This window comes from Suncus etruscus, chromosome 7, assembly GCF_024139225.1.
Source record: "Suncus etruscus isolate mSunEtr1 chromosome 7, mSunEtr1.pri.cur, whole genome shotgun sequence".
Classification (NCBI taxonomy): Eukaryota; Metazoa; Chordata; class Mammalia; order Eulipotyphla; family Soricidae; genus Suncus; species Suncus etruscus.
This window is the reverse complement of record NC_064854.1, coordinates 64,102,260-64,174,348: the sequence shown is the minus strand read 5'-3', so window position 1 is coordinate 64,174,348 and position 72,089 is coordinate 64,102,260. Positions and strand designations below refer to the sequence as shown.

The 72,089-nt window shown below is 37.7% G+C and overlaps 2 pseudogenes; one reads left to right on the top strand and one right to left on the bottom strand.

The window, feature by feature from the left end:
• The first annotated feature begins 13,926 nt into the window (after window positions 1-13,926).
• LOC126013649 (protein ITPRID2-like) lies at window positions 13,927-17,611 on the top strand (annotated as a pseudogene).
• Window positions 17,612-28,839: 11,228 nt separating this feature from the next.
• On the bottom strand, window positions 28,840-57,992 carry LOC126014326 (TATA-binding protein-associated factor 2N-like; annotated as a pseudogene).
• Window positions 57,993-72,089: the final 14,097 nt, after the last annotated feature.

Genomic DNA, 72,089 nt, shown 5'->3' with positions numbered 1-72,089 from the left:
ATTCAGCTTCAAAGGCCTTTATAGGTGGACCTGAAGAGAGAATTTATAATATCTTGCACACGCAGAAATGCATAGGGAAAGTGAACATATTTAAGTAAAAATTTAATATGCTCGGGGATGGAGAGATAGCATGGAGGCAAGGCATTTGTCTTTCATGCAGAAGGATGGTGGTTTGAATCCTGGCATCCCATATGGTCCCTGTGCCTGCCAGGGGCGATTTCTGAGCCGAGAGCCAGGTGTATCCCCTGAGCACTGCCAGATGTGACCCAAAACCCCTCCAAAACTTTAATATGCTTTGCATGCAATATGTATTCTAATGAATTTAGTGTAAGACAAGCAAGAGATGAAAATTTGACAAGAACAAACCATTATCACTCTTTCTATAAAATTTTCTTACAGAAGTGATTATCTGAACCTGTCATTATTTGCTATAACAAGTTGCTTCTTTTTTTGTTTTTATTTTTATTTTTGGCCATATCCAGCTATGCTCAAGTGTTACTCCTGGTTCTGCACTCAGATATTACTCCTGGAAGGCTCAGGAGATGCCATCCCCACTGTGCTATTGCTCCAGTTCAACCAGTTGCTTCTTTGATATTTGTTACAAGTTATGAAATAACATGAATCTCTAATTCTGAACAAATTAAGTAGCAGGCAAAGTCTACTTATTTTGCTAGGAAAATAAAGCAATATTCCCTTACTACATGGCAGGAATCTAAATTGTATAGGTGAGAGAAGTAGGTTTGTCTTCTATTCAGAACTGTATGCAACCTCTTAAGATAAAAAACATTGCAAACTTGTGGAAATAAAAAGTCAACTACTTTTTTGCATTGAAAAAAAGTTTGACAAAAATATTAATAATTTAGGCTGACTTACAAAAAATTGAACTTAGACCCCCACCTAACATCATGTAGGAAGGTAAAATCAAAATGGATTAAAGACCTCGATATCAGCCCCCAAACCATAAGATATATAGAACAGCACATAGGCAAAACACTCCAGGACATTACAGGCATCTTCAAGGAGGAAACTGCACTCTCCAAGCAAGCCAAAGCAGAGATTAACAGATGGGAATATATTAAGCTGAGAAGCTTCTGCACCTCAAAGGAAATAGTGCCCAGGTTACAAGAGCCACCCACTGAGTGGGAGAAACTATTCACCCAATACCCATCAGATAAGGGGCTAATCTCCAAAATATACAAGGTACTAACAGAACTTTACAAGAAAAAAACATCTAATCCCATCAAAAAATGGGGAGAAGAAATGGACAGACACTTTGTCAAAGAAGAAATACAAATGGCCAAAAGACACATGAAAAAGTGCTCCACATCACTAATCATCAGGGAGATGCAAATCAAAACAACAATGAGATACCACCTCACACCACAGAAATGGCACACATCACAAAGAATGAGAATAAAGTGTTGGTGGGGATGTGTAGAGAAAGGAACTCTTATCCACTGCTGGTGGGAATGCCGTCTAGTTCAACCTTTATGGAAAGCTATATAGAGATTCCTCCAAAAACTGGAAATCGAGTTCCCATACGATCCAGCTATACCACTCCTAGGAATATACTCTAGAAACAGAAAAATACAATACAAAAACCCCTTCCTTACACCTATATTCATTGCAGCACTATTTACCACAGCAAGACTCTGGAAACAACCAAGATGCCCTTCAACAGACAAATGGCTAAAGAAACTGTGGTACATATACACAATGGAATATTATGCAGCTGTCAGGAGAGATGAAGTCATGAAATTTTCCTATACATGGATGTACACGGAATCTATTATGCTGAGTGAAATAAGTCAGAGAGAGAGAGAAAAATGCAGAATTGTCTCACTCATCTATGGGTTTTAAGAAAAATGAAAGACATTCTTGCAATAATAATTTTCAGACACAAAAGAGAAAAGAGCTGGACGTTCCAGCTCACCTCAGGAAGCTCACCACAAAGAGTGATGAGTTTAGTTAGAGAAATAACTACATTTTGAACTGTCCTAATAATGAGAATGTATGAGGGAAATGGAGAGCCTGTTTAGAGTACAGGCGGGGGTCGGGTGGGGAGGAGGGAGACTTGGGACATTGGTGATGGGAATGTTGCACTGGTGATGGGTGGTGTTCTTTACATGACTGAAACCCAAACACAATCATGTATGTAATCAAGGTGTTTAAAAAAAAGAAAAGATATTATTGTAAAAAAATATAATTTAGACTGGCTTCTTGCCTCTTCCCCAATCTCTTGACATGTCAAAGAGACTGACATGACCAGAGGCTGGACTAGTTCTAGATATTTTTTGTCTTCCCTGTTCCTGCCTGGTATGATTTTCATGCATAATAAAAATTACAGTTTTGGCAGGTACAGCTCTCTCCCTCAAGGAGGTTGAAATCTCCCTCAAATACATGTATTTCACCTTCCTTAGCTTTGTTTGAGTTATTTTCTATGGTGACCTCTTCTCCAGAACCATTATTCTCAGGCTTGCATTATGGTGTGTGGAATCCCACATTTAGTTACCTAATCTGATAACACAGACATCAACAAAATGGTGAGAGGACATGGCCCTCTACCAGATCATCACCATGCCCAGCAAATGGATCCGCTGGTGGATTGAAGCAGAATAGCTTCTTTGTACTGGGCTGAAATTGCCATGTCCTTTACTCAAATGGCAACATACATGCTGGGTGGCTTTGTGATTTTGCTGCATTCACATATATCTCTTACACCAGAATTTACATGCCATGCTCTCTAAAATTTCTTCTCCACAAGAGGGTAGAGTAGCCTTTCCAGTGGTGATGCGCTCTTGAATTAGAAGCAGTCCCTGAGCCAACAGTTTATTGTTCACTTCTGGCATAAGAAAGGAAAGACCTGTATTTGCCAATTCTAGTACATCAGATGAGGGAGATGCTTATGAGTAGCTGGATACTACCTCTTCAAACACTGAGTCTGAAAATGGTTCCTCTCCTCCTCAACTGCTCCCCCATAGAGACTGCTTTAGAAGTAGATTCAGGCAAAGCTCACAATTACCTCCTAGACCCCATAAACTTCACCATTCCTCCCATTACATCTGAAGGCTAATCAGCCTCCTTCTTATAAAGGGTTGACTATGGACTCACTCATCAAGTTTCAAAAGTCCAGTTACTCATATGGACCATAATTCCCACATCATAATTAGTAGCTTACAGACTGGATTGAAAGTGTTCTTTGGACTCCTTAGGATTTTTATGAGATTGCTAAGAACTAACTAAGCCCTTCACGATATGTGTAGTGGAAAATTTGATTTAGTGATGAAGCTAAGGTCATTCTGGGGATGGAAATTTCAGTGGTTGAGTTGACTTACGAGATGTTGATTAGTAAACAAGCTGCCCTGCTTCATGCTATCATAGTATAGGTTCATTAGGTTATGTTGTGGGCTGGGTAAAAATTGATTGATGTTTATACTGAATTTATAAAAAGTTATATGAGGATTTTTCAGAGTTTCTTAGCCCTATGCAAAATTTCTGGAGAAACTGACAGATGCAATGAGACAGGTTGGAGGTAAAGAAACACAGCAGCATCTAATACATGGGTCTCAAGCTCAATTTACCTGGGGGCCACAGGAGGCAAAGTCGGGGTTAGGCAGGGCCACATAAGGGATTTCACAAAAAAAGTCCTCAAACGTCATTATTAACAGCTTTAATTATTTCTTCTGAACATGAATAGAACATTGAGTAAAGATCATGAACAGTTCTTCTGAACATGGCATCTTTTGCCTATTCCTTGCTACCAGAGACTTGACAGTGCTTCTTTTGACAAATCTGAACCACATTTGGCTTTAGAGAGGAAGCAGTTGAGACCCTCAGTATGGCTTAAACATGATCATCATTAAGTCTAGACCTGTACTTTGAGTTATTGAAGTTCAATGTGAAGATAATAACTTTTCAAACAAATATGTGCTCCCAAAAAGGCAAATGGTGCACTTTGGGAAAGCTCAGGGAAGCTGGGGGCAATTCTCTCAAAAATTGCCCATACATGTTTGCTTTTCCACTAATCTCCCTGAATTTGGCTTTGAGATCAAAGTTGCATTGCAAGTCAATGATCTTCATTTGAAGCACAGGAGGGGCATTTTGCACATCAAAGGAAAAGGGGTCCACAAAAATTTGGAAAGTGGCTCTGTGCTTTTTGAAGTCTGCAAATATGTGATTAAATTCCTTCTCTAGCTTAAAAATAGCATCAACATATTTCTCACCACTGAATGGTATGCCTGCATCCACAAGTTCCTTGCATGCTGGGAAATGGCAAAGGTTTGTCTGAGAGAGCTGGGATTTGCATAACACAAGTTTTGTGGAGAATGCTCTCACTGAAAAGCTGCCCCGGGCCTTGTAACATCTTGTTTAATACATTCAGCTTATGTGTGATGTCAATAAGAAAAGCTAAGTCCATGAGCCATTTGTGATCACTCAACTCAGAAACAGCATTCCTATCCTTCTCCATGAAGGCTTTCACTTCTTCTCTCAACTTAAAAAATCTTTTCAGGACATTTCTCCTGCTGAGCCAATGTACCTTGGTGAAATAGAGCACATCTCCATATTCTGACTCCATTTTCTCTAAAAAAGCACAGAACCTCCTGTGCTTGAAGCCCTGGATCTGATTTGGTTGATGCATTTCACAACAACAGACATCACATTGTCACACGGCAGGCATTTACTGCAAAAGGCCTGCTGATAGATAATGCAGTGAAGAGCAATGGCCTCTCTACACCCTCCTCTTCAAGTTTTTTTTTTTGAACAAGTGCCACCAGTCCATTTTTCCTCCCTGTCATCGATGGCACTCCATCGGTTATTATTCCAACAAACCTCTTCCATGGTAAACCTGCATTCTCAATGACATCACACAGATGTCGAAATATCTCATTAGCGGTGATCTTGCCATGCATTGGTATTATTGTGAGCAGCTCCTATGTCAGTTCAAAATTGCAATCAACACCACAGACAAATTGTGAGCTGTGCAGTGTCTGTTATATCTGTGCCCTCATAAAGAGCAACTGAGTATGCATCAAAACATTTGGCTTTCTTACACAGTTGATGATAAATGTCACTTGACATGTCAGAAATGCGCTCTGCCACAGTGTTGGCAGAAAGGCTGATTTTGCTAAACTAATCTTTCTTTTCCAAACAGATAATACTTGCAGCCTGTAACATGCATATTTTTTAACAAAGTCTCCTTCTGTGAATGGTTTCTCTGCCTTAGCAATCATCTCACTAACCGTGTAAGTAGCTTCGACTGGTGCAATATTCTCTTTGGTTGCTTATCTGGTAATCCAGTCTTGAGAAACTGGAGGAGGCCAGCCTCAGCTTCACAACTTAAGGGTAGATGTTTTATTGGTGAATTAGGACATTTTTTCCTCAGAAACTGCAGGGCATCTTCTGGAACTGCCTTCTAGACTGCTATACAATCATTTTGTCTCAGGAAACTGAACAAGGGCCAACCCCAGCACCACAAAATTAGGGAACACTTCACTGCATCCCTCCTCCCTAGCCTGGGCCAACCGATCTATGATCAATAATTTGCTGCAATCTATTGCTACAGGCATCTTGCATCTCAGCATTTCTGGTGGGGGCAAAAATTCCTTCATGAAGGAAAAAATGTAACACTAGAAGACGAATATGAAATATAAAATAATGATACCACACAACATGTATGTGGGGTCAACACACTTCTGGCAGGAGTGTGACAAATTTAGTCTTCAGGCAAGGGAGTATATAAAGGGTAAAGAGACAGTCATATCATGAAAGGAATGCCCACATTTGTTTTTTTTCAAAGTACAGGAACTATCAATTTACATTGTTTGATTTTAAAATAAATACACATAGCTTTAGGTGGTTTGTAACCTTAGAATAGAATAGGTTTCAGTTAGAAGCCAGAGGATAAAAGGAAGGCTAATTTCTTACATATCAAAGTAGTTACTGGCTCTAGGTGTTATTACTGATGTAAATTAAGGGATAGCAGGAATCCTGGTTTTCTTCCTAATAACAAATATCCTTAACCTGAGGGAAAAGTTTTCTAGCTAGGTGCTAAGACCCACTTCCTATGATCTGGTAATAGAAAGAGATAAAACTTATGAAAGGGGTATAGAATAATACCTAGTTAAATAGGCTAATTCTATACTGGCTGAACCTATTTGTTAGCAGGTATTCAAAATGACAGGGAAAGTTCCTGAGGCAAAGTGATCCTGCTGTGGTGTTCAAAGACAAGGAGAGAAGACATTGTCTTGAAGAAGCTATGTTTTGACTTGGCCTTTGGAAGTAAATAGGCTGACAGAAAGACAGGTAGCTGGCTGGACTTTGAGTTGCAAATATACTTAGCCAGCAGGAAACTTCAGCAGCTTTCTTTGGTACTGAAATTTCTTTATGACTGCAGAATAACTGAGGCTGAATTTCTGTAGTTAGCAAGAAGGCAAAGCCAAATAAAGAGAAAGAGAAATATAATGTCACCATCATGTCATAAATATAACAGAAATATTGCCAGTACTCCATGCAGGGGTTATGATTGACTTCTCCAACGGGCCTTCTGGCTGAAATATTTCTTGGGGGAAAATTCAGGCACTGCACCTGAAAAGCCAATAGACACATCTGGCATGTGCTTCCCTTAATAATGGAGACATCCATGTTGCATGCATGACAACCTGTTATGGAAGAAAGTTGTGTTTGGATATCCACTGCCCTGAAACTATAACCATAACACTTGCTCAATAGCCCTACAAATTAAACTCTGGCATAAAATAATTGATCCCACTGGGCAATATAGGTCAGCTCCTGGGAAGAGGCAGTCCAGTTCTTAAAGGAATCACTGAAGATGGTGGGTGATAGACTCTGATCATACTGGGGGAAATAATTGTCATTTAAGTACCAAACATTTGATTTTTTGCGAAGGGAGACTATATTGGCCAACTCCTATTGCTTCCTTTTGTAATGCTTGGCAAATCCAACCACCCTAGGATTGAGGTTTTCATTCCCTTTTTATATTTATTTATTTATTTATGTCCTTAGGTCACACCCGATGGCACACAGGGGCCACTTCTGGCCCTGCATCCAGCAGGCTCAGGGGACCACATGGGATGCTGGGGATTGAACCGGGATCCATCCCAGGTCAGTTGCATGCAAGGGAAACACATTACTGATATGTCATCGCTTTGGCCCCTGAGGTTTTTATAGTACCAATTTCCTAAAAGCTTCTGCTGATTACCTGGTGACCTTTAACTCTACTTTTACAAAGGCCAAGTACCCACATATAACCATTGTGATTTTGGGAAGAAGTCTAAAGGTATGACTGAGACAGGTGTCAATGTTTTTATTATCTCCTCTCAATATTGACCCCATAACTGGGCCGTGCAGGAAATATATTATATAGAATGCATGAAATAGGCACCTTGCCTTCTTTCTATATCTGTCCCAGTGATATACAGCTAAAAAGTATTGGCTCAGAGGGGTATTCAGGAAACTTATAGCCATAAATATTCCCCAGCCCATGAATCTATGAGGTCATGATATATACAAACAGTGGCACATTCAGATCATGATTACTCCCAAACACTCTTTCTGGTCTTGAATTTAGAGGCAAGCTTTTTAAATCGGAACCACTATGGTTCAGCATTTGTGTCCTCCAAATTCTCTGGAATTCTATGATCCTGTGTGTGCACCACAGTAGCCCCTCATAAAAGTAAAGTTTGAAGGTGTAGTAGATATGTTAGAGAAATAGATTAAGCAAGGATACATTGAAATCTCATTTTCAGAATAGATTTTCCTGTCTTTGTTATACAGAAAAAAACAGGCAAATGACAGTGGTTAATTGACTTAAGGAAAATTAACTCTACCATGGTTCCCATGGGCACCCTGCAACCTGGCCTCCCTGCCTTGGCAGCAATTCCTAAAGACTGGCTTCTGGTTGTGATAAACTTAAAAGACTGCTTTTACAACATACCTATACACACAGATGACCATAAATACCTTGCAATTTATATTCCTTATTTTCACAATAGGGCTGCATGCATAGATTATAATGGACAGTTTTACCTCAGGGAATGAACAACTTACCTACTATGTGTCAGTATTTTGTGAATGTGATTTTATGCTCCACTCATGCAAGGTTTCCCCATTTGGGAAACTATTCACTATATGGATGATATCTTGTTTGCATGTTCTAACAACAGTGAACTTCAGAGGTTATGTGAGGATGTGATGACAGGCTTACTGGTGGGTGGTTTACAGATTGCCACAGATAAAATTCATATGCTGCCCCTCTATGAATATTTGGGTTATGCTTTTAAGTGCACTACAGTGTGTCCCTTGAAAATTTTATTTACCAGAAATCTCAAAACCTTAATGATTTTAAAAACTGCTGGGAAACAATAATTAGTGCTAATTCAAAGCTTAGGAACTTAGCACCATTAAAGGGTACTCTTCCCTGGATAACCCTACTCAGCTAACTTCTGAAACTCAAAAGGAATTAGAATATTTATGGACCAGCCTCAAAAGTCCTATCTTTCCAGGTTTTCCCCTGGAGAAAAGGTGGCTATTATGTGCTATACCCCAATCACCAACCACAGCGATAGATCAATTATCTGAAAGTAGAATGGCTCTATTTACACAAAAAACATCCTTGATCCCTTGTGTCATATTTGGAGTTAATAGCCATCCCTATAATTAAGGGGATACTGTGGGTACATGCTTTACTTGGCTATGATCCTAATGTCATTGTCTTAACCATCCCTAAGAATAAAATTTAATTCATTTTGCCCCTCAGTGATGTCCTTAAAGAGCTTTAGCTTATTTGTCAGGAAAAAATTTCTTCCATTACCTGGTTGGAAAAACCTGGAATTTTTTTTTAGAAGAATGCCTTTTGCAATTTCTTCTTTTTATTCTCCCCATTCCTAATGCTAAAATATATTACAGTGATAGCTCATCAGCAGGGAAATTTGAGATCATTGTCCTCTCACTGACTACAACAGTAAATGTAAATTATAATTCTGCCCAACAAATAAAATTCACCATGTTGATTTACTTATTTTTCCATGTGTCAGGCCCTTATAATGTGGTGAATGACTTAGCATATTGGTCTTTTCCCTGGAATTATCACTTCTTCTCTAAATGCCCATAACCATGTGGTTCAGGATTTGCTTCAACAATTACAAGCTCTTGCCAAAGTGCTTTGAACCTGTTTTCATTACTCATATTAGGATTTATTCTGGCCTTCCTGGGCTGATGGCTCAAGGAAATTAAACTTCTGATTGCCTGGTGGCTCCTGCTTTTACATGACCTGTAGAAGAGCATCAAGTCTGACACACAAATGTCCACAAACTTCATACATTATCTCATTCCATGGAGACAATCCAGATAAATTGTCTGTCCATGCCCAGTTGGCACCTTATTGCACTATACTTTATATGTGGCTGAAGCTAACTCGTGACGTCTGCAGACAAGTGAATTAGAGCAGAGGGATGTTACACATGTTAACCTTTCTCAAAAAAACTTTTCTTCATGTAGTAGTTGATATTTACTCTCATTTTATATGGGCTGTCCCTATAATTCTGAAATAACTAAAGCCATTTGTTTCTTTGTGTTACAATGTATTTCTGTCATGGGCATTACCCATACCATCAAAACTGATGGCCCAGCCTAAATTAGTAAAACTTTTCAATAATACTGTAAAGTATAGCACATTAAAATGTTAATGGTAAAAAAATAAAATAAAATGTTAATGGTATCCCCTATAATCCTGATGGACAAAGTATCATTGAACATGCTCCCAGGTTTCTCAAAAACTGAATTATTAAAACAAATATAATGAGGTATGCTATTGCTTGACTTCTTATCCAAGTATTATTTTCTTATATTTCTTGAATTTACCTCAAGGCAAGCCTTACACAGCCACTGAAGGACGCTTTCAAGAAGGAACACAAACTAGGAAAATAGTCAGTTCAATTACTTGGGTAAAAATCGACAAAGGATATGTAAAAGATAACGTCCTCATCTGAGGAAAAGGTTATGCTTATATTTCCACTGTTGGCAGCCCCACCGAGAAACTCTGGGTTCCATTAAATCTCATCAGAAGTTGAATCCACTAAGACTCAGAAAGACCTTTAGCTCTTTAAACATAAAGCCTTATGTTATGCCACATAAGGGAATTAACCCAAAGAGGAGAAACTGTTCTCAGAACCTCCTACATCTGAACCACCCTAAGTAATAATAATCTTGTTTTGAAGCCCCTTGCTACTTCAACTTTGGGATGAAGAAAGAACCTCTTCTTTTAATGTGATCCAATAGTTTTGTTCACAGAAATCTGTGAAAAAGAAACTTGGATGGTATAGCCTCCTATTACAGTGTTCATTATAAGAATAAGTAGCTATAAGGGCTATCTCTGGGCCGCATGCTCAGGGGGCCAGTGAGGTGGGTGCTTGGTAGGAGTTTAAAGGGGACCCCAGGCTTTCCCCAATCCCCCACAGCACAAGAGGGGCTGGCTTCAGGAAGTCGTAGGCAACTTTCCTTCCTACCAGTGTCCATTCTGAAACCGTGCAAGGTGCTCCCAGGCAGAAAGTATAGACAATTATAATTCTTATAAGAATTCATTATAAGAATATTTGGGCAACTTATTTTTGATTTAAGTATGTTTGTAATTATGTCCTAATGTTTTTGTTCACAGATGTCTTTGAAAAAGAAACTTAAAAATTCTAGACTACTATTACAGTGCTCATTATAAGAATGTTTTGGCAATTTATTTTTAATTGAGCTGCAATTATATCCTAGTGTTTTGTCTTACAGAAGTCCATAGGAAAGAAAATGGATGTTCTACATTCATGTTACTGTGCTCAGTGCGCTAAACCTTATTACAGTGCTCATTATAAGAATGTTTTGCAACTTAATTTCAATTTAAAGATGTCTGGAAATGTTTTAATTTGTTTTTTTTATAAGAAGTCCACAGGAAAAATTGAAATCCCTTGACTAACATTACAGTGCTCAGTACTCTAAAATCTTATTATAGTGCTCATAATAATAATATTTTAGCAATTTATTTTTAATTTAATTATGTCTGCAACTATGTTCTAATTGTTTTTGTACACAGAAGTCTATAAAAGGAAAATTGGGTGCTCTAGACTCATATTACAGTGTTCAGGCTCTAGACTATTATTTCAATGCTCAGTATAAGAATGCTTACCAACTTATTTAAAAAGCTTTTGTAATATGCTTAAGACACGATATGGAAGAGCCCATTGTTTTGAGAATGATGTAACAATAATATAGTCTATGTTGCTTTTACAGGCAAGTCTACTCTTACCAGCATTTCCTGGAGAATAGTGTTATTATTATACCTAAATATTAGGGATTATAAAGTAAGACATCTTCTGAGGAATAGATACAACAACTTAATCTTAGTCCCCAGGTGTCCCAATATTACCTTGTGGCAAATAAGAGCCACTGAGTATGTTTCCCACTGCTGCCTGTTTTGCTTACCAGCCAACTTGTCCCAAACCCTCAGTGCACATGTGTGGGATGTGTGTAACACTCTCCAATTCCCACCTTTTCTCTGTCTCTCACCTCTTTCTCTCAGTCTCAAGTAAGGCTCCTATGGCCCACCAAAAGCAGGCCCATGATTCCCATTTAAATATTTGTAAGTTTGTTGATTTAACTTTACTTTTCTTTTTTTCATTTCATTTCATCTTATTTTTTTTATTATTTTATGTTTTTGTTTTTATGTTTGGGCTACATCCAGCAGCGCTCAGTGGTTACTCCTGAATATGCACTCAGAAATCATTCCTGGCAGGCTCAGGGAATCGTATAAGTTGACAGGGATTGAACCCAGGTCTGTTCTGAGTTGGCTGCATGCTAGGAAAGTTGGCCTACTGCTAGCCCCTTGTTTTTTATTTTAAATATAATGTTTATTTTATTTATTTGTATTTAAATATTGTATTTGTAACTATTTTTTAACTTAAGAATAACATATGTGTACAGTATATAAAAATTTGTTCATAATTTTTAAATTTCCGGGCTTCCAGGTCTTTAAGATCATTTTCCTTTCTGGTAGCCTGGAGCTTTTGCAAGCATGTCAGGCCTCCATGCTAAAGGCCTTTTTACCAAGCCTGGTGGCTGCAGGGCTTGGGCCACCCCAAGAGCCTTCCATCACTTTCCTCCTAAACTGCAGGGGGATCCCTGGGCCACACGCCCAGGGGGCCAGTGAGGTGGGTGCTGGGGAGGTGTTTAAAGGAGACCCAAGGATTTACCAACCCCACACAGCATAAGAGGGGCTAGCTTCAGGAAGTCGTAGGCAACTTTTCTTCCTACCAGTGTCCATTCTGAAACCGTGCAGGGTGCCCCCCACGCAGAAAGTATAGACAATTAATTAGGATATCATTGGATTTAATTTGTTTGTCATATCCAGAATGTCTATGTTGTATACTTTCCTTCCTCCCTTGGCTCACCACCCAGTGAGCCCACTGTCTATTACCTCACCCCCACTGTCAATTACCCCACATATAACCAATTTTACCCTCAGGTCTTGGCTTCCCATGCGACACATCATTATTCCCACTCAAGCCAGCTGCCAACCAGCTACCAAAGTCAAAAAATAGACTCATAGGCTGATAAGAAACCAGTATTCTGCTTCTTTTTTATCTATTCTCAGTGGCCTCTGTCCTCCACCTACCTTCACTGTGTAACTGCAGTTGCTACCATACTAGGTTTCTGATTAGTCCCCACTCAAAGACATTTCCCGATATGGGACTGCTGAAAGTCATTTCGCAGACTCCAGAAGGCCAAATCACAGACCAAAGTGGTGTCCTGAATTCAACACACTCCCCCAACTATTTCTAATGATATGAAAGGAACATGTATATCTCCTTTGAATATCTTAGATGTATTCCCTTAACTGCTATAACTCTTATTAAGTGTCTTCTTATACAGTGACAATTTTACCGTGTGTGTGTGTGTGTGTGTGTGTGTGTGTGTGTGTGAATTTAAGGAATTATGGTAGAAGAGTCTTTTGCTTTCATTTTTTGTTAGAACTAAGTTAAGGGGATTGATGGACTTGTTCCCTTGGCCCCCAGAGGCACCAATAATACCTTGTGGCATTGTTCCTCTTTTGCATAGATGCATTAAAATGGGAAAATATTACATATGCAAATAAGTCCTTTTCTTTTTTTAACTTTTTATTTTATTTATTTATTTATTTTTATTTTGATCATAATAAGTTACATATCTCTCACAGTAGTATTTTAGGTACATATTAACACTGAATCAGGGAAATACCCATCATCAAATTTGTTCTCCCCTCACCCCCTTTCCCTTCTTGCAGCCATATCCCCCACCATCACCCCCCGGGCTGCTAGAGTAGGTGGTCCTGTCTTTGTCTAGTTTACTATTAGTGATCATATATCTGTTTGGTCCTGGTACCTCCCTTGTTCCCACCTCTATTTGAGAGGTGGAGCTCGATAATTGGTTTTGTTTGAAGAAAAGAAAAGCAATAGCATGGAATAAAAAATAAAAAATAAGGAAAAATTAAAAAATTAAAAAAAAGTCAAATAAGCTAGAAATGGTGGAGTTCTTGGCTTTCAACCTCAGTTTGAGCAAGGACATGAAAAAGGTAATTGAAACAACACATCAATACAGAAAGAAGGGCGGGAGATGGAGGCGGGATGCGGAGCGTCAGTCTCCCTGCAGAGCTCGGGCCACTTGCGCTTCGGGCGCTGCAGCCACGACCAAGTGACTTCATGTGAGGCTCCGCCAGCAGCCCCTCACTCCCCACCCTCCCTCCTCCCGCCCCTCCTTCCTCTCCTCCTCCTTCCCCGGAATCCCCTATCCCAGCCGGCGCTGACAGCTTGGGTTGGGGGATCCCGCTGCTGCAGCCGTCGCAGGTCCTGTGCAGGCTGCTGCAGCTGGGCCCATGGCACCACCGGGCTGGCCATGGAGCGGCCCCTGAACAGCTCGGTGGAGGAGGAACTCGAGTGGCAAATGGCGGCCAGCCGCAGGAGGAAGGCCTGACCCAGATCCGCGGGTCCTGGCAGGTGTAGGAGGCCGAGGATCTGTCCACCGAGGCCACCACGCAGGACGAGGACTACAACGACCTCGACCCCCGTCGGACCCCGAGGACCTCCCCTACGCCAAGCTGCCCGCCAGCTGCCAAGCGAGGAAACATGCCCAATGAGAAGATCGCGACATGGCTCAAGGACTGTCGTACCCCTTTGGGAGCCTCGCTGAATGAGCAGAGTGGTAATACTCTCAAGGGTGTGCTTGTGAGAAATGGAGGAAGTTTTGAAGATGATCTGTCATTGGGAGCTGAAGCCAATCAACTCCATGAATCTGATGCTCGAATTGAAAACTGCAGTAATATCTTGGCCAAAGAAAGAAGACTACAGTTTCATCAGAAAGGGAGAAGTATGAATTCCACTGGATCTGGAAAAAGTAGTGGTACAGTCTCAAGTGTTTCTGAATTATTGGAACTTTATGAGGAAGATCCTGAAGAAATTCTTTATAATCTTGGATTTGGACGAGATGCTTCTAAAATTTCTTCCAGATTTTTTTAATTCATCCTCATTTGCCAGAGAGATAGATATTAAAGTATTTTTAAGTGCTTAAATGCAACGAATGGAAGTAGAGAATCCAAATTATGCTTTAACAAGTCGTTTTCGCCAAATTGAAGTACTCACTACTGTGGCCAATGCTTTTTCTTCTTTATATTCCCAACTCTCTGGTACGCCTTTGCAGAGAATTGGAAGTGTGTCCTCAGTGACCTCTACTAAGGAGACAACAGAATCTCTTCCACCTTTAACCTGAAGTAATACGGCAAATCGGTTAATGAAAACATTATCAAAACTAAACTTATGTGCTGATAAAACAGAGAAAGGAGATACTACTAGCGCTTCCCCAGCAGCTGAGAAAGAAAAGATTGTGAATGTGTCAGTGATTGAAGACAGTGGTAATAAAAATTATCCAAAGACTCAAAAAATTATGAAGAAGAAAGACTCAGCCTCTGTATTGCCTACAGTTATAGAAGTATCAGGTAGCTCAGCATCTGTTATGGACAATGTTGATATTAATATAGTTTTTGATGAAGCAAATAGTAATTTGAATCAAGGAACTTAAAGTGAACAAAGTAAAGCAACTCAAAGTCATAAAATAAACTGGAGGAGGAATCTGCTATTATAGAATCTGACCTAGGCAGAGGTTACAAGCTATCCAGCCACAATGAGCTGGGAAATGGCAGTGACTTGAAAATGATTCATATATCTATGCTTAAAAAAGAACTCTGTGTACCACTGACTAACCCATCCATAAGAAATATAATGGTACAGCAGAATGACTCCTTTGAAATGGAAGAGGTTCAAAGTACAGAGGGAGAAGTTCCTCATGTTCCAGCCACTTATCAGCTAGGTCTTAAATTCAAGAGAGTTCATTTGTTATGTACATTTGTTATGTACAGCAAGTCAGCATTCTGATAGCAGTGGTGTTGCAGAAGATTCAACAGACTGTCTCTCCCTCAATCATCTGCAGGTTCATGAGTCCTTGTAAGCCATGGGGAGTTGTGCTGATAGTTGTGACAGTGAGACAACAGTCACCTCATTCAGTGAAGAACTTGTCACACCAACAGTCCAAGACCAGTCTTACTTTAATGAGTCTGAGGAGGAATCTCCTACCCCTTTTCAGAAAGGAGGAGAGAAGGCACTGTCAGAAGTTACTGACAAAAGGTCACATAGCCAGGATATCTCCCAGTGCGAAACTGTTGAGAATACAGGAAATAAACAGTCCACCTGTAGTGCAGAGGATCACGTTACTGAAGTCACTGAAACAAAAGAGCCTTTATCTCCACCATAGCCTGAGGAGCTGCAGAGAGAAGCTAGTGCTGTTGAGTACAGTGAGAAGGGCTTTAAAACTAGCACTGGCGTTCCTTCTTCCGTGGACAGAGTTAACACAGCTTTGCAAAGAGCTCAAATGAAGGTTTCCAGTCTGTCTAACCAAAGAGTAAGGCATAGCCTCATAAAATCAAAAGATTTGTTAAAACAGAGGTACTTAGCAAAAGCTGGGTACCCTCTAAGAAGGTCTCAGTCTTTACCAACCCCCTTATTGAGCCCAGTGAGGGTCATGTCCACAGTCAATGTTTGGTTGTTCCCTGGAAAGGAGACCCGATGTAGTCCACCTTCCTTCACTTACTAGTACATGCCAGAAGAGGAACAGCAACTAGCACAGGAAGTGGCAGAGCATGATGGTCAACCTGTAGTTAAATCCTCAATTTTTATCTCTTCATCATCTGTGAGGAAAGAAGTCTCTCAGAGCAAGGCCCACCAGATGAAGGAATGCCATCACTCAAGGACTCCTAACTGCTCCCTCTATACTCCAGCACCTATCTCTCAGTCCACCTTCTCCCTTCACTCTCTCCACTCTGAGTGGCAGGAAAGGCCCTTCTGTGAGCACACAAGAACTCTGAGCACTCACAGTGTCCCCAACATATCAGGCTCCACCTGTAATGCCTTTTTCCCTTTTGGATGCCCTTACTTTCATCACCATGCTCCCTACCAACCCTGCCCTGCCAACCCTCCTTCTGCCATTGAGATGCAGCTTCGAAGAGTATTGCATGATATTAGAAACTCACTGCAGAATCTGTCACAGTACCCTATGATGAGAGGAGCTGATCTTGCTGCTACTTTCTATAGTACTCAGAAATCATCTGTTCTACCTCTCTATGAAAATACTTTTCAGGAGCTTCAGGTAATGAGGCGAAGCCTAAACTTATTTAGGACATAGATGATGGATTTAAAGTTAGCAATCCTGCGACAGCAAACCATGGTCTATCATCATATGAATGAAGAGGAAAGGTATGAAGTTGATCAGCTCCACAGTCTGAGAAATTCAGTTTGAATGAAGCTTCAGGAACTGAGCTGCAACTGGAAGAGTGCCTGATGGGGCTGGAGGAGCAGCTGTGGGTGCGCACTCCTTCTCGTTTCCAGTCCTCAACCATCATGGGGATGTGTGGCAGTAGAAGCGCTGATAACTTATCACACCCTTCTTCATTGATTTTAATGGAACCAGTCACTAAATTGATGCGAGAACAATCATATTTGAAGTCTGAATTGGGCTTAGGACTTGGAGAAATGGGATTTGACATTACTCCTGGAGAAAGCTCAGAATCTGTTTTCTCCCAAGCTACATCTGAGTCGTTTTCTGTCTGTTCTAGTCCTTCTCATGCTAATAGAAGAACTGGAATACCTTCTGACTCTCTTGTCAAATCTAAGACCTGCCTGGTACCATGAAAGAAGGTATTCCGAGATTCAGTGGTCCTCACACCAACTTCTCCTTTTAGAACAGGCTCTATACAGACACCTCGAGATGTGGAAAGTTCTGAAGAAGCTGGAGCAGCTGAAGAAGCCACAGAAACTAGAGGGTGAAAGTCTGAAGTGGATGAAGAGTATGGAAAACCCCTTTAGTGTCAGATGCTGAGGAAATGCCTAAAAAGGTAGAACAAAAAAAATTGCAACAAGTCATAAGGAAGATTAAAGAGTCCATTGTTGGTGAAATTAGGCAGGAAATTTTAAGTGGACTTTGGGCAGCAGTATCTTCAAACAAAGCATCTAATTCAAAGCAAGACAGTCATTAATTAGAATTAATAGGTTGCCTGGATACTCTTGTTGACATGATACTAGACTTACAATGATATACAATGATATACAAAAATATTTGTGCTTCAGAAGATATTTGCTGCTGAGATGGGCTACTGTACAGTGTACAATGTTTATTTTATGCATATCTTAGAAGTACATAAAATTAGACATCTTGCCAAATAAAAATACAGAAAGAAATATCAAATTAAATATCCAGTGAGCTCTACAGCAATAAAGACAAGCACCACACAACAGTCTTGGTTCTGAAATCAAACCATGCCGGAGTACAAAAAGAAAGAGAAAGATAAAATAAAATAAAATAAAATTGGAGACATCAATATCTACACCAAAATAAAGATGTCTATAAAAATCGATCAATCAATAAATTTATATGTGGAAAATGATTATTTTGTGCCTTTTTTTCTTTTTCTCCTGCTTAGGCACAGTAACTATTGGGGGTATTATAGAGGGAATTTCCTTGGCCTAGGGGATACACAGTTTCTCCACCCCTGAAGTGTATGTACTGTCATGGGATTAACTATAGACTCCTTGCATGATCATTTACTTTCCCCTTGGTGCTTTCATGGTGTATGGAAGACTTCTGCTTTGTCTTGGATCAGACCTCGCTATCTAGAGATCTTGGTGACTGTGCAGCTCAAGGAATGGAGCTTATGATGAAGTCTTTCTTTGTGGTTCTAGCAGTTCTGCTTCTTCAGTGTCGTTTTAATCCATCTTCTGCAGTTGGTGGTCTTGGTCATTTTGTTGCTCCTAGGATGGAGCCTGGGATAAAGTCTTTCATTATGTTTCTGAAAGATCCGTTCAGTTGCGGTTGTCTGTCAGACCTCTGGAATTGGAGATCTTGTTTGTTGAAGAGATCGAAGACCAAAAGCTAGGCTAGAGCTTTTTGATGCTGTTGTTGTTGTTGATCCCGGGATGCATACTGTCGAGTCCTGGATGTAACAACCAGTCATCTGTATATAGCGATCTTGGCTTTTGCTCAGGTCAAAGGATGACATGTTTTCTGATTTTGTCTTATTGTTGGCTGATGAGAAAGGACAACTTGCTCTTAGATCAAGTTGTTCCCTTTCCTTGTTGTCAGGTTATCAATTTAGAACTGGTTCATGTTGGTGTCAGAGCAGCATTATGCATGCCCTGGAGCAGCTCCTGGAGCTGGGATCCAGGAGTCAAGGCTGAATGGTCATTGTCTAGTTTCCTGGAGTCTGAGTTGTTTCCACGTGACATACGTTCAGGGTGGGAGATGTCCCTGTGTTGTAAACAAGTATGAGTTCTTATCTCTAGTAGATAAGAGCTTGTTTTTACATGTAAAATTTCCCATTTGTTTAATATGCCTTTGCAGGAAGAATTGGGGCTACATTATATTGCTGGTGAATTTGGGGGTGGAGAGAGAAGAAAACAGACACCTGACAAAAACTAAGAATATATATGCTCACACATATCTAAAGAAAAAAATTTCTTTTAAAATAAGATTAAATAAAAGATGTAATTAAAGGAATAAAGTGGGGCCAGGAGAGATAGCATGGAGACAAGGCATCGTCCTTCCTGCAATAGGACGGTGGCTCAGAATCCGGCATCCCATAGGGTCCCCCATGCCCAACAGGGTGTATATCTGAGCATAGAGCCAGGAGCACCCTTCGAGTGTTGCCAGGAGTGACCCAAAAGAAGTAAAAACAAATCAAATCAAAAAAACAAAAACTAAAACAAAACAAAACAAACAAAAAACAACTAGAATAAAAAAGAAAAAAAAGAATAAAATAGAAAAGGGAGAAAGTGATACAGGAGATTACTTTACAGTTGGGGAGAAACAGAATAAGGGGTATTATTATATAGGTTTATACTTATGATGAAAGTATAGGCTTCCCCATTGTCTTTTGAGATTTTCTTGTTAGTTGTGGGGTCCAGGCAGGGAGGTCTTGGTTAGAGTTCTCACCATGGGGGTCCTTTGGAGCTAGTTCAGGTATCAAGCCACAGTCCATATTAGGGAGAGGTGATTAGGAGGACCATACTGCATGGGCCAGTCGGGGAGTTGATTGTGTTTTCTTGCAGGGAACGAGGTGAGAGTTTGAGTGGGTGTCTCTTCACTTGAATAGTGGGTTCTGCCTCGTTGGGGTAGGAGGTCGGTCTTGATGCCTAATGGGTTAAGAACTGAGGGTGAAGAGTTAAAATGTGGTGGGGATATTCGGGGTGGTATTGAGTGGTGAAGGGAGAGTTGGATTTCTGGAGAAGGGGGAGGTATATGGAAGGGGTTATGTAGAGTATAGGTATGGGTTGTTTGTGGTTTAGGTTTGTTCCTTAAGGAGGATTCCTATCTCTGTGTGCTCCTGCCCACATATAAACATATAGAAATTAGATTAGGTGTACATTAATGTAGAGAGGTGAGGAGGGCAAGAGGTGCGCTGAGTACTAAGTATAGTACTTATAAGGAAAGGTAACTAACAGATCAACTTTTGGATATGTATAGGTTACATGTCTCGAGTAATGACCATTGTGTTAGTGTGGTCTATCTATATAGGTGTTTACCCTAGCAGTATTGTCCACAGAACCCTGTATGTCAGCTTTACTTTCCTATAGAGGAGGTAACCATGTGTTTTTATTTGACATAGATTGAATTGATGATAGTGAGAAGGTGGAAGAAGAGGAAGACAAAAAGAGAGAATAGGAAAAACAAAACAAAACAAAAATCAAATGACAACAGCAAAAATACGGAATAACGAGAAGAGATGGTATAAGAGCAAGGGCATGTTAGTTTGGTTGAATGTGTTAGATGCTTAGGCCCTGTGGTAAAAAATATGTAGGTCACAGTTGTTGCTTCAGTGATCTGGCTGGTCGTGTGCTTCAGGTCCTAAAAAAAGGCATAATCTAGAGATAAAGGGTATGTTAAAGAGTTTTATCTGGCCATTTTCATGATTCAAGCAGGGCAAGGTGCCTCGTGTGACTAAGCACCAAGGTACCACCATAGGATGTTCACCCTTTGTATCCAGGAACCCCAATGGACAGAAAAACTGAGAGGTTATTTTAAATGTGATAAGGTTAAGGCATTCAAACATAATGTTTTGAAATATTTTCGTTGGACTCAGTAATTTCCCGTTATAATCTTTGCCTGTAATTCTGTATAAGATTCCTAGTAAATTATTATGGGCCTTTGTAGTAAAATGATAATTACATACCTATTCTCTTAACGCTGCTTTTTCTGCTGTTGCTGGTTTATGATGTAATGTATAGTTGGGCTTTGTGTTGTTTCTCTTCCCTTTGTTTTGGACTCTACTCCCCAGTATATGGTGATTATTACAGTGTTTGAGGTTTCTATCCTGTTACACCCTATTATTTAATTGTGGGGTATTGGTGTATATTTGGGTACTTTAGAATATTGCTATCGTTCTGTGTTTATCTTTTGTCTTCTGGCTTGCTTCATTTAACATAATATGTTCTAAGTCCATCCATGTTGCTGCAAAGTCTGTGATTGTATCATTTCTGACTGCCATGTAGTATTCATTGTGTATAGATACCACATCTTAGTGATCCATTCATCTGTTGGTGGACATCGAGGTTGGTTCCAGGATTTGGCTATTATACTGAGTGCTGTGATAAATAGTGGGGTGCACACATATTTTGGGATGAATGTCCTTCCAAGTTGGGGGTAGATACCTAGGAGAGCAATTGCTGGGTCAAATGGCAGCTCAATTCTGAGTTTCTTGAGCACTCTCCAGACTGTTCTCTATAGGGGTTTGACTAGGGGGCATTCCCACCAGTAGTGGATGAGAGTGCCTTTCCTACTGCATCCCTGTCAACGTAGATTGTTCCTATTATTTTATATGTGAGCCATCCTCACTGGTCTAAGGTGGTACCTCATTGTTGTCTTGATTTGGATTTCTCTAATGATGAGTGAAGGTGAGCATGTTTTCATGTGTTTGTTGGCCATCTTTCGGTCTTCTTTGGAGAAGTTCTATTCATTTCATCACCCCATTTTTTATGGCTTTATTTGATTTGGGGGGACTCAGCTTTCTGAGTGATTTGTATATTCTGGTTATTAGCACTTTATCTAATGTGTGAGTGCAAAAAATTTTCCGATTCAGTTAGCTGTCTTCTTGTTTTAAGTTGGGTTTCCTTTGCCATGCAGAAGTTTCTTAGTTTGATATAATCCCATTTGTTTATGTTTGATGCTAAAGTTTTTGCAATTGGCATTATATCATCAAAGACTTTTTTAATATATAGGTCTTCAAGTGTTCTGCCTATTTTTCCTCAATAAACTTTATAGTTTCTGATATAATTTCAAGGTCTTTAATCCATTTTGAGTTGACTTTTGTATAAGGAGTGAGGTATGGGTCAATTTTCAGTTTCTTACAGACGGTTTTCCAGTTGTACCAACACCATTTGTTGAATAGACTTTCTTTGTTCCATTTCAAGTTTTTGGCTCTATTGTCAAATATTATTTGACTGTATATCTGGGGATTTATGTCTGGAAACTCTGTTCTAACCCACTGGTCTGAGGCTTTGTTTTTGTTCCAGTACCATGCTTTTTATCATTTTTTTATTGTAAGAATTTATTCAAGAGACAAAATTGATTAACATAATGAGGTAAACTAACATAACATAATATAGTGACATAACATATAATATAATATAATTGATATAATAATACATGTAAGTCAAAGAAAGTTTCTGATTAAAAACACATTTTTTCCCATTATGGCTTACATATCTTTCACAGTAGTATTTTAGGTACATATTAACATTGGGTCAGGGGAATACCCATCACCAACTATGTCCTCCCCCCATTCCAGTTCCCTTTCTATAATCCATATACCCCACCATCACCCCCCCCCAGGCTGCTAGAGTAGGTGGACCCCTCTTTGTCTGGCTTACTATTAGTGATCACTTATCTGTTTGGTCCTGGAACCCTGGAACCCTCCCTTGTTTCCCCTTAAGAGGCAGAGCTAAAAACATTGAGGTATGTGGTTTTGTTTGAAGGCAAGAAAAGCAATAGAATGGGGTACCAAATAAGAGGAAAACAAAAAATAAGTCAAAAGTCAAATATGCTGAAAATGGGCTGAGTCCCTCTAGAGGCTTCCAACCTCAGTTTTAGAGAAAATTTGAAAAAGGTAATTGAAATACCACAACAATACAGAAAAAATTATCGAATTAAATAACCGGTGAGCACTACAGAAATAAAGATAAGCACCACATAATAGTCTCAGTTCTGAAATCAAATCATGCTCAAGTGCAAAAAGAAAGAGAAAGACAAGACAAAATAAAATAAAATAAAATAAAATAATATTGGAGACATCAACGGTAATCTCCACACCAAAATAAAGACGTCAAAAAAGCGATCAATCGATAAATTAACATGTGGAAAAATGATTGTTTTGTGCTTTTTTTTCTCCTTTTCTTTATCTTCTTGCATAGGCACAGTAATCATTGGGGATATTGTAGAGAGAATTCCCTTGACCTAGGAGATGCAGGGTTTCTCCACCCCTGAAGTATACTGTCATGGGATTAACTCTAGACTTTTTGCATGATCATTTACTCTCCCCTTGCGGCTTTTGTGGTGTGTGGAAGACTTCTGCTTTGCCTTGGATGGTAAAATTAGACCTCTGTTTCTAGAGATCTTGGTGGCTGTGCAGCTCAGGGAATGGAGTTTATGAAGTCTTTCTTTGTGGTTCTAGCAGTTATGTTTCTTCAGTGTCATTTTAATCCATCTTCTGTAGTTGGTGTTCTTGGTCGTTATGTTGCTCCTAGACTGGAGCCTGGGATAAAGTCTTTCGTTATGTTTCCAGAAGACCTGTTCAGTTGTGATTGTCTCAGTCAAACTTCTGGAATTGGAGCTCTTGTTTGTTGAACAGATTGTATACCAAAAGCTAGGCTAGAGCTTTTTGTTGCTCTTGTTGTTGTTGTTGTTGGTCCCTGGATGTGTACTGTCCAGTCTTGGTTGCAACAACCAGTATATAGCGATCTTGGCTTTTGCACATATCAAAGGGTGACCTATTTTCTGATTTTGTCTTATCGATAGCTGATGAGGGAGGACAACTTGCTCTTACATCAAGTTGTTCCCATTTTCTCCTTGTCAGGTTATCAATTTAGGACTGGCTCATGTTGGTGTCAGAGGAGCATTGTAAATGCCCTAGAGGGGATTTGGTTCCTTGAGCTGTTGTGGAGAACTCTGTCGTATCTATGTCTGGGATCCAGGAGTTAAGGCTGAACGGTCAGTGTTTATTTCCCTGGAGCCTAAGTTGTTTCCACATGACATACATTCAGGGTGGGAGATGTCCCTGTGTTGTAAACAAGTATGAGTTTTTATTCCTAGTTTTTATAAGTACTATTTCCCCTTTGTTTAATATGTCTTTGCAGGAGGAAGTGGTGCTACTTCATATTGCTGCTGGATTTGGGGGGATGGAGAGAAAAGAAACCAGACTCCCAACAAAAACTAAGAATATATATGCTCACACATATCTAAAGGAAAAAAAAGTTTCTTAAAAAAAAAGAAGATTAAATAAAAGATGTAATTAAAGGGATAAAGTGGGGTCAGGAGAGATAGCATGGAGATCAGGCATCTGTCCTTTCTGCAGAAGGGCAGTGGCTCAGAAGCTGGCATCCCATATGGTCCCCAAGCGTAGAGCCAGGAGCACCCTCTGAGTGCTGCCAGGAGTGACCCAAAAGAAACAAAAACAAATCAAATCCAATAAAAACTAAAACAAGCAAAATAATCTAACAAGAATAAAAAAACAGAGTAAAGAGGGAGAAAGTAATACAGGAGACCACTTTCCATTTGGGGAGAAACAGGATAAGAGGTAGTGTTATATAGATCTATATTTATGATGAAAGAATAGGGTTCCCCCTTGTATTTTGAGATTTTCTTGTGAGGTGTGGGGTCCAGGCAGGGAGGTCTTGGGTAGAATTCTTGCAGTGGGGGTCCTTTGGAACTAATTCCGTTATCAAGCCACAGTCACATTAGGGAGAGGTGATTAGGAGGGCCACACTGCATGAGTCTGTCAGGGTGTTGGTTTTATTTTCTTGCCGGGAATGAGGTGAGAGCTTGAGTTGGTGTCTCTTCACTTGGGTAGTGGGTATTGGCTCGTTGTGGTAGGAGGTCTTTCTTGGTGCCTAGTGGATGAAGAGCTGAGGGTGAAGAGTTAGAGTGTGGTGGGGATATCGGGGGTGGGATTAATGTAGAGAGGTGTGGAGTGCAAGAGGTATGCTGAGTACTAAGTATAGTACTTGTAAGGAAAGGAAACATTTAATATAATAGATCAGTTTTTGGGTATGTATAGGTTTTGTGTCTCGAGTACTGACCATTATGTTAGTGAGGTCTATCTATATAGGTGTTTACCCTTTTCAGTTTGTCCACAGCACCCTATATGTCTGCATTCCTTTCCTATAGAGGAGGTAGCCATGTGGTTTTTATTTGACATAGATTGAGTTGATTATAGTGAGGATGAGAAGGTGGAAGAAGAGGGAGAGAAGAAGAGAAAATAGGAAAAACAAGACAAAACAAAACAAACCAACAATCAAACACCACAAGCAACAAAAATACGAAGTACTGAGAAGAGAGGCTATAAGAGCAAGGCATGTTAATTTGGTTGAAAGGATTCAATGCTTGGGCCCTGTGGTAAAAATCCGTAAGTCTCGGTTGTTGCTTCGGTGATTTGGCTGGTCCTGTGCTTCAGGTCCTAAAAGAAGGCATAATCTAGAGATAAAGGGTATGTTAAAGAGTTTTATCTGGCCATTTTCATGCTTCAAGCAGAGTATCGTGCCTCGTGTGACTGAGCACTGAGGTACCACCATAGGATGTTCACACTTTGTATCCAGGAACCCCTATCGACAGAGAAACTGAGAGATTATTTTAATAGTGGTAAGGATAAGGCATTCAAATATAATGTTTTGAAATGTTTCCATGAGACTCAGTAAGTTCCCATCATAATCTTTACCTGTAATCCTGTATATAATTCCTAGTAAATTATTATGGGCCTTTGTAGTAAAACGATAATTACCTACCTGTTCTCTCTATGCTGCCGTTTTTGTTGTTGCTCGTTTCTTTATGATATATTGTGTAGTTGGGCTTTGTGTTGTTTCTCTCCCCTTTGTTTTGGGCTATACTCCCCAGTATATGGTGATTATTACTGTGTTTGAGGTTCCTATCCTGTTACACCCTGTTATTTAATCGTGGGGTATTGGGTTTATAGCTGGTGTATATTCTAGGTACTTCAGAATAGTGCTACCATTCTGTGTTTATCTTTTGTCTTCTGACTTACTTCGTATAATATAATATGATCTAGGTCCATCCACGTTGCTGCAAAGTCTGTGATTGTATCATTTCTGACTGCCATTTAGTATTCCATTGTGTATAGATACCACATCTTAATAATCCACTCATCTGTTGTTGGACATCGAGGTTGGTTCCAAGACTTGGCTATTATACTGAGTGATGCGATAAATAGTGGGGTGCACACATATTTTGGGATGAATGTCCCTCCGACTTGGGGGTAGATACCTAGGAGAGCAATTGCTGGGTCAAATGGGAGCTCAATTCTGAGTTCCTTGAGAACTCTCCAGACTGTTCTCCATAGGTGTTGGACTTGGGGGCTTTCCCACCAGCAGTGGATGAGAGTGCCTTTCATACTGCGTCCCCGCCAACACAGATTGTTCCCATTATTTTTGATGTGGGCAATACTCACTGGTGTAAGGTGGTACCTCATTGTTGTCTTGATTTGGATTTCTCTAATGATGAGTGAAGGTGAGCATGTTTTCATGTGTTTGTTGGCCATCTTTTGGTCTTCCTCAGAGAAATGTCTATTCATTTCATCTCCCCATTTTTCTATGGCTTTCTTTGGTTTTGGGGGACTCAGCTTTCTGAGTGCTTTGTATATTTTGGTTATCAGTCCCTTATCTGATGTATTGAGTGCGAAAATTTTTTCCCATTCAGTTAGCTGTCTTCTTGTCTTGAGTTGGGTTTTCTTCGCCATGCAGAAGCTTCTTAATTTGATGTAATCCCATTTGTTTATGTTTGACGCTAAAATCCTTGCCATTGGTGTTCCATCCTCGAAGACTTTTTAAATATATAGGTCTTCGAGTGTTCTGCCTATTTTTCCTCAATAAACTTTATAGATTCTGATCTAGTTTCAAGGTCTTTAATCCATTTTGAGTTGACTTTTGTATAAGGAGTGAGGTATGGGTCAATTTTCAGTTTCTTACAGGTTTTCCAGTTGTACCAACACCATTTGTTGAATAGACTTTCTTTGTTCCATTTCAAGTTCTGGGATCTATTGTCAAATATTAGTTGACTGTGTATCTGGGGATTTATGTCTGGAAATTCTGTTCTAACCCTCTGGTCTGAGGCTCTGTTTTTGTTCCAGTACCACGCTGTTTTGATCACTATGGATTTATAATATAGCATCAGATTAGTTAAAGAAATGCCACTCAGTTTCTAGTTTTTCAGTATCTCTTTTGCTATCCTGGGTCTTTTGTGGTTCCAGATGAATTTTATGATTGATTTTTCTAAGTCTTGGAAGAATGATGCCTGGATTTAGATGGGGATTGCATTGTATCTATATAGAAGTTTGGGTAGGGTAGTCATTTTGATTATGTTGATTCTACCTACCCATGAGCATGGGATGTTCTTCCATTTCCTTAGATCCTCTTCAATTTCTTTCTGAAGTGTTTTGAAATTTCCCTGGTATAAATCCTTCATTTCCCTTGTAAGGTTGATTCCTAGGTACTTGATATTTTTGAAACTATTTTAAATGGAATTGTATTTTTATCTCTGTCTCTTCAGCTTCGCTATTTGTACAGAGAAATGCTACTGTCTTTTGTGTATTGACTTTATAACCAGCCACTTTGCTGTAATGGTTAATTATTTCTAGGAGATTTACTGTGGAATCTTTAGGGTTTTCCATGTATATCATTATGTCATTTGCAAAAGGAGATAGTTTGAGTTCCTCTTTCCCAATTTGCATCCCTTTGATTCCCTTCTCTTGTCTGATTGCGATTGCAAGGACTTCTAAGATTATATTGAATAAGAGTGGAGAGAGTGGACAGCCTTGCCTAGTTCCTGACTGTAGAGGAAATGCTTCTAGTTTTTCACCATTAAGGATAATGTTGGCTGTGGGATTTTCATAGATTGCTGTAACTATCTTGAGGAAGGTTCCTTCTAACCCTATTTTGCTAAGTGTCTTCAACATGAAAGGGTGTTGTTGGATTTTGTCAAATGCCTTCTCTGCATCTATTGATATGATTATGTGGCTTTTGATTTTTTTGTTGTTGATGTGATGTATGATGTTGATTAATTTGCGTATGTTGAACCAACCTTGCATTCCTGGGATAAAACCCACTTGGTCATGATGTATGATCTTTTTGATGAAGTGCTGGATTCGGTTTGCTAAGATTTTGTTGAGTATCTTTGCATCTATGGTCATTAGAGAGATTGGTTGTAGTTTTCTTTCTTGGTGGTGTCTTTGTCATCTTTGGGAATGAGTGTGATATTAGCCTCATAAAAGGAGTTGTGAAGAATGCCTGTTTTTTCAATGGTTTGGAAGAGCCTGTGGAAAAGTGGCAGTAAGTCTTCTCAGAATGTTCGATAGGATTCACCTGTAAATCCATCTGGGCCTAGACTTTTGTTCTTAGGGAGTTTCTTAATTACATCATCATCATCAATTTCCTCTGATGTAGATTGGTCTGTTTAGCTTTCTAGGTCTTCCTTTTCCAGTCTCAGGAGATGTGCATTTTGGTGGACTTGGGAACTTAGTAGGATTTCTCTCTGTATCTCCGGCTGTTAGGTTCCTCCTCAGTTTACCCATGGTTTTATATATTTATTGGTGTGACTTGGAGAGCAGTGTCTTATGATTTTGGCCTGCTTTTGCTCCCTGAGATGTGGGGCTGGGTCCCTTCTCTGGATTGCAGCTCTGAGTGGAACTGTTGGGTGGACTGGCTGAAGTTTGGCCTCTAGTGTGCCCTCTAGCGGGAGCCTGGTTAGTGTTCCCTGCTCTTGCTGCCAGCCAGTGCAGTACTGCTCCGAGCCACAGTGGTGGGGGGCGCTTTTGAGCCTGGCTCCTTTGACCTCTCCTTGCCCTCCCCTACCTTGAAGTCAGTGGAGCTCCGCCACTTTCAGTCCTCTGTTGAAAAACCCTCTCTTCTATGGTTCCTAGCTCATTCCAGCTGGGGGCGCTAGGGGCAGAGGCAGCGGGAAGTCCCTTGGCAACTGCTGCCCCGGGAGACCTCACAGCCACGACAAGGGGAGGGGCGGAGGCAAAGGATAGTCTCTCACCTGGTGCTGCCTCTGGAACCTCACAGACGCGACAGGGGGAGGGGCAGAGGCAAAGGATGGTCTCCCACCTGGTGCCGCCTCTAGAAACCTCACAGGAGCGAGGGGCGTGACGAGGGGAGGGGCGAAGGCAAAGGAAGGTCTCCCACCTCGTGTCACCTCTAAAGACCTCACAGATGCGACAGGCGGAGGGGTGAAGGCAAAGGACGGTCTCTCACCTGGTGCCACCTCTGAAGACCTCACAAACACGACAGGGGGAGGGGCAAGGGAAAAGGACAGTTTCCCACCTGGTGCCACCACTAGAACCTCACAGGCACGACAGGGGAGGGATGAAGGCAAAGGACGGTCTCCCACTTGGTGCTGCCTCTGAAACTTCACAGGTGCGATGGGGGAGGGGTGAAGGCAAAGGATGGTCTTCCACCTGGTGCCACCTCTGAATACCTCACAGACGCGACAGGGGAAGGGGCGAGGGCAAAGGACGGTCTCCCACCTGTTGCTGCCTCTAGAAACCTCACAGGCATGACGAGGGGAGGGGTGAAGGCAAAGGACCCCAGTACCATGCTTTTTTGATCACTATGGCTTTATAGTATAGCTTCAGGTTAGGTAAAGAGATGCCACCCAGCTTCTTGTTTTCAGTATCTGTTTGGCTATCCTGGGTCTTTTGTGGTTCCAATGAATTTTATGATTGTTTGTTCTAGGTCTTGAAAGAATGACGCCTGGATTTGGATGGGAATTGCACTGTATTTATATAGAAGTTTGGGTAGGGTAGTCATTTTGATTATGTTGATTCTACCTACCCATGAGCATGGGATGTTATTCCATTTCCTTAGATTCTCTTCAATTTCTTTCTGAAGTGTTTAGAAATTTTTCTGGTATAGGTCCTTCACCTCCCTTGTACAATTGATTCCTAGGTACTTGATAATTTTTGAAACTATTTTAAATGGAATTGTATTTTTAATCTCTCCCTCACCTTCGTTATTTGTATAGAGAAATGCTACTGTCTTTTGTGTATTGATTTTGTAGCCAGCCACTTTTCTGTAATGGTTAATAGTTTCTAGGAGTTTTACTGTGGACTCTTTAGAGTTTTTGATGTATATCATCATATCCTTCGCAAAAAAGAGATTGTTTGAATTCCTTTTTCCCAATTTGGATTCCTTTGATTCCCTTCTCTTGTCTGATTGCGATTGCAAGGACTCCTAAGATTATATTGAATAAGAGTGGAGAAAGTGGACAGCCTTTCCTAGTTCCAGACCTTAGTGGAAATGCTTCTAGTTTTTCACCATTAAGGATAATGTTGGCTGTGGGCTTTTCATAGATTGCTGTAACTATCTTGAGGAAGGTTCCCTCTAACCCTATTTTGCTGAGTGTTTTCAACATGAAAGGGTGTTGGATTTTGTCAAATGCCTTCTCTGTATTGATTGATATGATCATGTGTTTTTTGTCTTTCTTGTGTTGATGTGATCTATGATGTTGATTGATTTGCATATGTTGAACCAACCTTGCATTCCTGGGATAAAACCCACTTGGTCATGGTGTATAATCTTTGTTGATGAAGTGCTGGATTCTGTTTGCTAAGATTTTGTTGAGTATCTTTGCATCCATGTTCATTAGTGAGATTGGTCTGTAGTTTTCTTTCTTGGTGGTGTCTTTGAGAATGAGTGTGATATTAGAGTTGTGGAGGATTCCTGTTTTTTCAATGGTTTGTAAGAGCCTGTATTGCTGTTTCCCCCTAATTACTGCTTTTGCTGTGTCCAACAAATTTTGACAAGTTGTCTTCATTGTTTGTCTCAAGGAATCTATTTATTCCTTGAGTTGCTCTTTCATCCAGCTGTTGTTGAGCAGCATGTTGTTTAATCTCCAGGTATTAGTTTTTCTTCATTGTTTTTCTTGCAGTAATTTTGACCTCTGTTGCATAGTGATCTGATAGGGTGCTTCTAATGATCCTTACATTTGTGGTCTTATATAGGTTAGATTTGTATCCTAAGACATGGTCTATTCTGGAGAAGGTTCCATGAGGGCTTGAGAAGAATGTGTATTCTGTTTTCTGTGGTGGAGGGCCCTATATAAGTCTATTAGCCCTAGATCATCTAATTTTTCATTTAGGGCTCTTATTTCTTTTCTATTTTTCTGTCTGCTGGATCTGTCCAGTGGTGATAGTGAAGTATTAAAATCTCCTACTATTATCACATTTCCCTTTCTGTGTTTCTCCTGATTAGTGAGCAACTTCCTCACATATTTGCTGACTCTACATTAGGTGCATAAATATTGATCAGGGTTAGTACCTCTTGATCTATTGTTCCCCTGATTAGTATGTAGTGACCCTCTTTGTCTCTGATCACTTTCTCGAGGTTGAATGGAATTTGGTCTGATATAAGAATTGCTGTCCCTGCTCTTTTTTGTTTTCCATTGGCTTGGAAAATTGATTTCCATCCTTTCATTCTAAGCCTCTGCCTGTCCTGTATTGTAGTTGTGTTTCTTGCAGGCAGCAAAAGTCCGGTTTATGTTTTTTAATCCAGTTCTCTACTATGTGTCGTTTAATGGGAGAGTTTAGTCCGTTAACATTTAGGGAGATTATTGACAGAGAGGGCTGTTGTGCAGTTGTGTTGTGTAGAGTGGTTGTTATAATCGGGGGTTTGGATTGTGTAGTTCATCTCTTAGTAGGTCATTTAGGATCGAATTTTTTACACAAATACTGAAAGTTCGTTTTAGTTTGAGAGTGTTTTTAGGCTCCTTTGCCATCCTCCCCTACCTGGAAGTCAGCGGAACTCCGCCTACTCCAGGCTTCTGCCAAAAACCTCTCTCGTCTGTAGTTCCTAGTCTGTCTCAGCGGGGGGTGCCAGAGACCTCGGAGATGCCGTTAGGGGCAGAGCGGATGCAGCGGAAAGTCCCCTGGTGAATGCTGCCCTGGGAAACATTGCAGACATGGCCGGGGGAGGGGCAGAAGCTGCGGAAGTTCCCCTGGAGAATGCTGCCTGGAAAACCTCGCAGTCCTTTTCTAATAGAGATATGAAAACAAATTTGTAATGCAGTTAGGCCTTACACCCTGAACATTGATTGGCATAATAACTTTTTTCAGGTCTCAGAAGAATTGGCATTGTCCATACATCCCTGAACCATTGACAATTTGCAGAAACAACCACAATTGTCTACAACATCACCAGGAAGCAGACCTCTACCAGGGAAGACCCTACCACTACCCTGGCATTGACTTATTTTAAAGAGTGTTTCCTTAACACCCAGATGATTCAGCAACAGCAACAACATGTTTGCAGAGTAGGACACTTCACATCTAAAGGTGAGGTGAAACTAGAGGAAGATCCACATGATCCTGACTTTGATGAAAGAAATGTACAGAAACCAGAATCTTTAACAACAGAAACCTGACACCAACAACAGCTAATGTGTAAAAAAAAATTCACTGGGACCACAGAGAATAACTCAGGAGTTAGACAACCTAGTATGCCTGGAATGCAGAGTCAGTCTTATGCCAGAAAACTTCAGGGAAAAGGTCTCCTTGTATTTAGGCCAAGGCTTTTTTTCTCCTCTATTTTTCCCCATATTTTGCTGGGTCTATACAAAAAACAACATTTGCCACTCTCACATAGTTATTACTGTATTTTTTCACTCTTATCCTTTTTAAGAGAGCTTACTAAACTTGCTTTAATGAATTCATTATGATTCAATAATTTTTGAAAAATATTCTTTCCTTCTCTTCCATTTTTTTTAGCTTTTCTTTCAATTTTCTGTTTTTTAAATCATGTTGCTTTTGGTCTTCCTAAAACAAATGTTTTATTATCAGTTATGTCAACTATGTAATGTATTTTCTTTAAATAAATAAAAATATTGAGGAAAAAATAAAATAAAATAAAAATTAATTTTTATAGTTTTTTTAAACTATAGTCCACCCTCCAATGGTCTGAAGAACAGTGAACATGGCCCTCTGCTTCAAAAGTTTGAGGATTCCTGGCATAGACTCAGTAAAATGTGGATATCTTAAGAAAAAAGATGAGTTACCATCTGTTAGGGATAGGAATTCCAAAATTTTTGTTGCAGGTGGGCCCTAAACCCTGAACATTTCCATATTCTTGCCTTTCCTTAAGTTTCAATTGCTCTAAGATTGACCATACACCCTCAAACTTCGGGTCCCATCAACACAACCAAGGGAATGTTTCAAGCCACTCTGGCAATGCATTGCAATCACATGCTTCATGATGCCCTGGCAATGACAGAGGACTTGTGGGAGCCCAAGAACTCTGTGCAATGCCTTACTACAATAGCCACCAATGAGAAGAAGAAGGAAAGGGAACCTTTAATTTTCTGAGGATTAAAAGAAAGACTCTGGGGCCCGGAGAGATAGCACAGCGGCGTTTGCCTTGCAAGCAGCCGACCCAGGACCAAAGGTGGTTGGTTCAAATCCCGGTGTCCCATATGGTCCCCCGTGCCTGCCAGGAGCTATTTCTGAGCAGACAGCCAGGAGTAACCCCTGAGCAAAGCTGGGTGTGGCCCAAAAACCAAAAAAAATAAAAATAAAATGAAATATTTCCCTAGAAATGTAAAAGCTAAATAAAAAAAAAAAAAAAAGAAAGACTCTGTAGGGTTAGGCAAACTATAGACTGGCCAGAAGCCTGTGGTTGGTATGCTTCCTGGGAAAGGTCATTCTTCTCTTATATAGAATAAAGGATTGTCTTTTCATTTCCTAGATTTTACTGTGCTTATGCAAAATAAGGGTCACTTTTTAAGGCTCCTATGTAGGGGTTCCTGCTGGTTGTGGAGAACAATAGAACACAGTTTATCTGGCCAATCTTATATTTTTGTGTTCAGTAAACTGAAAAGGGAGGATATTGTTGGTTTAGAACTTATTTCATGCTGAATAAAGCTGGATTTCTGCCTGTTCCCTGCTCTCTTTACAAAGAGATAAACTTAAGTGGGACTACTTCTAGAGAAGCCTTTTGTCTTAACAGTCCCTGCCTGGTGGTGGGTTTTGTGCTCAATAAAAAATATGATTTTGGCAGACAATGCTCTCTCAATCCACAAGGTTGAAAGCTCCCCAAAACACTTGTTTAGTGTTTCACCTTCCTCAGCATTGTTTGTCTTATTCCCTGTAGTGAATTCTCTTCCAGACCCTTTTTCCCAGGGTTGAATTATGATGTGTGGAGCTCACAGTTTATTATCTGAATAAAGAAAATGTATTTAAACTCTCTTCACCTGCAATGAAGAATGAGTCATTTCTAAGTTTTTGATCAAATCATTATACTTTGATTTAAAATTTTTACTAATTTTGAAGATAGTTTTACATATATGGATCTGTATCAAACCACAGAACTTTGCTTCCTCCTGCCACATAAAAATTGTTAAAACTATCACTCTTTTAGGTGCCAGAGCAGTGTCACAGCAATAGGACATTTGCCTTGCATGTGGCTGACCTAGGACAGATTGCAGTTCAATCATCCACGTCCCACATGGTCCTCCATGCCAGAAGCAATTTCTGAGTGTATAGCCAGGAGTAACCCCGAGCATCACTGGGTGTGGCCCAACAAACAAACAAACAAAAACAAAAAAGACACAAACAAAAAGAAACTTTCCCTTATTTAGAATTCAGGTACATTTATATATAATCCATCTTCTATTACCAATCCTTTATTTATTCATTATCTAGTGTGCCTTGGATTAGAGCAGGGATGGCGAACAAGTTTGACACAAAGAATCAAAATTTTAAACTGTGAGAGTCAGAGAGCCACACCACGTAGTGGCCTGCCAAAATAGACAAACACTCACACAAAAGCATATAATTTTAACAATTATATATTAAACACAGATTGCATTTTTCCATTTTGAGTGAGGGTAAAAATTCTGCAGTGATGGTGAGGGTGTGCTGCTTCCTCCATACTAAGAACTAACGGCAAGATGTGACACAACATGTGACACACGGGTCCCCCTGGGCTCACTGACCCGTGCAGTTGTTTCTGAGGGATGGGAGACAGGATGACGCAGCCTGGAGGCGGGAGGTACTACGTGCTTGGAGATCTCTCCTTCAAGGTCCCTCCACAGAAGCAGCAGAACAAAATCCAAACTTGGCAAAGAGCCACAGTTTACAAAAGAATGACAAGAGGCAGAGAGCCACATTCATTTTGGCTGGGAGCAGCATGTGGCTTGAGAGCCACATATTCTCCACCCCTGGATTAGCAGGAAAAATAAAAATGCACAAGAGTTATTTTAAAAAGAAAGAATGGTTCCCCAAGCCAGGAATGATTTCTGAGTGCACAGCCAGGAGTAACCTCTAAGCATCAGCAGGTGTGGCCAAAAAACCAAAAAAAAAAAAAAAAAAAAAAAAAAGGAAGAAAAAATAAGATCATTTCACTTTAAGAGCAGCTAAACTAGCTAATAACATTAAGAATCTGTCAGTATTAAATGTGAACTATCCCTAAGAATTATAGGGTTTATTACTTTGTTAAAATGGTTATATTTGTGTTCACTGGGAAATAAAACCATTCTACGGTAACTAAAATGTCAGCAGGGAGAGAACTTTTCATTTAATGAAGTGCAAAGAATAGGAGATACTTTCAATTACATGTGTTTCATTGTGTTGTCTCTGGGACTTTCCCACCATTGGAAACAAATACAATGGCCAACAAGACTTCTTGACTAAGACAGGTTGAACAAGAACGTTGATTTAGGTACTTCATTTCTTTCTTTTTTTTTTTTTTTGGTTTTTGGGCCACACCCGTTTGACGCTCAGGGGTTACTCCTGGCTATGTGCTCAGAAATCGCCCCTGGCTTGGGGGGACCATATGGGACGCCGGGGGATCGAACCGAGGTCCGTTCCTTGGCTAGCGCTTGTAAGGCAGACACCTTACCTCTAGCGCCACCTTCCCGGCCCCTAGGTACTTCATTTCTATTCAGTTATTTGAGTTCTGAACTGATTCTGGGCCTGTTTTCCCTCAACAGTTTCTGTACTTTTCTCTGCACTTGGTTTTCCTTTGTTCTATTTCAGAGAGGCTGGGATGCTGATTTCTGTAGACTACACTTAAAACCTTGGGTGTCATTTGGGTTTTTATTGTATCTGACTAATTTATCCATGGCAATGGGCAAGAGTAGGAGGTAATGGGGGTATATATTTTTTTAAATTTCATTACTTAAGCACCATGGTTACGGAAATGTTCATAGTTGGGTTTCAGTCATAAAATGCACCTGGCCATTCAACTGTGCAACTTTCCCACCAACAATTTCTCCATTATACAAACCCCACCTCCCGCCTGTCTCTGGGAAAGAAATTCTGCTTCTCTTATTATAATTGTCATGATAGTAATGAGTGCAGTTATAACTGTGAGTGATCTAGCTTCACTCACCGCCCTTTGTGAACGTTTCATATTATGAGCTGGATTTCCCAGGCTCATCTCTATTGTATCTGGATATTAATTACATATTGTTTTTTATTTTTATTTGGGGGGGTTGGGTCACACCTGGCAGTGTTCAGGGGTTACTCCTGGCTCTATGCACAGAAATCTCTCCTGGCAGGCTCAGGGACCATATGGGATGCCAGGATTCGAACCACCAACCTTCTACATGCAAGGCAAACACCTTACCTTCACACTATCTTTCTGGCCCTATCTTTTATTTTTCTTTAATCCCACAGATAAGTGAGACTTTTCTTGTTTATCTCTCTTCCTCTGAATCACTTCACACAGCATAATAGTCTCCATGTCTATCCATGTAGAGGAAAAATTTATGACTTTATTATTCCTAAGAGCTGCATACTCTTCCATCATGTAGATGTACTTCATTTTCTTTAGCCACTCATCTGTTGTGGGTCACCTAGGTTGTTTCCAGATACTAACTACTGTAAATAGCAGTATATTGTTATGGAATAAATAGAGTAGATATTGTGTTTTTGTGTGCCTAGTGATATTCCTAAAATGGTATCGCTGGATAATATGGGAGTTCAATTTTCAATTTTTTTTAGAAATATCCATATTGTTTTTCAGAAAGGCTGAATTAGATGGTATTCCCAACAGCAATGAATGAGAATCTTTTTCTACCAGCAGACATGACAGCACTAGTAGTTATTTTTTGTGATGTGTGCAGGAACGTAGTGTAAGATATCTCATTATTTTTTGATTTGCATCTCCCTAATTATTAGTGATATGGATTTTTTCACTCATTCAAAAAGCATTTGAGTTCTTACTATAATTCTTTTCTGATAGATAAAATCATTATTTAAACACCGTATTTACAAACATGATTTTAATTGGGTTTCAGTCATAAAAAGAACACCTCCCTTCACCAGTGCAACATTCCCATCACCAACGCACCCAACTCTCTTTTTTAATGAGCCTTTTGGCGACCTGTATTTTTTTCTTTGAGAAAAAGTCCTTTAATTTTTCTCCCTATTTTTGGATGGAATTATATTTTTTCTTGTTAAGATCTGTCAGTACCTTGCATATTAAATATTGGCTTCTTATAAGAAGGATATTGGTGAAATAGTTTCTCCCATTGCATGGGTAGCTTTTAAAGCATCATGACTATTTTCTTTGAAGTGCAGAAGTTTCTTAGTTTATATAGTTCCATTTCTTTATCTTTGTTTCTACTTGTTTGGACGGTGCTGTTTCCTACTTGAAGACACCTTTTGTCTCAGTGTCATGGAGTGTTTTGCCTACATTTTCTTCTATATACCTTATACTTTCATATTTGTCATCAAGGTCTTTAATACATTTGATTTCACCTTTGTGCATGGTATTGAAGAGAGCTCTGAGCTCACTGGTTTGCATGTGGTTGACCAGTAGTTCTAACACCACTTGTTGAAGATGCTTTCTTTGCTCCATGTGTTTCTTAACCCTTTATCATATATTAATTGATTTTATGTTTTAGGGTCATTCTCTGAATAATCAAGTCTATTAGATTGATTGATATGTGGGTCTATTTTTATTCCAGTATTTTGCTGTTTTAATGACTACTCTTCTATAATACAATTTAAAGTTTGGGAAAGTAATGATTAACATCTTTTCCCTAAGGATTGCTTTAGCTATTCATAGACATTTATTGTTCCAAATAAACTTCAGGAGTGTGTGATCTACTTATTAAAAGTGTCATGTGTATTCTAGAGAGATTTCATTAAATCTGTACAATGCTTTGAGGAGTATTGCCATTTTCATGATGTTAAACCTCCAAATCCATGAAGAGGTTATATGCCTCCATTTATTTGTGTCTTTTTGAAGCAGCATTTTGGAGTTTTCTATGTACTGGCCTCTCACTCTTCAGTTAAGTTGACTTCAATATACTTGAATTTCACAATAGTTTGGCACAATTGTGAATGGAAATTTTTTTGGCAATGTCTCTTTCTTCTCTTTATTATATAGAAAGGTCATGGATTTTTATGTGTTAATTTTGTAGCCTGCAAGTTTGCTATATAAATCTATTGTTTCTAGAAACTTTTTGGTAGTCTGTAGGATTTTCTAAACATAGTGTCATGTCATCTGTAAGTAGTGAGATCTTGACTTCTTCTTTTTTTTATCTGGATGCCCTTTATACCTTTTTATTTATTTTATTTTTATTTTTTTTGGTTTTTGGTCCACACCCGGTGACACTCAGGGTTACTCCTGACTCTGAACTCAGAAATATCTCCTGGCTCAGAGAACCATATAGAATGCTGGGAAATTGAACCACATTCCTTCCTGGTTTAGATGCGGGCAAAGCAAATGCCCTACCACTGTGCTATTGCTCCAGTCTCTATAACTTTTTATTTTTAACTAATTGCTATTTTGTGTACTTCCAGTTGTCTGTTGAATAGGAGTGGATAGGGCAGCCTTGTGTTTTACCAGATTTTAGAGGAAAAGATTTCAGTTTTATTTATTGAGTTTTATATTTTTCATGGGCTCATCATAAATATCCTTGACTATATTGATAAAAATTCCTTCCATTTCCCATCTTGTTCAGTTTTTGTTATGAATGGCTCTTGATCTTTATAAAGTGCTTTCTCTGCATTTAACTATATAATCATATGATTTTTATTTTTTTCTTTTGTTAATATGGTTTATTACATTGATTGACTTGTGTATGTTAAACCATCCTTGTAAAATAAATTCTACTTGGTTATGTTGTGTAACCTTGATGAAAAATTGAATTCTATTAACTAGAATTTTGTTAAAATGGATTGACAGTATATTCTCTCTAAAGGTTTGAAAGAATTCACTAGTGAATCTATTTGGGCCTGAGTCTCTGTTTTGGGAAGACTTTTGATTATCATTTAATTTCCTCAATAGTAATAGTTTGTTCATATATTTTAGTTCATCTTGGTTCAACCTTGGTTAGTTATGTTAGTCCAAGAACTTAATTAGATTTTAGTCCATTTCTTCCAGGTTCTCTTGTTTTGTGGCAGAGTTTCTCAAAGTAATTTCTCATTACCCATTGAATTTATTTAGTATCTGTAATGACATCCCCCTTTTAATTTCAAATAAACTTTATTTCAAACAAATTATATTTTGTTTATATTTTGGATTGTATTTTGGATTTATAATTCATTAATTAAGGCTCTAAGCTTTATTATTTCCTTCTGTCTGCTTATTTTTTATTTATTTTATTCATCATTTTCCAATTCTTTAAGCTGTGACCTTAGTACTACTTTTGCTGTGTCCCACAAATTATGATAATTTTTGTCTTCATTCTTGTTGGTTTCCAGGTATATTTTGTGTTCCTCTGTGATTTAGTCTCTGACCCTCTGGTTGTTCAGTAGTGATCTAGTTAATTTCCATTTGTTAAAGTTTTTCCCCCTATGTTTGATTGCAATTAACTTCTAATTTCAGTGCATCATGAGCTGAGAAGTTATTTTGTACATTTTCTGTTCTCTTGATTTTATGGAGATATGTTTTATGGGCCAGTATGTAGTCCATCTTTGGGAATTATACATGGGGCTATTTCATCTCCCTTTTTGCTTCAGCTTGCTGCCCTGGCAATCATTCTGTTCCTTCTGCATATCCAGCTTCCACTAAATGTGTGCTCCAGGATTCTAGTTTCCTGTATTTCTGGTACAATTTCCTTTTTATTGTTCTCTTTCTCTTCCTTCTGGGTCTCTTCTCCATATTCCAACTTTTTAACCCATGAAAAACTTCTTAAAAGTCGGGGGTCGTCTTATATACCAATATAGGCATGCTGAAACTCATTCCAGCTTCAGGAATGAGTGTCATCTTTGTTTAGATGTTTGGCATATTTGTTGGTATTTATTTCCTTAAAGTAAACCTTTCAGCTTTTTTTTAGGACTGGTTTTGAGTTTGTAAAGTTTTTGAGCTGTTGTATATCCATTAAGTCATGTATACTTCCTTCAAATCTGAAAGTGAGTCTGGCTGGGCGTAGTATTCTAGGTGAAGCATTTATTTCATTGAGTTTTGTCACTATATCTGACCATTGCCTTCTGCCCTTGGGGGTTTCTTGTGACATATCTGCTCTAAATATTAAAAATGCTCCTTAGAATATAATTTCCATTTTTGATCTTGCTGCTTTCAATAGTCTATCCCTATTTGAGGGATTCGTCACTGTGACTAGGATGTGTTTTGGTATTTTTTTTTGGGTCTCTTCTAGCTGGTACTCTTCAGGCATGCAGAATTTGGTTGCATGCAGTCTTTATCTCTGGGAGTTTTTCTGTAATGATGTTCTTTTTTTTTTTTTTAATCACACTACTTTTCTTTAAACTAAGATGTATTGATTGCTAGTTTTTTTCCTTTATTTAAACATCTTGATTACATTTATGATTGTGATTAGGTTTTAGTCATGTAAAGAACACCCCCTTCACCAGTGAAACATTCCCATCACCAATGTCCCAAATCTCCCTCCATCCCACCCCAACCCTACCTGTACTCCAGACAGGCTTTCCAGTTCCCTCATTCAGTCACATGATTATGGTAGTTCTCTGTGTAGTTATTTCTATAACTGCACTCACCACTCTTTGTGTGAGCTTCATGAAGTGAGCTGAAAGTTCAAGCTCTCCTCTCATTGTCTCTGAGGATTGTTGCAAAAATGACTTTTATTTTTCTTACAACCCATAGATGAGTGAGACTATTCTGTGTCACTCTCTCCCTCTGACTTATTTCATGCAGCCTGATAGATTTATGTACATCCATGTATAGTAAAATTTCATGACTTCATCTCTCCTGACGGCTGCATAATATTCCATTGTGTATATGTACCATAGTTTCTTTAGCCATTCTTCTGTTGAAGGGCATCTTTATTGTTTCCAAAGCCTGGCCATTGTGAATAGTGCTGCAATAAATATAGGTGTGAGGAAGGGATTTTTGTATTGTATTCTTGTATTCCTAGGGTATGTCCCTAGAAGTGGAATAGCTGGGTCAAATGGGAGCTCAATTTTCAGATTTTGGAGGAATCTCTATATCGCTTTTCATAGAGGTTGGACTAGACATTTCCACCAGCAGTTGATAAAAGTTTCTTTCTCTCCACATCCCAGCCAGCACTGATTGTTCTCATTCTTTGTGATATATGCCAATCTCTGTGGTGTGAGATGGTATCCCATTGTTGTTTTGATTTGCATCTCCCTGATGATTAGTGACGAGGAGCATTTTTTCATGTGCCTTTTGGCCATTTGTATTTCTTTTTTATCAAAGCGTCAGTTCATTTCTTCTCTCCATTTTTTTCTTCTCTCCATTTTTTGATGGGATTAGATGTAATGATGTTCTTGACTGTTGATTCTTCCCGGGGATTTTATTTCTGAGTTTCTTGGACTTCAATGATTCTTACGCTGTTTCTGTTGAATTTATCGAACACTTCTATATTCATCTATTCACATTATTTGAGTATTTTTTCCATTGTCGGATCATTCGCTTTGAGGTTCTTTTCCAATCTCTTCTGATGCATGGAGTTATTATGCATGTCATCTTCGAGCTCACTAATTCTGTTTTCAGCTGCTCTTACTCTATTGTAGAGGCTTTCCATAGAGTTTTTCATTTCATCTACAGCATTTTTCAGTCCTGTTATTTCAGTTTGGAATTTTCTGATTTCTGTATTTGTGGTCTGTTTGGATCAATCTATGCTTTTTTTGAGTTCTACACACATTTTTCTTATTTTTATTTTAAACTCCTTATCTGATAGATTAATTAGGTGGTTGTCGTTTTTTTTGTCATCAGAGCTGCTATCTTCATTCTCTATGCATGCTGTTGTCCTGCTTTGTTTCTCCATTGCCACACTTGAAGTGTGATTCTTACTCTGTGTTGCAATGGAGTTCATGTTCTATAAAAAGTGTGCAGCCGTGCTCTCCACCACAATCTTTTTTTTTTCTGTGTTCTTCTTTGATTGTCACCGGGGATCAGGAAGTAGCCCCAGGTGTCGCTTTTAAAAGAGTCTCCTGTAGCCCAAAGCCAGGCAGGAATTAGTCCCCATCCTTGTGGGCAGAGGCACTCCTACCTGAGGTTAAGCTCTTGCGAGGTGATTTTGTTGTGTTTTTCTTTGATTGTCACCAGGGATCAGGCTTCAGGGACAAGTGATCTCCTCCACTTACCACTGCATCCCATTGAGCTGCCAGGCATCATTACTCAATCCTCTGCTCAGCACACAGAGGAGCTGAGTTAATGAGAGCTGCATACCATCCATCCGCCAGGTGTCAACTTTAGTATGCAGCTTTCCGGTGTTCAGTCCTCTGTTAAGCTTTTATGGGACACAGAGGAGGTGTTCTGTCTTCCTCTAGCTGTCCTATTAATCATTGCATCCCAGCCAGCTGCTCTTGGGAGAGGCCCCTCTTCCTGCTCTAAATGGAGACCACAATTAAAAAACCACAGTCATTCACTGCAAATGACAAATGTAAAATGATTGTTGGCACTCCGAAGTCTAGCTTTATTAAATATATGAGGGTTCTACTCTTTTTCTCTTACAAATTTCCATTTGGTCTGCATTAAAACAGAGGTAGTCTTATATTGAGAATATAGCCCAAACTCTATATTTTAACGGGAAAAGTTGGGGGTCATCCTATATGCCAGAAAATATGGTAAGTGATTTATTTTCTGTATGAAATTCTTTTTAATATAAATAATGGTTTGAATCAGAAATTTCTGATGCTTAGCTATTCAATCTTAACTTTTTAAAAAAAAATTGGTTAGTGCCCTGTATATTTTGAATATTAGCCCCTTATCTGATGAGTATTGGGTGAATAGTTTCTCCCAATCAGTGGGTGGCTCTTGTTTCCTGGGCACTATTTCCTTCGAGGTGCAGAAGCTTCTCAGCTTAATATATTCTTATCTGTTAATCTCTGCTTTCACTTTCTTGGAGAGTGCAGTTTCCTCCTTGAAGATGCCTTTAGTCTCAATGTCATGGAGTGTTTTAGCTATGTGTTGTTCTATATACCTTATGGTTTCAGGTCTGATATCGAGGTCTTTAATCCATTTGAAAAAATATTTAAAAAAATTTGGTTAGATTATGAATCATTTATATCCACTAAGGAAGGAACTTTTCTCCCCCAAAAGCACTTTAAGATGCTTATTCTAGGATTCAGCTAGCTCAAGGAGTTGGTTATATATATTCAACTAGGTTAAGAAGTTGGTTATATGCTTTTTATGTGTGGGAGACCCTGTAACTAACTATATTTAAATCAGGTTGTTACCTGACTATTCCAAAAGGTGAGATTTATGTATGGTTTGAGGGTCCCCAAACAAACAAACAAGCAAATAAAATATCAAATTTTGTCCCTGACAAAGGGAAAGTAGTGGGCAAAGATCACTTGGGTTCACACATATTTCTGCCTTCCTAAAAGTAGAGAGGGCCCAATCAGGTAAACGTAATGAATCCAAGTGGGGCTAGATAGAGACTACAATTTGCAATATATAACTAGGTATTAGGGAGGCAAAAGTAGAAAGTATATTTTATATGCTACTGAAAAATACTTATATTTTAGAATATTCACAGAAATATGAATGTATTAATTTCTCACTTCAAATAATGCTTTAGTGTATTTTTTAACAAATCTTTTGGTTATCTTTATAAATACCTTTTTCTATATTGGTTATTTTATCTACACTATTTCAATACCACAGTAGAATTCATGGATTCCTAGTACTAAACTCCATTATTGATAGATCCAGCTTGCTTTATATAGCTTAAGAGCAGTTCTGATTTTAGGATATGTTTTTGCAATACTTTGTTATGTTTTTATTGAGCCATGTTGTATCCCAAGGCAAAAGAATATTAACTTGTCAAAATATCCTGCCATGTTTGTTCAAATTGAAAAAGTAAATAAAGTACTACAATATAAAATAATAACTTGTTTAGCTCATGTTGCTATTCATTCTCCTTGTAACTATGTTTAACTCTTATAAACCTGCCTCAGTGGGGAACTCAAGTTCATGAGGTAAAAAGCTTAGAAGACTGGAAATAACGTTTTTCTGTCAATCAATTGAAAACAAATACAGTTGACATTTACTTAAAATTTTGATATTTTATAAATCATGAGGATTTCTTATATTCATTTTGATATATAAAGTACTTTATTTAAAAACCATCTTGAGTATATAGTCTTACATCTCTTTGAATTGTGTGTTTGTACCCTAAATTTGATTCTGCTCTGAGATGTTATGTATGCTCAGAATAATAGTTGAGATTAGTTGAAGAGAAAGATAAAAATAGAAAGAACCAGGCAAGCAATTCTAGAAATTTATGAAAAGATAATTTCTACAGTTGAAAAATACAGATCCCAGTGTAGCCTGGAGGTCTTATTAATGTAAGGAATGTAAAGAAAATGTAAAGAAACACGCAGGTCCAAGAAATGTTGATGAAATTGGTTTTCAATTGTTTTGAGATACTAAAGACTGCATACAGATGTGTGCAGGAATCTGTATAAAGATACCTTAGTTTGCAAAAAAAAAAAAAAAAAAAAACTAAAACAAAACAAACCAAAACAAAAAAAAAACCCAACTATTTTAAATTGGGAAAATGGCCCTAAAGTAAAGGAGAATGGTATTTAAAATATAACTCAACTTTTTTAAGCAAAGTAAATCCATAATAATGAGGACTGAAAGACATTATATTTAGCTAATGCTCTAAACAGCATAACAGACCAAGTTGGATCTAAGGCCTAACCAGTGTTCAAAGGAGGAGAAAAAGTATGCCTTGAGTAGGAAAATGCTACTTCCCTACAAAGAAATAAATCAAGAAATTTATTAACGTGTGTAGGTTGAAATTTAAATGTAAAAAAACAAAACAAAGAAATCTTTGTATCAACAAAACTCCATGATTTTAATGAAAACAGACGCGTTTTATGCCTTGTATTATGAGTACACAATGGATTCAATAGATGATGCTTTAAATTTTTCTTAATGCTAAGAATGGAAGCCATGACCTCATACATACACATGCCTAGCATCCAGAATTGAAACACTTAATGGAGAATTGAATTGCAGAACTGTCTCAAAGTTACTTTTAATTATTTAGTTAGTAATAAAGGACACACAAAGATGAATTACGCCAACCAGCAGACTCTATTTTCCACCATGAATATAAAGAATTAAGGGCCTAAATATTTGCAGGATATAGTTAATGTTTGATTTTGGTTTTGCGGGACTTTTTCATTGCTTAAGAAAAAACCCTTAGTTGAAGATTGTTTTTGTTTTGTTTTGCTCAAGGGTTGGCCCTGGCTCTGAGTTCAGGCATCATTCCTGTTGGTGTAGGGAGAGATCTGGGGATGGAAACATATGGGATGCCAGAGACAGATACTGGTAGACCATGTGCAAGGTAAATGCTGCACTGTTGTACTCTTGATCCAACCCAAGGGTTGTTAAAATGGGAAAAATAATTTATCTGGGATGAGTTATAGCCAGCTCTTAGCACGGACCTCCTACAAATCTTCTCCCCTTATCAAAGTCTAGTAAGATGACAAAAGTTTTCTTTCTGGACAGTAAACTTTTGTTGCTTAAGCATTTCCAATCTAATTTCCATGGAGAGTGACTCAAAATATTTAGCCCCAGAGAGCGATATGGGACTAATATTTAGCTCCAGAGAGTGATATGAAATTTGTGAAAGTTAGTAAATGCCAGGTTTTCATGATGAAGTATCCTATTCCACTAAAGAAATCAGCCTAATTTCTTTAATTCATCCACGTTTTCTTTTCCTGAGCACTACAGTAGGTACTTTTTCCCATCTCTGGTACCTGAGCAAGCATTTCTCATTCAAATTGGCTTCTTAATTTGTTCAGATAAATGCTCTAGGTCCAGAAAATGCCTATACTTGTCTGTAGTCTGTAGTTCAAGTGTTTCTGGCTTTGATTCTCATTCTTCTGGCCCAGCACCTCCCACTACCATGTTACTTCCATTTTGCTGCTCTCTAGATGTCATATATAAAAATAAATTTTCCATGTTAAAAATGTTTTAATTGTTATATTCTTTCTTTCTTTTCTGTCTACTTACTTTCTTCCTCCTTCTCTGTATTCAATTCTCCCTGCCATAACATTTTTGGCTTGATTCCTTGAATTTTGTGAAGTAGGCATCTCAAACTACCTCTATTCATATTTAACATACAAAAATGTGTCAACTAAATGGGGTGTACATAATTTCCTTAATACCCTTGAGCCACTCTAGCTTTTAATGTTGGAAAACTGAAAGATGTTGGATATGAAGACATCCAGGAAATTAATAAATTTAGCTAGACAATTGATAATACAGGAAAGGAACATAAAAAAGGTGATAAAGACCAGGGAACACCTCATGAATATGAGAGTCCTATGATCATTATTTTGCCCTGCTGTCAACAGAAACTTTTATAATAGATTTTTCTTTCATACATAACCCCTTTTGAGATGTAAAAACCACTGTTTAGGATTTATTAGTATTATATAGGTGTCTAGCTCTCCTCCATGTGAATTATCCCTGAAATAAATACTTTCTCAGTCCACAAGGAGGTGACCCCCACAACCCTATGCTTCTCTTTGTCATGTCTGTTTTGTTTCTTAATCCTCAAGTTTCCCCTGCTTTAGGCCTGTTCACTCAGTACTAGACTCCAGGAGGAAAATCATTCAAAATGTCATGAATATGTAGCTCAAAGACCAAATTAATGTTATTGAAAACTCTCATGTGATTAATGGGAAATTTAATAAAGGTCAGATGGCCTTCAGATGAAGGTTACTCAGAAGGAGACACAGAATAATATCACTCATATATGGGGTTAAGAAAAATAAAAGACTCTTTTTTATAATTATTCTTAGAGAAAATAGAGGTGAGGCCTGGAAGGTCCAGCTCATGATAGGAAGCTCACCACAGAGTGGTGAATGCAGTTAGAGAAATAAATACACTGCCAACTAACAACTAACATAACAATGTGAATGAATGAGGGAAGGGTGAAGGCGGGGGTGGGGAATAGAAAGGTGGGAGATTTGGAGCACTGGTGATGGGAATGACGCACTGAAACCCAACTACAACCATGTTTGTAATCAAATTGTATAAATAAAGATGTTTTAAAAAGAAAAAAAAGAAAAAAAGATTATTTCACTTAGTATTTATTTTAAGCAGTTTTTAACCATGTTGTTAAAGGTTGAAAAACACTATTGTAGGTCCATCCATGTTGATGCAAATGACAGGATTTTATTTTTCTTTATAAGAGACTATTATTCTATTGTATATAAACCATATATTAATTATCTGTTCATTGATGGCATATAAGTTGTTTTCTGTCCTTGGCTATTTTGTACATAAAGCTGCAAGAATTATGCTGACAAACATGTAGGTCTATATATTTCATAAGTATAGTATTCTGGTAAATACATAGATATGGGGTAATTGGATCATCTGAAACTTTCTTTTTTAATATTTGAGGAAACCCAAACATATTTTTTAATGACTATGCTGATTTACATTCTTGTGAACAACAGATAAAAGTTCCTATCATTCTATGTTCTTTTCAACCTTTGTTTCTTGTTTTTTAGGTGATCACCATTTATAAATTTATAAATTGTGTGGGAATAACTCATTATTGTTTTCTTATTTCCCTCATAAAAAGTGATGATAGATATTTCATGTATTTACTGGCCACCTGCAAGTCTTCTTTGGAAAGTGTCAATTTAGATTTTTGTTGCAATTTATAAAATTTACCTTTTTGGTTTTGTTTTTGATCATCAAGCACAGTATTCTCAGATGATTCCCCAAAGTTCTGGAAATTGGCTCAAATTCAGAATTCAGACACACAGAATGTGTGTTCCAGTCCTTTGAGATTTCTCCCTGCTTTGTCCTCCATTTTGTTATTTTTAAATTTTATAAATTCAAAAACATTTTATAAATTCTTTGTGTATTTTAGATATTAAGCTCTTTATGGGTGAATAAAGAATATACTACTATCCAGTAGTATATCTTTTTGCCTTATACACACTTTTCACAATGTGTAAATACATGTATTTTACTATACAGAAATTTTTAGTCTGATGCAGTCATTTTTGAACTTTTTATTTTATTCCTTTTTAATTAAAAATGAATCTCTATATTAAGTGCTTAGGCCGTTTTTAATTTATTTTATGGTTTCAGGTCTTATATCCAAGTTTCTAATACATTTTGTGTTAATCTTTATGTTCTGATCTAAATTTCATTCTTTTGTATGTGGTTGTTAATTTTTCCACTTGTATTTATTGTATGCAGTTTTCCCAAATGTATTTTACTTTTTTTGGTTACAATTATTTCAAGGCCTGTTAGTCCTTTTGACATAATGTTAAATGACATTGATTTTATGATTTATTTCTGGTAGTTTAATATTTTGGTATGCAAAAACCAAGCTTTGATGTATTAATTTTATAGTCAGCTATTTGTTGTATTTATTATTTAAATTATTTTAAGTAAAGTTTTGTCTTTTAATTTTCTGTATATATTACTATGTAATCAGCAAGTAGTGGAAAATTTACTTGATCATTGTCTGTACATATTACTTTTATATCCTTTTTTGGCTGGTTAAGGAGGTTGGGCCACTTCTGGTAGTGCTCATAGCTCGCTCCTATCTTTACTCTTAAGGATCACTCCTGGCAGTGCTTAGAGAATCATATGTCATTCTGGGGATAGAATCTTGGTTGACTGTGTACAAGGCAAGAGCCTAACTTCAGTACTAAAGCTACAGCACCATTTTTATAAAATGCTACTTCTTTGTCTATTGAGATACCTTGATTTTAAAATGCTACTTCTTTATTTATTGAGATATGTTGATTTTAAAATGTTACTTCTTTGTTTATTGAGATACCTTGATTTTTAAAATGCTACTTCTTTGTTTATTGAGATATCTTGATTTTCCCATTCTTTTGTTTGATGTGGTGTATTATATATTGGCATAGACTTACAGTTTTGGAATAAGTCTCAGACTTTATTAAACCTAATTTTTAAAAATTTTTTATTTTAATTATGAGAACAATGATGCAAAGAGAACAAGGTAAAGTTACAGTGAAAGAACAATTGCCCATAGACAGAGTTCTCAGAAGAAATCTTCTTGCTGACGCCTAAATATTGAACTTACAGTCAAAAAACATTAAGAAAAATAAGGCAGAACCCATGTACAATTACTTTGTCCACAAGTCCCCAGATTGTAGTACATTATAACATTTCTTAGCAGTACACAAAGCAACCTAAAGCCATGAGATTTATGTGACTCCTTAACTTTGAAGGCATAGTATTTTTATATATTCATGCACATACATATTAGTTTAAGTTGACATCAAAAGTTTAAGAGGTTTTTTTTAAGGGTTAGTCAAAATGGGCACAGTAAAAACGGTGTTAGAGTGGCAAATATTGTTTTCATAGGCCCACCAAAATATGGGGGTCATAGAAAGGAATAGCCTTTGTCTAAATACAAGGAGACCACTACCCCTGAAGTTTCCTGGCATAAGACCAACTCTAGGCTCCAGGCAAACTAGTTCATTCAATCCAAGTCATTGTCTGTAGTGCTAATACAGTTTTATTTTTCACGCAGTCCTATTGTTGGCGTCAGGTTTCTTTATTAAAGATCCTGGAATCTGCACATCCTACATTGAAGTCAGGCTGGTGTGGAGTATCCTTTAGTTTCACCTCACAATTAAGGGGCAATACAGCAAGCTGTCCAGTAAGCAGGTCATTGTTCTTTTTAAGTCTTCTCAGTGTTAAGGGAGGTCTCTTTTGAGTAGATCTATGCCAGAGCAGCTGTAGGGTCTTCCCTGGTAGAGGATTGCCTCCAGGTGATGTTATAGACAACCTTGGATGTTTTGTAGATGTCTTCTCTAGATCAGGGGTAAATGGAGAATGCCCATTCTTCTGAGGCCTGTGCTAGGTCTTTATGTCAATGTTCAGGGTGTAAGGTCCCATTGCACTACAAGATTTGTGTGTTCCCATCTCTATTAGATAAGAACTTATTGATTAAACCCAATTTTTATTATTATCCTTTATTTCCTGGAAATTCAGAATTTTTTTGTACTTTCAAGGCCCTTCTTGATATAATGTGCCCATACTTATTTCTTTGTATTCTTTTTCAATGTCACTTTTCTCTGTTAGACCTATGCCTTTCGATATGTTCTATTTAATATATCTTATTGGCACTGATTTACATTTTATTTAATATAAGAAAGTTTTAATCGATGTTTACTCTACCCACATTTTTCTAAACAGCATTTCTATTTTATACCTAATTTTTAAATTTTTTTCCTGTGTCATATATGTAGGTCTTGAAGAAGGAAGTAGATTGGAAAGTGCATTATGATCTATTGTGAACTTAATCATTTTCTATCTGCTTGTTGAGAAATCATGCCAAAACTCTGGCATTATTGTAATGAAGTGTCCTCCTGAATGAAATTTTAATTTTCCTTTCATCTTGGCCTTGGCAATATCACAGACATGTGTGACAGAGCCTGAGAGAATTGTACTTGTGACAACAATATAGTTTCTCCAATATTTTTCATGCAATGTCACCTTAATTCTATTACTATTTTGGTCTTATTTTTTTTGAAAACTCTCAATTCTCTCCATGCCATAACTAAGTGTTATGTTTTTAAGTTAATAACTGTATTTAAGTTAATAACTGTTAATAACTTATCATAATCACTTAATTTTGAAAAGCATTTAAAGGTTTATTCATATAAAAACTTTCTCCTGGTCGTTCAGGCTGCTTTATTCTGAGTGATGATCCAGAGCTTGAAGTTCAGGAACTTTATTTTAATTGTTTCAGTGGCACAAAGTATGAAAGAATACAGAATTGATTCACTTTTCAGATCATCTCTGAGGAGGCTGCCATGCTCCTTGTGTGGGCCACCCCTCTCATATAACCAAGAAACTTCTATCTATTTCCTTTCTGGCATAGTTGAAGTGCTGGCATTTCAGTTAAGTGAATAAGACACAAACACAACTCCTGCAGTTAGTTATTGCCCTGCCAAAAAATAAGAAGGAATAGAATACATATGCCAAGGGAAAGTGAAAAAACATGAGCTAGAAGTTGAAATTTTAAAAGCCAAAGCAAACAAAAATCAGTGAGCTGTTGAAATAAAACTTTTAAATCAGGATGGGTAGGAGTTTAGGAGTGTATAGTTGCCAATAGCTCTATAGAATGGAGGCATTCTAGAAGATAATTTCCAAAGGTATGTCTTAAGAGAACTCTGGAGTCCCTAGGAGTCATTATATTTACCTATTTATGTGACATAGCTTGTTGATTTTATTATTTTTAGTTTCTATTTTGGGGTGGAGGGAAGTCTTTGATCCATGTTACCAGTGTTCAGGGGTAAAACATTCAGGAGCAACTTCTAGTCAGGAGTGACTCCTATTGGTGTTTGGACCATATATGGTGTAGGATTAAAACAGGGTCAGATGCATACAGCAGTATACTGTACCAACTCTCTGTCCTTTTGCTGTATTTATCAATCCTTCCCACTTTTATCTGAAAAATACTGGACATTGCCATTAATGAATCTGTGCCATACTTCCTTTTTTATGTAATAAATAACTGACAAATAGAGATGAAAGTGATAAAAAATGTTCAAAGCAAAAATCAAGAACTCTCAACGATTAAATCCCTAGAATGTTCTGATCAGTCAGTTGAGTATAAATGAGAGAATCAGGAAATGCTTTTCAAGCATTTCTTTTTTAAAAAAGCAAATACCTTTTCTTTTGTTTTGAGTCACATCCAGTGTTCAAAGGGTTACTTCTGGCTCTATGCTCAGAAATCACTCCTGGCAGGCTTGGGGAACTTTTTCTTGAAGTAGAACTTTTTCTGAAGTAGAACACTCTTTGAAGGAAAACAATTTTATTAGGAAATAATATGCTGAAAGGAGAGGGGCAAGGTTAGAGAGAACATGGACTTCTCCAGAGTGGAGGAAGACCAAAAGTACACATTCAAGAGCAGATATGGGGGCAGTATGTGCACAAGCATGTAGTGTAGGTATGGGTGTGGGTGTGGGTGACATGTGTGCTTGAATAGCATATAAGCCTGAGAGGGACTTTTTAAGTCTGAGGAGCTTGGACAGTGTACAGTGCTTATGAATTAGGCCAGCCTTTCTTGCTGAACTTACTCAGAGTTTTGGAATTCTTCATTTAAATGACATTTAAAAAACCACATAAATCATTTCTATTCTTTTATTCTCCTCTTCTATCATCAAGTCCAGTTATTGTTATTTTTTAATGTTTTCATTGTCATTGAATATCTTTTATTATTATTTTTTTTTTACCAAAGTGGATTACAAATCTTTCACAGTAATATTCTAGGTACATAGCAACATTGAATTGGGGCATTCCCACCACCAATGCTGTCCTTCCTCCACCCCTGTTCCCAGCATCAGTTATTGTTATTTTTAGCATTGTTCTATTGGTATTTTAAAAATGTTTAAATTTCTGCAGAGAGTGTTTGGGTATCTTGGAAACTATCTCTAGGGAAATTATTTGTCCATTATTTGAAAAGCAGGAGTAGGGATATTAGCCAGAAACACCTAACTTTGTACTCACAGATAATTTCTGAGATGCTTGGCAAATATACAAAACCTGAACTCATCCTGTTAGCTCTTCTAAAACTTTAGTTCTGAAGGTTACTTTCTCTTCTCTCTTATTTTAAGAAGTATTTTTAATTTAAAAAAATTTCAACATTAAATGATATTTTCCCATTTTAAAAACAAAACATTGATAGATATGAGAGATGAAAGTGAAAGTAGTGAATGCTAACAATTTATTATCATATTAATGAATTCAGTGACTTTTGCATATATAAATGAACCAGGATTTTCTTCAGCCAGAAGCCAAGTTCATGTGGGAGGTCGGGATTCGAACCACGGTTTGTCTGGGGTAAGCTGCATGAGAGAGCAGTCGCCATATCCATTACACTATACTCAGCCTCTTGAACCAGGATTTTCTATAGGGAATTTCTTTTATTAATTTATATGGAAACAATTTGATCATTCCCAGATCCCCAGAATAATACAGAAAATATCATATATATCCTGATACCAGGTTTTACTTTTATCTTATGCCATAAATATACACAGAAGAATGTTGACATGTTTTAAAGGCCATAGGAACCAATGATGTGCATCTTAACAGTTCTTTGAACCAGCAAATCAGTTTAAACTGATTATGGAATTGAAAGTGGATTTTTATGACTGAGGTCTCTGAGGCATAAAGGTCCATTCCAGATCAAACTGACTTTAGAACCAGAGTAAGTTTCTCTGTTTTATTTCTCACTTAGGTTGGCTTTGTGCAGAAATGTCTATTTAGATAGAAACTTCAGATCACTAAAGACATTAAAAAACTGTTAATGTATATTTGTATCATTTTAATGTTTTTGTTTTTCTAATTTGACTTTGAGATTTATTAATTTTGTATATGTTGATCAAATAATAGCTTATGTCTTTATCTTACATAATAACTTTTTTGATATTTTAATTCCAGTATTGAGTAGGCACATTTAAATAAGATCCCATTAAAATGTCATTTGTTTATCCTGGGCTTTCCATGCAGAATTATTGATAAAAGATAAACACATACATTTATGGAGGAAAATATAATCTATTTCAAAATGCAAGAAACATCAATTGCCTATTTATTTTCTTTGATCTTCATTCCATCATATATGATAGGAACATGCAGGAGAGAAAGAATTTTTATATAATTTATAGACATTCAAATATTCTTTCTACTGGCTCACATTTTTTTCATATGTTAGCTTTGAAGATAACATAAAAGCTACCATCAGATTTTGAATAAAAATTGTGCAAATTATAGGCATCTCAGGCACTAAACCATTAAACATTTATGATGAGAATTTGAACCTTAGTTTAAAAATTATAGATACTTTATATTTCCAAAGAGGAAACTCATGCTCCCATACAGCTTATATTTGGGGTAGTTCTGGTGCTAGGGCATCTTTAGAGAAGTGATTTATAAATGAGTTTTCTACCTTCTGACTAGTATTACATAACTAGTCTATTCCTGAAGGCAATTTATCTGGTCCTGGAACTGGTGATTTGTTGACTGTTTTTGCACTGCTTTAATCAGTAAGCTTTGAGGTAACTACAAGATTCAAATGAGAAAATTTGCAAGAAAAGCCAACACTTGTATACTGAGTGGGTGGTCAGCAAGAGATAGTTTACACACATTCTCATTTAATTTTTATAGCAACACCATCCCCATTTACAGATAAGAAAACATATAGAGAAAGACAATGTTGGTGAACAGATTGTGGCAGAAACATGATTCAGACCCTAATCTTTAGTCTGAGTTCATTTTACTTTGCCACCACCTGCTCCTAATTGATCAAAAAGCTAATTTGGTTTCTAAGCTAACAAAACGTTTCTCAAAAGCTTAGTAAAATGGTATGGAGAGATATAGTGGAGCAGGTGAAGTGTTTGCCTTGCACACAACTGACCTTGCACAAGCTGATCCTCAGCCCTGTTAGGAAGAGGGATCCTTGAGCATAGAACTTAACTTTGAGCATAGTTTTATGTGGCTCAAAAATCAAAGGCAAAAACTTGACAAATATTTCTTGGCACATTGCGTAGAAATGTAGTTTAAAGTAATACTTAGTTTTATCATTTTTATTACAAGTGATAATTATTGACAGATAAACTTTGATACATAGAGTGGAATTAAGGTTAGCCTGACCCTTGAATTCATCTGATTTTCATCCCTTGATAAAACCTGAGTAAAACAGACAATGCTACAACTTTATTTCTGCAGCCAAGGGAAAATCTTCGTCCTTTACTTTCAAGCTTCATTGGGACAGATGCTGACCAATTATTCCAGACTTTTTCTGGCTTTTATCAACAATTGTTTTTAATACAAGACTCTCTGGAGAGAGAATTTTCTGGAGTTTTTTTTTTTCTGGGCTAAGACTACTTCTGCTAAATAAAAAGTTATTTTATTGGTGTATATTTGTCATGAAATGAACTTCAACTATACATGTTGAAGATATATAATATGCTAAGTTTAATATTAGATATCTGAGAAAGAGACTGAAGTCATAGTTTACATAGTGAGCATAGTAATTACTCCCAAATGCATGCTTAGGTCTTTGGTAACATTGCTCATATGTCTCTGTCTTAACATCTGCGAGGAACTATAGCTTCAGGTTTAAAAAAAATATCTGAAAGTAGACTGTTTCTATGATATCATTGATAATCTAATTTGTGTAAATAAATTGGTAATTTCCATTACTGTATATAAAAAATACTTTGATTACTGAGACTCTCAGCCAGCCAAATTACTTAGAAAGATACAAAAACCTAATATAACACTAACAAATAGTAAAAATAGGCATGATATGTTAACGATGGCTTGTCTAAAGTAATTCCTAGGGAAGGAACTTGGTGCTGCTCTGTTGGGGTACATGCTGTCTTTTATTTTATTATTATTATTATTTTACAAAATCCACAAAACGAGCAGCCTTTATTGTAGTATTACTAAACACTTTCCCTTTTGGCGATAATTTAATTGCATTTCATTTCAAGTGTTGAGAAAAAGGTGGTTAGAACTAAAGTGGTAAATTTCAATGGACTTTTCTAAAAGCAAAACAAACTCAGCCCTTCAACGCAATTAAAATCCAATGTCATTTAATTTCACTACCCAAGTAGAGACCACCAGGAAAGCAGCAGGCAAAACTTGGTAATTTTCACAATGGATCATGTCAGAGACAATGGGACACCCAAAATAGTTATCAGTACAATCGGTTGCTCTGATCATTTCTCTAGTTATTTCTCCCATCCTGCCTCCTTAGCCACCTTGGTTTCCCCCATAGCCTCTACTTCTGTCTCCATCATATCCTCTTCCACCACAGTCTCATTCACAGACACCCACACTTTGGTCTCCTCCATAACTATCTAGGTCTTCTCTATATCCTCCTTTGTCTCCTTCATAGCCACTTTTATTGTTACCTCCATAGCTGGTTCCTTGATCCCCATAACCAACCGAGTGACCTCCAATGGTCTGAGGGACAGTGAACTGGCCCTCTTTTTAAAATGTTTGAGGACCATTCCACCATAGCCATCCCCACTTCCATCTCCACCATAGCCACCATGGTCTCCATCTTTACACCTGCAACCTCTGTAGTTCCTCTCTTCACCATAGCCTCTTCATGGAAATCTCTTCCAATAGGATTAAAATCCTCTGTTCTGGGACCATCACACTAATTTCAGGAATTCCTTCTAGCAAGATTCATATTTCCACATGGCGGATTACGGCAAATCCAACCTTGACTTTTAGGGTATCGCCTCTGGAAAACTTCCTCAGTCTCTATATCCTACATGGTCTCACCACCCTCCTCCACTGCTACCTTCTATCATGAATTAGGTGTTCTTGTGGCAAACAACACTTTTATTATACTGCCATGGAATTCTTATCCATCAAACCAGTCAATGGCTGCCTTTGCTGAAGGACAATCATCAAATGACATTGTGACTTTTCCTTTGGGTTTCCCAGTGTCCTTGTCTGTATACCTGATCACCACTGGTTTTCCAATCTTTTTATTTGTTTTGATAATTCATATTTGCTTAAAAAATTCCTGCACTTGATATGTAGATACACTCTCCACAAATAAATAAAGATTGTGTTGTTATCTGAATATTTGTGTTGTTGACTCTGAATCAGCATCTACTCTGGGTCCAAAATCCCTGTGGTCCTCCAAATTATTGAAGCCACCATGGTCACCACCTCTTGATGGTGTCATAGGACCTCTTATGTCCCTGTTATATTCCCCACATTATCTATCTCCTCCTCGTAACCCACTACATCTTCTATTATTTTCTCCATACCTATTCACATCATAATGGTCATCTGTTGCTTTAAATAATAAAGAGGTTCTTTGGATGGGCTGGATGGAGATGGAGGCCTTTGTCCTTTTGCCCCAGCCGCGTGCTCTGCAAGTTCAGATGGCAGCAAGAAGGCAATCCACTCACAGCAGGCTTCAGGAAATATCAGCTTTATTCATGCCTTAGCCAACATGTGTGGCTTCTATATTATAAACCTATTTAAGTACATGCCATTCTTAGCTTGCCCTATGTCTGGCCTTTATCAGTCATCTCTAGCCTCCTGCTATCTCTCCATCCAGGTAAAAATCCCAGGAATGGAAGGGTCTTGCAGGTAAAGTAACACGTAGCAAGACCCCTCCCAGGAATGGGAGGGTCTTGCAGGTAAGATCAAGTTACACAGGAAAAATGGGAGGATGGGGTTACAGTCATCTTGTGTGTGATGGCTATAATTTTCCCTTTGTGAATGGTAGGATTGCTGGTTTTGATTATAGTTTAGATCATGCTGGTTTTGATCACTTTTCTGGTCATAATTTGCCTGATAATCATAGGAGCTGATCATAGATTGACTGCTGGTTTTATAAATCTTTCTGACCATAGTTTGCCTGATCATATAAAGGTCCTCTTTCACCTTGGTGAAAAGAATCACTCCTGATGGTTCCATGTTTTGTTGTCCCTGGTTATTATAAGACTGCTGGCCAACAGAGCTTTGTTTTTGATTCTCATAGTCACCGTAGGACTGTGATTGACTTTGTCTATAACTAGAATAACCACCATAGTTCTGTCTATATTAAGAATCACCTGCTTGCCCATAGCCAGGATAACTTTGTGGTGCTTGTCCATAATCTTGGTTGCCCTCATTTCCATAGAAAAAATAGCTTTGCTGCTCATCCTCAGACTGACTGCAATTTCCTGAATTTAACATGACTAATGTCCACAGCGCCAAGTCCCACAGCCTGCCAAGAACAAAGAAATACATGAGGCAGGCAGTGCCACAGCCAGAGCTAAAATGAAGGTACATGCTGCCTTTTTAAAAGTTGCTACAAAGCCAACAAAAGCTGCTTTGCTTTTTTATACTTTGTAAAACAGTATAAATTTGAATTTCCTTCACTTAGAAAAAATTGATCACATTATGATCTGTTAACAACAGATCAGTGGCATATTTTCAAAAAGTGGGGATGGGGCATATATTCTGAACTGATGTTTCTTTTATTATAGATTAGTTTTCATTTTTCTAGAGTTTTAAATATAAAAGAAATCCTAAAATACCCTTTTTTGGTCAGGTATTTTTACTCAGCATAATTATTTTGATCTAAATTAAAGTTGCATATTCAGTAGTACATTTTGCTTTCTGTTGAATAAATATTAGTCTATTTTCAGTTATTGGTTGTTATAAATATACTATGAATTGTGTATGACTCTTTCAAACAATAATATGCACAGGAACTAGAGTGAATGATTGTTAAGTTTTTAAAAATATTTTTAAGAGGCAAAGCAACACTTAAAATGAAAATTTTATGTTCATTCTTTTAATTGGGTTAATAGAAGTGCGGGGATTGAAAAATGTACATGCATTATGCATTATGTGCTGGACTGGGTCTTCGGGACAGTAAAACAAACAATAAATATAAAATCATTGATTTTCCATTGTGTTGAGAACTGAATGTGTCATAACTAAAAGTACTTGTTATCAACTTGTAGGTTGGGTTTTATATAAATAAGCAAAAGACTTTTTAATATTTAGTTCCTCTAGTCTACAGTTATACCTGAGGAGCCTGATACCTCTTAAGAAAGTATGAATTTAGTGATCTGCTGTCCTGAAGTTTTTCTTCAGAGCAGGAGTAGCCTCTATACCAGTTTATTTTAGAACATTAGGATGAAGAAATCAGAAAGGACCTGCTTTCCCATTATTGGAAATTGTTCTTGGGGCATATGATCTTAGCCAATAATTATATCATAGGTTATTAAAAATAAAATCTGATTCTTGTTAGATATATTTTATATTTTAAGTAGTGAGAAATGTAAAGGGGTTAGCCATTCTTGTTCTTAATCCTAAATTCACATGAGGATGATGAAATGCTAAAACATAGACCTGTTTGTGGAAAGGTGTTGAGGTTATGATTAAACACTGCTTTAGTGTGGCATTATTTTGTTAGTTCATTCCTTTTATTTAAAATTTTATTACTTTTTTCTGATAATAAACTGATGCAACAGGGACTGGCCTTAGCTCAGCGGTTACTTTGGCAACCATCTTTGATGGTTTGAGACGCGTGGGTGCTTCCAGTTCTTTAAAAAAATGATGCAACAGATGCAATCTTTCATCCTTTTTTTAAAAATATATTTTTCTTTTTTAAAATTAATTAGTTTATTTATTTAAAATAAATAATATTTTATTCTTCCAAATTACAAACATGTTTACAGTTGGGCTTTATTTATGAAAAGAACAACTCCCTTCATCTGTGCAATATTCCTACCACCAATGCCCCCATATTTCTCCTCCCCCACCCTTGCCTGTATTCAAGACAGGTATTGTACTTCTCTCACTCATTACCATTGTTATGGTAGTTTTAGGGTAGTATTTCTCTAACTGCATTCATCACCCTTTGTGTTACGTTTCATATCATGAACCTGCCCTTTCAGCCCTCATCTCTATTGTCTCTGGGTATTATTAAAATAATATCTTTTTTCTTAAAATCCATTAATTAGTGAGACTATTCTATATATATATATGTATATACTGAATATTTCACTCAGGATAATAGTTTCCATGTCAATCCATGTATAGGAAAATTTAATGACTTCATCTCTTCTGACGACTGTATAGTATTCCATTGTGTAGATGTACCATAGTTTCTTTCATCTGTTGTCAGGCATCTGGGTTGTTTCCAGATTATAGCTATTGCAAATAGTGCTGCAATAAATACAGGTGAGCAGAAGGCATTTTTGTATTGGTTTTTTATATTCCCAAGGTATATTCCTAGGAGTGGTATAACTGGATCTTATGGGAGCACAATTTCCAGTATTTTGAGGACTCTCCATGTTGTTTTTCATAAAGTCAGTACTATACAGCATTCCAACCAGCAGTGAATGAGAGCTTCTTTTTCCCCACATTACTGCCAGAACTTATTGTTCTTATTCATTGTGATGTATGCCAGTCTCTGTGGCATAAGACTGTATGTCATTGTTGTTTTGATTTGCATCTCCCTGATTATTAGTGATGTGGAGCATTTTTTTTATGTGTCTTTTGGCCATTTGTATTTCTTCTTTGAGGAAATGTCTGTTCATTTCTTCTTCCAATTTTTTGATTGGGTTAGATGTTTTTTTTCTTGTTAAATTCTGTTAGTACCTTGTATATCTTAGCTATTAGCCCTTTGATGGGTATGAGGTGAATAGTTTTACACATCTGTGGGTGCCCTTTGTATCTTAGTCATAATTTTCTTTGAAGTGCAGAAGCTTCTCAGTTTATTATAGTCCCATCTGTTTATCTCCTTGTTTATCTGTTTATCACTGGTTTGGAGAATGATGTTTCCTTTCTGAAGATGCCTTTATTCTCAATGTCATAGTGTTTTACCTACATGATGTTTTATATGCCTTATGGTTTTGAGTCTGATATCAAGGTCTTTAATCCAATTAGATTTGACATTTTTGCATGGTGTTAGATGGAGGTTTGTTTTCAATTTTTTTTGCATATGGCTGACAAGTTGTGCCAACACCACTTGTTGAAGCAGCTTTCCTTGCCCCATTTTGCATATATTTCCCCTTTATCAATAATTAATTGATTATATGTCTGGGTGTCTGGGAACATTCTATGAATACTCATTGATTTGAGGGGTCTGTCTTTATTCCAATACCATGCTGTTTTAATAACTATTGCTTTGTAATACAATTTAAATTTTGGAAAAGTGATGCCTCCCACATTCTTTTTCTAAGGGTTCCTCTATCTATTTGTGGGTGTTTATTGTTCCAAATGAATTTCAGCAGTGTTTGATCCACTTCTTTGAAGAATGTCATGGGTATCCTTAGAAGAATTACATTAAATATGTACAATGCCTTGGGGAGTATTGCCATTTTAATGATATCAATCCTGCCAATCCATGAACAAGGTATGTGTCTCCATTTTCTTATATTATCTTTTATTTCTTGAAGCAGTGTTTTGTAGTTTTCTTTGTATAGGTCCTTCACCTCTTTAGTTAAATTGATTATAAGATATTTGAGTTTGTGTGGTAATAATGTGAATGGAATTGTTTTTTTTTTTTGTTTGTTTGTTTGTTGTGGGCCACACCTTGTGATGCCCAGGGGTTACTCCTGGCAATATGCTCAGAAATCGCCCTTGGCTTGGGGGACCATTTGGAACGCCGAGATATCAAACCGTCGTTCGTCCTAGGCTAGCTCATGCAAGGCAGACACCTTACACCCTGTGCCACCGCTTCGGCCCCAGGGATTTTTTTTAATACTCATTTCTTCTTTGTCATTACTGGTTTTTAAGAAGGCCATTGATTTTTACATGTGAATTTTGTAGCCTGCTATTTTTCTATATGTATCTATTGTTTTTATAAATTTTTTGGTAGTCTTTAGGGTTTTCTAAATATAGTAGTATGTCATCTATAAACATTGAGAGCTCTCACTGTTTACAAGCTCTCACTGTTTGCAAAACATTTTATTCTTATTCTTTAAAAAATATAATTAATTTAATTAAGCACAGTGGTTACAAAGTTGTTCATGATTGGGTCTCACAACTCTTCACAGTGCACCTTTCCTGTCAACAATGTCCCCTGTTTCCTTCCCACCAACCCCCCACTCCTGCTTATCTCTGGGGCAGGCATTTTGCTTCGCTTTCACTCACTCTCTCTTTCCTTTTTGAACTATGGTTTGCACTATTATTAATGAAGGGTGCAATGCATATCAATTTATCCTCTTTCAGAACCCAGTTCTTTTCCAGAATGACCAATTTCAACTATAATTGTCATAATATGGATTTAGAAAAAATTCCATTGTCATTGAATGGAAACTCTTCTCTAAGTGTACTCACTGCTCTTTGTGGCAATCTCCCTACCATTGGTCCTCCTGACTCTTGTTTCTTTTTTTTTTTCTGACCCTTGTTTCTACTGTCTCTGGATATTATTAACATACTGTATTTTATTTTTCTTATAACCCACAGATGAGTAAGATTATTCTGTATCTACCTTTCTCACCCTCCGACTCACTTCACTCTGCACAAAACTCTCCTTATCCATCTATGTGCAAATTTCATAGCTTCATTTTTTCTTAATTGCTGCATAGTATTTCATCATGTAGATGTATCACTGTTTCTTTAGCCACTTACTTGTTGTCAGGTACCTAGGTTATTTCCAGATTATGGCTTTTGTAATTAGTTCTGCGATGAACATAGAAGTGCAGAGGGCATTTTTTGTAATGTGTTTTGTGTTCCTAAATAATATCCCTAAGTATAATCCCTTTATGGTATTGATGGATCAGAGAGGAGCTTTTCAGTTTATTAAAGAATATCCATATTGCTTTTCAGAAAGGCTAGTGGGATTCACCACTAGCAGTAAATGAGAGTTCCTTTTTTTTCTCGCATTCCCATGCCAGAACTTGTTCTTGTTCTTTTAGATGTGTGCCAATCTGTGTAGTGTGGGATGATACCTCATTTTTGTTTTTGATTTGCATCTTCCTGATTATTTTTTTGAAAAAATGTTTGTTAATTTAGTCACTCTCACCTCACAAAGAGCCTTTTTTTTTTAAAATTTAGTGTTACCTGTCTTTCTAGAACTCACCTGATCTTTTGAAATGCTCATGAGACATCATTGTGTAGAAAGTTAAGCAATCACAAACTAAGGCAACAATTGCAACTATCTTTTAAAAACACTTTTTAAAATTCTGTCACCTTTTTATAAATCTTTTTCTACTGAGGGATTTTTCCTAAAAGGTATCTTTATAACATTACCAAGAATAAGCAGATGTGCACTCTGCAGAAAGCAGTGCTTCTGACTTCATAGGCAAAAAGGAATCCAATTAAGTATTGCCCTTTAAATAGCACCTAGAGTCATGTTCTAATTAGACAAGTCTTTTTCTAAAATGTATTCAGTTTTCAGCATTTAGATGAGCTAAATATTTGGGAGAATGGGACCTTATCAGCCTCGTGATATTGCCTTTAAAAGAGGCTGAAATGGAGCTGGAGAGATAGCACAGCAGTAGGGCGTTTACTTAGACGCAGAAAGATGATGGTTAAAATCCTGGCATCCCATATTGTCCCCTGAGCCTGCCAGGAGCGATTTCTGAGAGTAGAGCCAGGAGTAACCTTTGAGTGCTGCCAGGTGTGACCCCAAAACAAAATAACAACAACAACAACAAAGATGGAAGAATGTAATTTACAAATTGAGAAGAATAAAATGATTTTACTTACCTAAATTCTTTTTTTTTTTTTTTTTTTTTTTGGGTCACACCCGGCAGTGCTCAGGGGTTTTTCCTGGCTCCGTGCTCAGAAATTGCTCCTGGCAGGCACGGGGACCATATGGGACGCCGGGATTCAAACCGATGACCTTCTGCATGAAAGGTAAACGCCTTACCTCCATGCTATCTCTCCGGCCCCTTACCTAAATTCTAATACATGGATTACTTTGAATCCTGGAAGTGTCTTAAACACCATTTGTGTCTTCAGAAAGAAAAAAAAATGAAATATTTTCTTGTTCTATTTAGTCAGATTCTACCTAAGTGAGAATTCCTGAACACTTTTGAGGAAACGAGAAAATAAAATATATGGCCTCTTTGAAGACCCAGTTCTTATTATTTGCTATTTCTGAACTGCAGAAGAAAGAGTTGCATTTTATATTTAAAAGCTGTAATTGGGGCCCGGTGAGATAGCACAGCGGGCGTTTGCCTTGCAAGCAGCCGATCCAGGACCAAAGGTGGTTGGTTCGAATCCCGGTGTCCCATATGGTCCCCCGTGCCTGCCAGGAGCTATTTCTGAGCAGACAGCCAGGAGTAACCCCTGAGCAATGCCAATTGTGGCCCAAAACCCAAAAATAAATAAATAAATAAATAAATAAATAAATAAATAAATAAAAGCTGTAATTGAGTGGTTATGAACTGCTTTAAAGATCACTACCTAAAGTAAGCAATAGTGTTTTTTGTTTGTTTTTTGGGTCACACCCAGCAGAGCTCAGGTGTTATTCCTGATTCTAAGCTCAGAAATCGCTCCTGGCAGGCTCAGGGGACCATATGGGATGCTGGGATTTGAACCACCATTCTTCTGCATGCAAGGCAAATGCCCTACCTCTATGCTATCTCTCAGGCTCCAGTAAGCAATAGTTTTAAGGTGCCACTTTAAGGTGTTATTTGGAAGAAAAATTTTTCTATAATGTCTGTAGTTATATTTACTAAGATTGTCATTTTTAATTAGACCTTTATGATTTTGGATATGTCTGTAATGTCAAAGGAATTATTAAAATAAAAATGTCTGCTACATTTAAAAATGTATGACTGAACTCAATCATGAACAGCTTTTGTAAGTGTGTATCTTATATTGATTCAATAAAAAATGGTAAACTGTACTAGGTTATCACTAAGTTTAATGTGGACTTCACAGAAAAGTTTTCAATTAAGTTGTCCTTAATATTGAGATATAGTAACAGAATATTTTACATTTGTATGCTCATTATATTTCAACATATTACAGGCTGGCTTCTGCCTTCCTTGGAGGAGGGTTTTCTCCAGTTCCCTATCTCTCAGGTCTTTATATATCCAGTATATTTCCATTTCTCCTCTACATTTGTGGTTTTTCCATTTCTCTTTTCCATGAAAATACCTATTTTCTCAATTTCTTTGCTCTATTTTTAAAAGAATAGACCCCCTGGGTGGGGCTTTATTATATAATTTATTTAAAACATGATGATTTGCAATGCTTTTTCTTTTTCTTCTTCTTCTTTTTTTTTTTTTTTTTTGGTTTTTGGGCCACACTCGTTTGATGCTCAGGGGTTACTCCTGGCTATAAGCTCAGAAATCACTTCTGGCTTGTGGGAACCATATGGGATGCCATGGGATCGAACGTGGTCTGTCCTACGCTAGCGTATGCAAGGCAGACACCTTACTCTAGTGCCACCTCTCCGGCCCCATGCAATGCTTTTTCTGATAATATTCATACATACAATATTCCAGCACCAAACCATCAATAACATTGTTTTTTTCTACTGCTGCCCTTACCACCTGCCCTTATTTAGCAGTTCTGTAGACCAATTCTCAGGTTCTGTTGCCTTTAATCATTTGAAAGGGTAGATTTAGGCTGTATCCACAATTACATTGAATACTACACTTTATGCATTAGCTATAATTAATACTTTAATACATAGTTTGTTTTATGAAGTCACATTCAGAATTGCTCGTGTCAGGAGGGGTAGATAGTACTAGGGGTAAAGTTCGGGCTTTGCACACCCTATTTTGCAGTCACTCTTCATTTAATCTATAAATATTTTACACATTTGCACTTCCAATTTCTTACTTTCACTCAATCTCACACTTACTCAAGAACTTTAGGTTCTGTGCTAGACTCTGTGGCCGATTTATGTATAGGAATTTCCCTTTCAACTCCCAAAAACGGCTGAAGGCAAGAAAGACCACAAGAAAGAGAAGGGAAGTGAGATAAAAAGAGATGTTTTAAAAGCAAGCAGGAACTGGATCCTTTATTTCTCCTCCGTGTCCAATCTTTCCTACTTTCTATTGAAAGATATAATTTTCTTTCATGACTTAATGACCACCTAAAATACAACTTGAAAATTTTTGCATAAATGTTTCAACATTTTTTTTAATTAAGTATGCTGAGGTGGAATATCACCTTCCTTTCAAATTTTCTTTCTCATAACCTTAACAAATGTCATGGTGCACCTCCTTTTTCAGGAAAGATGGCTTAAAAACCAAATTACCTTTTCCTTGTGCTCCTTACTTCCAATCAATACTTCCTTTTGGTTCCAATCTCCCATAGCATTTGTTTTCACTGGATTGTTTTTCTTCCCAATGCTCACATATGTCTATTCTTTCCAGTCTTGTTACTACTGAAATGCTTTTTATATTCTAAATTCTGGAAATGTGAGGTGGGAAGGTGAAATACAATTTTGTGACATGTTGGAAAGATTGTAATTTTTTCCTTGTAAATTATTCCATAATTACTGATCTGCACTAGAAACCCTTTGGCGAATGACACTGCATACAGTATAAGGTTTAGGTCTTTGGTTCTTTGTTGTTTCTTTGTTTTTTAATTTTTGGACCACACCTAGAGATGCTCAGGGGTTTTTCCTGGCTATGCACTCAGAAATCTCTCCTGGCTTGGGGGACCATATAGGATGCTGGAAGATTGAACCGTGGTTGGACCTGCATCAGCTGCATGAAAGGCAAATACCCTACCACTGCGCCATTACTCCCAACCTAGGTTCAATTCTTTAGAATGTCTTTTAAGATTCCTAACAACCATCTTATCCTTCCACTCTCCAAGGACTGTACCAACTTCCACTTTTCGTTATTGCTTCTTGGCCAATATTGTAGTTTCTACTTCAAACAAATCCCTGACTCTCTCTATAACTAACATCTTAAGACCTTAATATTTTTTTTACCAAGATACAATATATTTTTCACCAAGATGCAATATCTTTTACCTTCTTACTCACTAATTGTTTCTTCTTTGTCTTTAACAGGCTGCTTAAATAATATATCTGCTAAAACACATTTGTGGAGTATCAATCAGGTTCCATTTGTTCTTATCTCCATTATTAGATTTTTGTTACTTCATGTCTCAAAATCAGCCTATGAGATACACAGTTTTTCCTCAGTAAAGATTATGTTCTTGGGATTCAGGGAGATTATCATATTTATTCATTTTTCTTCTCTCCAGAGAGGTATAAATCATTGCACATAGTAAAAACTCATAAAATTTTGTTAAAAGGAATTGAGTGTGTGTCTCTTTAATCTCTAAACACATCAACATTGATGTGTTCATTGTAATGCCACTGTATCATACCTTAATTCTGGCTTTACATTGTCTGTGTCAATGATGACAGTGAAGAATAAGAACTATACTTTACCAAGCATTATGGCATCTTTTATTTTTTAAGAAGATGCTTTTTTGTCTAAGTCATATTTTAATGTAGATATTAAAATTAATTTTACTATATGTATGTTGCAAGTCAGTCCCTGAAGAGGTTGACTGATGGAGGGATGGAGGATGAGGCCTTTCTCTTCCAGCTCAGAGCACTCGTCTGCCACCCTGTCTAGCCGACAGTTCTGAGGTGAAACGGCAGGTAAACAGTTCGCAGACAATCAGGCTTGCGAAAATATTAGCTTTATTTGGTGGACAAGACTGAAGTCCAAAGACTCAGCCTCAGTTCCAGCAAAAAAGCCCCTTGCCTTCCACAGACCCTTGTTTTTATCCCCCAGAATCAGGTACCACCCAATGGTGGGAACAGATACCAACCAATGGTGGAAGCAGAATCAGGTACTACCCTAGGGTGGGGGCAGAATGCCAGGTCACACCCTGGGTAGGGCACAATCACCAATCAGGTAGGGTGAGTAACATAGTAATCCCCTAAAATATTTACATACACAACATGTGTATAATTACAGTCATGAATGTAATGTAATTTTTAAGTGATACTTTTTTAAAGGAGATACTTATGTAGTCTTGCATTTAAATATAAGTTTTGTGACTGCAAGACCTCAAGCTTAATATCTATAACTACTTGTCTCCTTATCCAAAATAAAATAGTAAATATCTATTTTTTATGTTTTTTTCTTTATTTAAACATCTTGATTACATATATGATTGTGATTAGGTTTCAGTCATGTAAAGAACACCCCCTTCACCAGTGCAACATTCCAATGACCAATGTCCCAAATCTCCCTCCATCCCACCCCACCCCCACCTGTACTCCAGACAGGCTTTCCAGTTCCCTCATTCATTCACATGATTATGGTAGTTCTCTGTGTAGTTATTTCTATAACTGCACTCACCACTCTTTGTGGTGAGCTTCATGAAGTGAGTTGAAAGTTCCAGCCCTCCTCTCATTGTCTCTGAGGATTGTTGCAAAAATGACTTTTATTTTTCTTAAAATCCATAGATGTGTGAGACTATTCTGCATCTCTCTCTCTCCCTCTGACTTATTTCACTCAGCATGATAGATCCACGTACATCCATGTATAGGAAAATTTCATGACTTCATCTCTCCTGACGGCTGCATAATATTCCATTGTGTGTATGTACCACAGTTTCTTTAGCCATTCGTCTGTTGAAGGGCATCTTGGTTGTTTCCAAAGCCTGGCTATTGTGAATAGTGCTGCAATAAATATAGGTGTGAGGAAGGGATTTCTGTATTGTATTCTTGTGTTCCTAGGGTATATACCTAGGAGTGGAATAGTTGGGTCAAATGGGAGCTCAATTTCCAGATTTTGGAGGAATCTTCATATAGCTTCCATTAGAGGTTGTACTAGATGACATTCCCACCAGCAGTGGATAAGAGTTCCTTTTTCTCCACGTTAGCACCAGCACTGATTGTTCTCATTCTTTGTGATGTATGCCAATCTCTGTGGTGTGAGGTGGTATCTAATCATTGATTTGATTTGCATCTCCCTGATGATTAGTGACGAGGGCATTTTTTCATGTGCCTTTTGGCCATTTGTATTTTTTTTTATCAAAGTGTCTGTTCATTTTGATGGGATTAGATGTTTTTTCTTGTAAAGTTCTGTCAGTGCCCTGTATATTTTGGATATTAGCCCCTTATCTGATGGTTGTTGGGTGAATAGTTTCTCCCACTCGGTGGGTGATTCTTGTATCCTGGGCACTATTTCTTTTAAGGTACAGAAGCTTCTCAGTTTAATGTACTCCCATCTGTTGATCTCTGCTTCCACTTCTTTGGAAAGTGCAGTTTCCTCCTTGAAGATGCCTTTAGTCTCAATGTCATGGAGTGTTTTACCGATGTGTTGTTCTATATACCTTATGGTATCTGGTCTGAAATCAAGGTCTTTAATCCATTTGGATTTTACCTTCATACATGGTGTTAGCTGGAGGTCTGATTTCACTTTTTTTTGCAAGTGGCTAACCAGTTCTGCCAGCACCACTTGTTGAAGAGGTTTTCCCTGCTCCACTTAGGATTTCTTGCTCCTTTGTCAAAAATTAGGTAATTGTATATCTGGAAAACAATGCTGAGAACTCAAGCCTATTCCACTGATCTGAGGGCCTGTCCTTATTCCAATAGCATACTGTTTTGATAACTATTGCTTTGTAGTACAGTTTATATTTGGGGAACGTAATGCCTCCCATTTTCCTTTTCCCTGGGAGTGCTTTAGCTATTCAAATATCTATGTTTTAAAGATTGCTTAAGCGGGGGTTGGGTGGGGAGGAGGGAGATTTGGGACATTGGTGATGGGAATGTTGCACTGGTGATGGGTGGTGTTCTTTACATGACTGAAACTCAAACACAATCATGTATGTAATAAAGTTGTTTAAATAAAAAATAAAAAAGGTTGCTTAGGAATAATCAATAAATAAGTGTCTGATATTTAGTAAGTAGAGTGCCAATGATATTATATTATTTATTCACTTATTCTTTAGCTTTCTACTGGATTACCAACAACTTAATTGCCAGCTTTTCTTTTACAGGGTACATAAAAACATGGAGACTTTCCAGGACTTACTAATACTTCAATCAGTTGTATTTAAATTTGGGGGGGCGGGCGGGAAGGTGGAGCCAGAGGTAAGCTGTCTGCCTTGCAAGCACTAACATAGGATGGACCACAGTTCGATCCCCTGGTGTCCCATATGGTCCCCTGACCTGCCAGGAGCGATTTCTGAACGTATAGGCAGGAGTAACCCCTGAGCGTCAAATGGGTGTGGCCCAAAAACCAAACAAAATTTTTGTCGTTGTTGTTGTTGTTGTTTTGGGTCACACCTAGCATCACTCAGGGGTTACTCCTGGTTCTACGCTCAGAAATCGCTCCTGGCAGGTCGGGGGACCATATGGGATGCCGGGATTTGAACCACCATTCTTCTGTATGCAAGGAAACACTCTACCTCCATGCTATCTCTCTGGACCCAAAATTTTAGTGAGTGGTGGACATTGTGAAGAAGGATAGATGAGGATTCCCATAAATATCATAGATCAAGAAGCCTACATTATAAATTTTCAGTGCCTCAGTCCTCAATCCACCATTAGTTTCATAGAGGTGAGCTAGAAAGTTAGGCTCTGCAGAGCTGTTTTAGAGACAGAAGGGATAGGGTGGCCTACATTCTTTAGATCTGCTCTGACCTCAGTGACAAACAGCATGTATATGTGTGTGGCGGGGGTTGGCGGAGGGCTCAGGGTATTGGTTGTGCCTAAAACAGCACCTAAGATTAAATGTTTAAGTGAAAGATTTATAGCCTACATTGTCCATTTCTCTTATATATTTCTCATATATATAAAACAATATGCTTTACTGATATATGAGACTCTATATAAAAACAGCATATATACATGTATAAACAGATTGACTATATATATATAGTCAATAAATATGTATGAAAACTGTCAATCAAGCCAGAAGCCTGCTTACAGATTTTGTATGAGCAGCTGGAAGCATTGCTGAGTGAATGATCTCTCCAGAAGTGCTTCAGCACTCTGGCTAAAGTAGAAAAGATTTATAGTTTGTGTCCCTGCCCTTCTTGTGAACTTATCTGTGATAAAATAAAAAACATCTTTGCTTGGGAAGGTACAAAAGGCATCTAGTTTGTGTCTCTGCCCTTCTTGTAAAATTATCTGTGATTAAATGAAAATCATCTTTGCTTGGGAAGGTAAAAAAAAGAGTTTAGTGAAGAGATGACAAATACCTCCAGTTAATTCTGCTAAGTAACCTTCTAGGAACTTTCTAATCATGCATACTGTTAAATTTCTAAGTGACCAGTTAATATTATTAATAATACTAAGTATACAGGGGCCTTCCTGATAGTGCTGTAAAATATGATAACAGGGCTATAAAAAGGCAGCTGTGTTGAATTCTCATGAATATTTTCATAAGATAAAGTGCCTAGGCAATGTCCAAGCATTTTCTTTAGATTTGTTTTAAAATACTCATTAGGTTTAGTGTGTAAATAAAATTTATGCAAAGCATTCTCATTAATTTCCAATTAATTCCAAATGGCTATATTCATGCCAGAGCTGAACTGTGATGAAGTTGTTTGGTTATAAGGTTGAGAAGGAGTAAGGGCTGCTCAGAAAATTGAAGGGGAACAGATGCTAGCAGAGGGACTATACCGTACAGTAACCAGTAAATATTCCTTACATAGTCATGCAAATAGAGCCAGTAGAATTGATAGGATGGACTCTGGAACTAGGATTCTTTGTCTGATAGATTTTCTTTTAGATGTGAGGAGGGGCATGGCCATTTGATAATAATGCAGAAATCCTCTTTATCTAAATATTTATCTACTAAATGTTGGAAACATAATATAATGGTTAACAGCAGGTGCTTTGGGGGCCAGAGCTTAGATATGAATCTTGGCTTTCGTAGATAATATGTATGATACTGTAGACATATTAATTATTTCCTTTGTAACTCAGCCTTTTCATTTGTGTATATACATGTATACATACACACACATATATATGTATATATACAGTTTTAGATCTGAAGACACTTTGATTTCACATTTCTTATTTAATAAATAAGGAATCTATGGTCAGGAAAGAGATACACAAAATCAAAATCTTATGATTAATTCTCAGAAATATAAAGACAAGTAATAAAAATTAAATCAATTTTAGATTTTTGCATTATACTATATTAGGTTGCTTTAGATACTTAGAAAGTTTGTAATAGGCCAGATAAGCCAGTTTATGGCCAATTATCCAATTTGAAAGACTTGTTGATTATATTAAGGATTTTCTAGAAGAGTGCCTTTGAAAGAACAAATAGAAAAATGAAATTAAAAATTATTCTCTCTAACAATCCATGTCTAAGTGATTCTCTGCTTCATAAACATATAATACTGATACTTTTTTGTAATTTT